We start from the raw sequence: 72,089 nt of genomic DNA, 5'->3' as shown, positions 1-72,089 counted from the left end.
CCTGCTGAAATAGGGCCCTGTGATGGACCGGTGGTCTGTCCAGGGTGTCTCCCTGCCTGCCACCCAATGACTGCTGGGCTAGGCGCCAGCATCCCCGCAACCCTGATTGGGATAAGCGGCTTGGATAATTGATAATGAATGTTCAGAAAGGAGCAGGAAGAGGTATACACTTATTCATTCCTGCCCCTTCTCCACTACTCATCAATTAATTCATAATCTTTATCTTATACACAGTTTATATACAATTATCCCAATTCTATGTACATAGTAATAGAGGTGATGAAGGCATATGAGTTTAAATACTTGGGGTCAACTGTACAAAGTAACGGGGAGGGCAGAAGAGAGGTGAAGAAGAGAGTGCAGGCAGGGTGAAGAGGGTGGAGAAGAGTGTCAGGAGTGATTTGCGACTAAAAGGTACCAGCAAGAGATAAAGGGAAGGTTTACAAGATGGTTGTGAGACCAGCTGTGTTATATGGTTTAGAGACAGTAGCACTGACGAAATGACAGGAGGCGGAGCTGGAGGTGGCAGAGTTGAAGATACTGAGATTTTCATTGGGAATGACGAAGAAGGACAGGATTAGGAATAATCATATTAGAGTGACAGCTCAGGTTGGACGGTTTGGAGACAAAGCAAGAGAGGCAAGATTGAGATGGGTTGGACATGTGTGGAGGAGAGATGCTGGGTATATTGGGAGAAAGATGCTGACTATGGAACCGCCAGGGAAGAGGAAAAGGAGAAGGCCAAAGAGGAGGTTTATGGATGTGGTGAGAGAGGACATGCAGGTGGCTGGTGTGACAGAGGAAGATGCAGAGGACAGGAAGAAATGGAAACGGATGATCCGCTGTGGCGACCCCTAATGGAACAGCAGAAAGTAGTAGTAGATCCCAATTCTATGTATGATTATTATTCCAGTTCCTATTTTCACACCGGGCTGCTAATGCCTGAACTGCTGCATTTACAAAATATTAGGTTTTTTTTCTCCCTCTTCAGTATCAATTTAAAGAATACATTGATGGCGAGGATTGTGTACTGACCTTTTTATTTTGTTGTAAGCAGCGAATATCAAACTGTATTCAGTTCAGATGATTGTTTTACTTTTTAAGAAATCTTGAGACTTGGACTGAATCCTGGTCATAATTAGCAAGAATCCTCAGTAATTATCTTCTGGTCAGCTTAATGACTCCCTCCTGTGTGAGCGGGAGTAAAGATGATTTTATTGGCCCAGAAATGTGGCCATTTGATTGGTTGGAAAGAGTGACTGTGTCGCCAGCCTGGTTAACTGCTGCTCTGAAATCATTTTAATAAGAACAGATGCCCTTGGCGGGTTTTCCGTTCCCTTACTCTCACTCTCGCTATCCTTCTCTGTGCAAACACAGAGGGAAAAAGAGAGAGAGAGGGGAGGGGAATGATTGAAATGTTCCTGTTAATGAGATATTAAAGTATCCTCCCTTTCTAATCATTCTTGCTAATTACATGCTACAGTCGTAAGTGAGGATGGCTACCAAACGGCCGTTTGCACAGAGGCATACTGAGAGAGAAAGAGAAAGAGAGAGAGGGAATGAAAGGTCTGTTTCTCATGAGTTGTAGCCAAACATTCTGTCACTATAATAAACATATAATCTATTAATTTTGTATACATTAAAGATTAGACTGGTACCTTCAGATTCACATTAGCCTCTTTAACTGATGGCCAGTCAATAGTTTGTTTGCAAGTCACTTGTTATGGTCCCACTGGGATGATTTTGCACATGCAGCCTCCATGGCTTCATGTATTTTGGCATCCTGTACCCTCTTTTTCAATCTGATTTTTCAATAGTGATCCACAACTGGCACCATTTATCTTAAGGCCTAGGTGAGAAGTGAGCTTTTTGACTTACAATTCAATGCCAGGAACATCTTCATTGCTTTACAGCATAAACTTGCCATGCGAGCTCAGGCCTGATCACATTCTTCAATTTCCTAACTAAAAAAGGTGAAAATACCCCCACTCTAAAAATAGATAATAATTAAACATACATGAAAAGCAATTGCACAGGGCAAATTATCGTTTAAAGGCAGAATCTGTAATGGTGTCAAAAAGCGACCTCTTGGCAAATGAGTCGAGGAACGTGTCCTCGCCTGGACAACATATGGGCTTGCGACCTCGCTCACCATCGTAGAGATATTGGCTATGCTTTCTTGAAATGGAAATATGTTAAAACCAAACAGGATTCAAACGCAATGCCGCTGTGTAAGTAATGGCTTGATTTTTTCCCCCCTGATTTGGTCAAACATGCGGCTCTCTGGCTCTGGAAATTGTCGGTTTCAAAGATGGACTGAGGGAGTTGGTGAGGGAGGCGGCACTGTGGTTGAATGAGTTTCTCCCAGTTTTTACATTCAACAAGAAAATATATTTTTGTAATCATCATAAAATACATTTCGATGCCACCTTTTCACACAATTGCAGATTGTACCTTTAATACTTGATGGTTGGAACATTAAAGTGTAACCTCTCCCCCAGGTCTGAGCCTAACTCCACTCACTGCATAATTTGGAAAAATACTAACAGTGGCCAAGGGGTGGGGGTGGGGAGGCGCATGGACAACAGTAGCTGGGGAGATCCGCGAGAAGGGCCTAGTATGAGTCCCCATCTCACCGCCACACACCACCGTACCCAGTTTCCTCCACCGTCCGGCTTTCCAGCACAGCATCAGACACCACCCTGCAAAGACGCCCTGACCACCACGATGTGGATGTGCCGCAGATGGAAAGGGGCCCCGCGAGACGGGCCGCAGTTTTCCGGCGGTGGAGAGACGGTCAATGGGGCAACTACTCCCCTACCTGCGGCGTGAGCCCAACCAACCCATTTGTCCAGTGGTCAAATGGGTTGGTTGGACACCAGCACACAGAGAGAGAGACAACAGGAGAGAGGGAGAGACGGACACCAGCACACAGAGAGAGAGACAACAAGAGAGAGGGAGAGACGGACACCAGCACACAGAGAGAGAGACAACAGGAGAGAGGGAGAGACGGACACCAGCACACAGAGAGAGAGACAACAGGAGAGAGGGAGAGACGGACACCAGCACAGAGAGAGAGAGACAACAGGAGAGAGGGAGAGACGGACACCAGCACACAGAGAGAGAGAAACAACAGGAGAGAGGGAGAGATGGACACCAGCACACAGAGAGAGAGAAACAACAGGAGAGGGAGAGACGGGCACCAGCACACAGAGAGAGAGAAACAACAGGAGAGAGGGAGAGACGGACACCAGCACAGAGAGAGAGAAACAACAGGAAAGGGAGAGACGGACACCAGCACAGAGAGAGAGAGAAACAACAGGAGAGAGGAAGAGACGGACACCAGCACACAGAGAGAGAGAAACAACAGGAGAGAGGGAGAGACGGACACCAGAACATAGAGAGAGAGAAACAACAGGAGAGAGGGAGAGACGGACACCAGCACATAGAGAGAGAGAAACAACAGGAGAGAGGAAGAGACGGACACCAGCACACAGAGAGAGAGAAACAACAGGAGAGAGGAAGAGACGGACACCAGCACACAGAGAGAGAGAAACAACAGGAGAGAGGAAGAGACGGAGACACCAGCACATAGAGAGAGAGAAACAACAGGAGAGAGGGAGAGACGGACACCAGCACATAGAGAGAGAGAAACAACAGGAGAGAGGAAGAGACAGACAGCGGTGCTTCTACAGCTGTCAAAAGCACAAGACCGAGCCATTGCGACAAAATTTAAACTGATGAAATAATATAACTATAACTAACAGTAAATTGAAAGAAATTCTAAAGGTTGGTAGAACATGTAATAAAGAGCAAGGTTAGCGAGTAAACTCCTCCGAATGATGAGTCTCGGTCAGCATATATTTGAAACTGAGCACAGCTTCACAGACTCACACTCAATGGCGGGGGCTGGGGGAGGTGGGTCACCCAATTTTGATGAGAGGGCGTTAACATGCTTTTCTTTTCAAATTTAATGACATAGGTAAGTCCCAACTGGTCGACTCTACATCAGCATTGGGCTTGCAGGTTCAGGCCTGATTTAAAACAGTAGATGGTGTGCTTAGCCATTTTCAACCCATAGAATGCCGATTTTTATAAATTTGGTAAGAAATGTATTTCTTACTAAATTATCAACAGCATTGATGTATTTCATCACTGTACAGTCATACCATTCAGTTTACAGCTCAAAAACACATTTAAGTGTTTAGTACCTCCTTAAATCCTGGGGATGGTACAAAGTGTGATTTGAAGCATTTCCTGCATTTTTAGACTCCTTCAACAGTTAAAGTAACTAAGCGACAGTGAGTGAAGACAAGTGTTAATGGTGGATAAACCAAAATGAGGACATGAACAATGAACAGAGAATCTTAGAGAGTGAACAGCTTTAAATACCAGAGAAAGGTGAATCCACATTTGGCTGGTGTGGGAGATATCACATAATACAATTTTCACATCATGAGCACCTGATAAAATTGGCAGAAAGACCTCTATGTTTCCCTGTTGGTCCCTTTTTTCATCTCACCTTCTTTCCCCTTTTTCTCATGGCATGCGTGCAACTGCCGCCGTGGGCTGTGCATCGCAAATTGTGGTCACTCACTCACTCACTCATGGATGACCTGGGAGGGATGTTTAGTAGGACACGCTCACAACTGATGTATGGGCAAATGGAGGGCAACACATAACCTTACAGAGGTGAGGACACGGCAAAGCTAGCTAGCTACTATATAGTCAGCTTAGTTTTATTCATGACACTTTTAGGATATGACTGAACATAAACGCTATGTGCTGGTCCCCCATCTTTCTCACTGAACACTGCTCTGCTCCACCTTCATGCACAGTACAGGTGCACCGTTGGTGTGGATGGTTTCGTGCTTATTTCCATTCTTTTTTTTTATTCTCCTTTATTGAACATGCCTCTTACTGTGCCTCGAGTTTTTGTTTGAGTCAATGGAGCAGCAGCCGAGAATTTTCTGACCCACCTTTTTCTCTCTCTCTCTTTTTTGACTTTCGCTTTCAGATTCCCTCTGTGTAAAGATCAATAGCTCATACACTTTACATAGCACACCCGTGTTGCTTGCTTTGCCAAGGAAGAAAGTGGAAATTACCTACAGTCAATGGACATGCAGCGTTTCTGTGCTTGTGTGAGCTTATGTATGTGTTTGTGTTACATGTGTGACTTTTATGCTGCTGAGGTTATTGATGTCATTGTATGACACCTCTCCCTCCCCTTTGTCAGAGGAGCCGAAAGACAAAAGAAAATCAAAACAAAAAGCAAAGGAAAATAAGTAATAATGTCTTGGACAAAAGAGAGAGCAAAGGAGAGGGAAGAAGAAAGGAAAGAAAGATGTTTTATAGATACGTATATGAAAGAGAAATGTATAAAGGGAGAAAGACTCAAGAATACTCAGCTAACGTATCATTCAGGGGCGCCGTAATGGGGGAGGGGGCAGGGGGCCATTGGCACCCCACTTTTACCCTCTTTCCAAATTTCCCCACTAATGCCCCTATACTGCAACACTTACGGTAAAAGGACATTTCAATCATTCCTATCCACTCTTAAGAAATTAGGTCAGATAAAGCACGCAGACATAAATCAGGAAGAATATTCACATTTTAATCCAATCAAAGGGTACATTGCAACATAAATCAAATGCACTGGTAGCCTACACAGCAACCAATAAAATGATGTGTGTTTGCGTTGTTTGTCTGGTAGAGCCATTAACTTGGCTAACGTCAGCTCTGCTAGCTATCAATATTGCGAACACATGCTTCTGCAAAAATGTCAAAAGAAGCAGTGAATAAGAAAGTAAAATACAGCCAAACAAAACTAAACTTTAACAGTAATGTTACACCCCCGCCGTCCACAACTCCATTGGAGCCTGGCCCCCCAAATCAAGAACCAGTGTAGCCAGAACCCCGAAGCAGCACCACCAGGACGGGGACTGGTGATACTGTTGAAACCGCTAGCATAGAAGCGAAACAGGCTAGTGCTAGCACAGATTGCATGGAGGATTGTTGTCGGGACATAGAGATGGGTAAAGCTGCACAGCTAATTATTGACAAAAAGGAGAATGCTAGTTGTTTGGACAAAGGGGAAGAAGATACTTCAATGCAGAGAAAAAAAAGAGAGAGTGGTTAATTCTATGAAAAACCCATAAGCGAGCCTTCTCTGAAATACGCAGATTTGCTGCTGTTAAGCAGCTTGTAACTTTCTTGAAGTGTGGGGATGACGGCTTTGTAAAGTCGGGAATTAACAATTGGAAAAAGTGCCTAAGCCTCGTGGACTGCCACGAAAAGTCGCACTATCACAAAGAGTGTGTGCATAAAAAGCGCTAAATCATTTTGGTGAGGAATGTGACGATGAAGCAGTAAGCTGTTTTTCTGATTTTTCGTTAAATATGGCTTTGGGATAGATTTGCGCTGCTGAACACATGACAACATTACCATTGCTATTCCTTGCTTGCTCTACAGTGTTACTGTCTTGTAAACTCGTAGTTTAGGCTTGTATCTAACCCCACATGCACTAGATGGCTTATGTTTGAGATACCGCTACCCCGTGGGCAGACAGCAGAAAGAGTGGGATTGCAAAACTGAATACAATGTATCAGTTAAGCTCTCAAGCTCAACACAGAACGCTACATTGAGATTGCCAAACTGCAACAAAGTAAAAAGATGGGGTGGACACGTGTCTTCAATAACGTGGTTCATTGCATTAAAACTGAAAATACAGGCATACGGAGCTGCGCTCCGGTGCGCTCTTATAGCACTATACAGTACACCCCTGCACACGCATATATATCATTGTTGCCCCCCCCCCCCACACACACACACACAAACACACACTTCTGAAATGATTCCGGCGCGCCTGGTATCATTCACAATATTTATATAGCAAAATTAATTTAATCTGAGATCTAAAGTCTATCTATTTTCCATCCATCCATTATCCAAACCGCTTATACTGCTCTCAGGGTCGCGGGGATGCTGGAGCCTACCCCAGCAGTCATTGGGCGGCAGGCAGGGAGACACCCTGGACAGGCTGCCAGGTCATCACAGGGCATCTATCTATTTCAATGTTTTATATCTTTCTTTCTTTCATCGCCTTATTTTAATTGTTTCATCATAATCCTTGTTTTATCGGCTCTAATTCTCTTCATTTTAATTATGCTGTTGTGACTGTATCTTGACCATGTTTTACCTTTTTCTGTGGAGCGGATCTGGCATCACGTCCTACATTTGTATTGTATTTTATTGTTTTATCGACTATGTACGTTATTTTATCCTGTTGTGTAAGGCACGTTGTAATGTTGTTCAGAAAGGTGCAATATGAATTAAGTTTATTATTATCATTATTATTATTATTATCAACAGTCCTGATGCCTTGCTATATCTTCTGTTATAAGTTGAAGGCCCAAATTCAGATTTGTAGCAGTGTCACTGATCATTAAAACATGTTACTGAGAAACCTGATAACGTTTCAGTCTTCCTGAGTATGACACGACATACACCCAGACCTCTTATGACATTTTGGATCCCATATTGACCGTCAACAATGCTGGTCACTGAAACTAAACACATTCTTCAAGGCACCTTAAACAACATAGGAACTGACCATCTGTGTTGATCTAAAGGTTTATCTTATTGATACCCCCGACAGCCCTGTTGGGCTCCAAGTCCTAGTTGTCCTGCTGAATAGTGCTTCAGTCCCTTGAAACCCTTACTTTTATACATCTCACTAAGTCATATTGGGGGAAGACATTATTAAAATATATGAAATGTATAATGCGTAACACTTCAACTCCATTGTTTGGTCAACTTTGTCATATTTGTCAGGTGCTGTTTGCGGGGAGATCCCACAGCTGTATTCTCCAATGTATCCCCCATATGGACTGTCAACATTTCAAACCTGAAGCCAGACAGTAGAAACAAATGACATATTTGTGCTAGAAAAATGACTGCCTGTCCAACAACGAAGACTGGGAAAGCACACAGGCATCAAATAACTGACAGACTGTCTTCACACATATCCACACTGTGCACATATTACCTCACCCTGTCCCTTTACATTTGCCTGTTCAATAAAGCATATCAAACTTGCATAAGCTGATAAATGTCATGACTGTAATGTTTGGTGATGATCAACAGCTGTACTGTTCATTGCCGGTGGCAAGTTGATCATATTTACTGACATCTCGGAGTGGATGGCGACACACCACCTGAAGCTCAATCTGGACAAGACACAGCTGATGTTCCTCCCGGGGAAAGGTTGCCCGCACCGAGACCTGGCCATCACCATTGATAACACCGTGGTGATGCCAACTCGGACTGTGAGGAATCTGGGTGTGATCCTGGACAACCAACTGTCGTTTTCTGAAAACGTTGCATCGGTTTCTCACTCCTGCAGATTTCTCCTCTATAACATCAGGAGGATTCGCCCATTCCTCACCGACGAGATGGCACAGGTGCTCATCCAGGCTGTGGTCATCTCCTGGCTGGACTACGGAAATTCCCTTCTTGCTGGCGACCCGGCATCGGCCATCAGACCTCTGGAGCTTGTTCAGAAAGCTGCAGCTCGTCTGGTGTTCAACTGCCCTAAGTTCTCCCACACAACTCCCCTTCTCATGTCCCTACACTGGCTCCCAGTAGCTGCTCGCATACGGTTTAAGACTCTGGTGCTAGCCTACAGGGCAGTGAAAGGAACAGCTCCTTCCTATCTCCCGGCCATGGTCAAGCCCTACACCCCCGCCCGACCACTTCGCTCTGCTGCCTCGGGACACCTGGTTGCCCTGTCGCTCAGAGGTCCCTGCTGCTGATCGACCAGGTCACAGATCTTTTCTGTCCTGGCCCCACAGTGGTGGAATGAACTCCCCACTGATGTCAGGACAGTGGAGTCGCTGCCCATCTTTCGGCGCAGGTTGAAAACTCACCTCTTTAAGAACTACTACCCTGTTACTTGTTCTTAGCACTTATTGTATTCACTTATTAAAAAAAAAATCTTTCACTTTTACTTTAGCACTGGTTTTGGCTCTTAGATGCTTGTTTAGATGCACTTATGACCTCTGATGCCTGATTTCCTTTGTTAAATGCACTTATTGTAAGTCACTTTGGATCAAAGTGTCGGCTAAATGACTGTAATGTAATGTAATGTAATATCCTGTAAGCGAGTGTTAGAGTTTGTGCCTGTGTGCAAAAGAGTGAATGTTTTTGTGTGTGTTTATTGAGACTACAGCTGAGAAATGGAAGAGCTCTATACTCCTTACTGTTTGTGTTTTGTGTGCTTAGGGGTGACATTCATATCATTACTGTTACATAAGGATATGGACAAAGAAACACCAACCAAATAGCCCATATCATATGTCTAATGCTGTGTTCTTTCTACTTGATGAAGATGCACAGTGATTTATGTATGTGCGTGTGTGTGTTTCTGCTAAAGGTTTGGGACATTTGGTGTTGTTAAAGAGATGCCTAAAAGACCCACTGACATGACAATATGTACTCCTATTTTAAATGTCTTCTTTCCAATCTTATCAAGGTTAGCATTCATACAATTACATCGATGCGTGCTGGAAACTGATTTCCCATTAGCCATCCTACTCTTGACATGTCACTTATTTAGCAATTCTTCTTTCCACTTTCATTCAGCTGTGCACACAGCTTTTGTCTCAACCTTTTTAGCGTGTGTTTGAGTCAGACAAGAGGATGTGAATAATTATTCCAGTGTATTTTTGTGGAGGGATCAGCCCTTCCCCATCATGCTCTTCGGCACTGCAGAGATTGATCACTATCAGTCGCCTGTCTGACAGCCCTGGAATTAAATCTTATTTAGCGATGCTGACGATTTGAGAATACTGGTTTGAAAAACATGAAAAGTAAGTGGAACAGACAGAATGGAGAAAGGGAGAAAGAGAGCGAGTGAGACAAAGAGAGAGAGAGCGAGAGAGAGAGAGAGACAGAGACAGAGAGGGAGGGCAGAGACAGAGAGGGAGGGCAGAGACAGAGAGGAAGTGAGAACAGATTGAAAGGGAAAAGGCAGAGGAAAGAGCAGGATAAGGTGAAAGAAACAACAATCTACCGAAGGGGAAAAATGCAGGAAGAAAGAAAGGGTGACACAGAGGTGATTAGATGACATCAATAAAAGGTTGTGGAGGATAGAAAGGACCATTGAGGATGCACAAGCCAGTGCATTCTTAGTGCTGGTCCCAAGCCTGGATAAATGGAGAGGGTCGCGTCAGGAACGGCATCCATAAAATATTTGCCAAAACAAATATGCAGACCATAAATAAGATTTACATACCTGATCGGAGCGGGGAAAGGCATGTCCAGAGACAGCGAGAGAGGAGGAAGGGTAGGAGTGTGGAGGTGAGAGTCAGAACTTTGAATGTTGGCACTACGACTGGTAAAGGGAGAGAGCTGGCTGATATGATGGAAAGAAGGTAGGTATACTGTTGTGCAAGAGACCAGGTGGAAAGGGAGTAAGGCCAGGATCATCGGAGGTGGGTTCAAACTCTTCTAACATGGTGCAAATGTGAGGAGAAATGGGGCAGGGATAATTCTGAAGGAAGAGTATGTCAAGAGTGTGCTGGAGGTGAAGAGAGTGTCGGAAAGAGTGATGAGTAGGAAGCTGGAAATCAAAGGCGTATTGATTAATGTTATCAGCGCATATGCCTAGCAAGTTGGGTGCGAGCCGGAAGAGAAAGAAGAATTCTTGAGTGAGTTTGATGAAGTGGTGGAGAGTGTACCCAAGGAAGAGAGAGTGGTGATTGGAGTGGACTTCAATGGGCATGTTGGTGAAGGGAACAGAGGTGATGAGGAGGTGGTGGGTAGGTATGGTGTCAAGGAGAGAAATGTGGAAGGACAGATGGTGGTGGATTTTGTGAAAAGGATGGAAATGGCTGTGGTGAATACATATTTCAAGAAGAGGGAGGAACACAAGGTAACGTACAAGAGTGGAGGAAAGTGCACACAGCTGGACTATAGCTTATGTAGAAGGCACAATCTGAAAGGGATTGGATACTGCAAGGTGGTGACAGGGGAGAACGTAGCTAGGCATCATCGGATGGTGGTCTATAGGATGACTTTGGAGACCAAGAAGAGGAAGCGAGTGAAGGCAGAGCCAAAGATCAAATGGCGGACGTTGAAGAAGGAAGACTGTTGTGTGGAGTTCAGGGAGGAGTTAAGATAGGCACTGGGTGGTAGTGAAGAGTTGCTGGATGGCTGGGCAAACAATGCAGAATAGTGAGGGAGATGGCTAGGAAGCTACTTGGTGTGTCATCAGGACAGAAGAAGGAAGAAAAGGAGACTTGGTGGTGGAATGAGGAAATACAGAAAAATATACAGAGGAAGGGGTTGGCAAAGAAAAAGTGGGATAGTCAGAGAGATGAAGAAAGTAGACAGGAGTACAAGGAGATGCAGCGCAAAGTGAAGAGAGAGGTGGCAAAGGCAAAGGAAAAGGCATATCATGAGTCGTGAGTTGTATGAGAGGTTAGACACTAGGGAAGGAGAAAAAGACTTGCACTGATTGGCTAGACAGAGGGACCAAGCTGGGGAGGATGTGCAACAGGTTAGGGTGATCAAGGATAGAGATGGAAACGTGCTGACAAACAAGAAGCATGTGCTGAGAAGTTGGAAGGAGTAGTTTGAGGGGCTGATGAATGAAGAAGCATGAGCGAGATAGAAGGTTGGATGATGTGGGGATAGTGAATCAGGAAGTGTGGTGGATTAGCAAGGAGGAAGTGAGGGCAACTATGAAGAGGAAGAGTGGAAAGGCAGTTGGTCCTGATGACATACCGGTGGAGGCATGGAGATGTTTAGGAGAGATGGCAGTGGGGTGGGTGATGTGCAGAACTGTAGCAACTACAGAGGTATAAAGTTGATCAGTCACAGCATGAAGATACGGGAAAGAGTAATAGAAGCTAGGTTAAGAGGAGAGGTGACAATTAGTGAGCAGCAGTATGGTTTGATGCCATGAAAGAGCACCACAGATGTGATGTTTGCTTTGAGAATGTTGATTGAGAAGTATAGAAAAAAATATTTAAAGTGATATTACCATACAAGGTAATATAGTTAACGGTCCTTGTGCAGTTGCAGTGAGTGAGTGAGTGAAGAGAGAGAGAGAGAGAGAGAGAGAGAGAGAGAGAGAGAGAGAGAGAGAGAGAGAGAGAGAGAGAGAGAGAGAGAGAGAGAGATACTCTTTTTTTATTTTTTGATATACTTTATTAATCCTCATGGGGAAATTCTGCTCTGCATTTAACCCATCGTAGCTGTGTAGCTAGGAGCAGTGGGCAGCTGCCGTGCAATGCCCGAGGACCAACTCCAGTTTGTCTTGCAATGCCTTGGTCAGGGGCACAGACAGGAGTATTAACCCTAACATGCATGTCTTTCTGATAGTGGGGGAAACCGGAGCACCTGGAGAAAACCCACCAAAGACATGGGCAAAACATACAATCTCCACAAAGAGGACGACCTGGGATGACCCCCAATGATGGGACAACCTCGGGGTTTGAACCCAGGACCTTCTTGCTGTGAGGCGACAGCACTAACCGCTGGGTCACCATGCCACAACCAAGACTTTTGACCTTAAATCAAGTCTTTAATTGTCCAACTTTTCATTCACATTAAAATAACAGTAGTATTAACATAGATACTCATATACACATTGAAAAACAATCCCCATACACAGCAAAAACAAGATACAGACCTTCCCTTTTCAGAAATTAAGAATAAGTAATTGGTTGTCCACAGTGCACAGAACATCTCCATGTCCCCAAACAGAAACAAATTCTTCCAAGTTGGATATCATTTTGAAATACGTAAACTCAATTTTCAGCCAAGCAGCCGATAGACCCCTGAACATGAGGAAACTCGAGACATCTATGGACCCTGTGCCTTTACTTTTGTTTGTTCTACTAAGCCAAATGTTCATTTTTGCCTTACCTATCAGAAAATTAACCAAGGTGACACGTCTGCACTGTGCTGCCATGTACCTATGACCAAAGACAAACAGTCGGTCTTTGAACACCTCTCCTAAACTTCTGAACCACCGCTGTAGTACAGAGAAAAGAGGGCTCAATCTGGGACATCTGAGCTGTAAGTGCTGTAGAGTTTCATCATCATTACAGAAAGAGCAGTGACGCCCTGCTCTAGGATCTATATGTGCCACACGTCTGTTCATAGCCACAGCCCCATGTATCACCCTCCACTGTAGATCCACAGTGCATTTCTCTATGGGGGTTTGTACAGGGACCTCCAGCTGCGTTTGGGAGATGAACCTGGTGTCAACACACTCAACCACCTTGACTCCTGTACACCGGTTAGTGATGTTCTGTTGATAACCTTTACAGCGACTGTGTACAAGGCCTTCTTAGATGTTCTTGACAAGTCCTGTAGTTCTGGAGTTTTTAAAGACATAATGATGGCCCCATCACTTCCTCCTGCTCCTCCACTGCAGCATGGATGGACAGAGATGGAAAAACAGGCCGCATAACCGGCTGACCACACTCTGCTCCTTGTGCCTCTCTGAAGAAAACATAAAGTGCACTGATCAATTTCTCCAACAGCCTTTCCATTAGATGAAAAGATTTAAACCCAGTCTGTTGGCTCAAAATGTCTGTTTTGCACTGTCGTCCTGATCTGAGACATGCTATCTTAGTAAGTCCACCTCTTGTAAGAGCTCTCCGTACGCTTACAGAGCTGAGCATCCTGCAGTGTATCAGTGGGTTGTAGAACAGTGGTTCCCCCCCCACCCCACACTGCCATAGATCTGGCAGTAGTCTCTCTTGGTGCTTAAGACTGTTCCCTGAGCTCGGAGGACAGCCTGATCGAAAGTTGTCATTGTAAACTCCATGCCAGCTAAGTCCAGAAGGAGCATGTGCTTGTCATGGTTCAAGTGCATAATCCTGCAAAGCAACACAGATGTTGTTTCACTCCAAAGCTGTTGTTTATGATATAACAGTTATTGCACAGTTTGAAGGCGGAAGCTGTGATATGACTGTGGCGGTCAATCAGGCCCTGGCCTCCCTCTAACACTGGTAGGAACAATACAGAAGATTTGGTCCTGTGAAAGCCTCCCCAGAAGTTGTTCACCAGCCTCTTCTGTACTCTTATGAGTGTGTTCAGAGGTTCTACAACTGTAAACCAGTGTCAAAACGTTGAGGCATCAAGCTATTAACAATCAACACTCTCCCTCTGTAGGACAACTGAGGCTGAATCCAAGTCCATGTAGACAACCGGGCACTGATCTTTTCAACTAAACCCTCCCAGTTTTTGCTCAGAAAGCTGTCACTGCCCAGAACGACACCTAAGCATTTGATCTCTGTGTTCCACTGCAGCCCAGCTAGTAATGTTGGCTTCTCTTCATTGTTCCACTCCCCCTGTAATAAACCCTCATATTTTGACCAATTGACTTTTGCGGAAGACACTTGTTTGTGTAAGGCCAATTTCTGCTTGACAACTTTTAAATAATTTTGACTTGTTATGAAAACTGCAAGATTGTCAGCATATGATGAACAGCTAACTGAATTAGTGATATTTTCTGAAAAGGTTAGCCCGGAGAGACACTGCCTAAGGTGAATTAAAAGAGGCTCGATGGCCAGGGGGTACAGCTTTCCAGATAAGGGAATCCCTCTGAACAGAGACAGGTCGGCTGAGTCCACCTCCTACCTTTAACAGAACACTGGATCCAGAATACAGCAATTTGATGCATGAAATAAATCTATACCCAAAACCAAAACCTTCAAGTGTTTTGAACAAATAATAACCATCAACCCTATCACCAGCCTTCTCTTGATCTATAGAAAGAAGGCCAATGTCCAGCTCCAATAATGTCCCATATCAAAAACAGATCCTTGATTGTACAATCAGGAACACAGCACATCTGGCTATAACGTACAACAGTAGCCATACACTGTTTGAGTCTATTTGAAAGTCATTTTACAATTATTTTATAGTCTGTACATAACAATTAAACCAGTCTCCAGATTTTCATTAAGTAAATACTTCCCTTTTTGGGTAATAGTGCTAGGACAGGCCTTCTACAACTCAAAAGGTACAGTTACAGAATCCATCTGGGACTTTACCTTTCCATCCATCCATTATCCAAACCTCTTATCCTGCTCTCAGGGTTGCAGGCGAGGAGACACCCTGGACAGGCCGCCAAGCCATCACAGGGCCCAAATACTTCATGTAAGTCTTGTCCAATTAGAGTCCAGAACGTTTTGTAAAACTCTGAAGGAAGTCAATCAACTCCAGAGGCTTTGCCACAGCTGAGCTGCTGAACCACTGCCGACATCACTTTAAAGGAGATGGGGGAGTCTAGCAAAGCTAACTGTGTTTAACCCAGCTGAGGCAGTCTCTCCAGTATCTCCTCCACACATTCAGAGTCACAGTTCTCCGTACTGAACAGGACACTGTAGAAGTCTATGGCCAACCTCCTCACCTCTGATGGATCAGTTGTTATAGCCCCATTTAGAAGTTTGAGATGCATCATCACATTATTTTTTTTCTTCTAATTTTTCTTTCAAACTTAAAGAAAAAAGAAGTTGGAGCATTTAGATGTTTGATGGTAGGGATTCGAGTTCTGATTAAAGCACCCTTTGCTTTCTCATGTAAAAACCTACCTAAAGCCTTCCTCCTACTCTCCCAGGTCCTGCTATTGCCATCATTTCCAATAATCACTTCATCTTCTAATATCTTAAGTCCTTTCTCTAATTCTCCAAAACAGATGTTCTCTATATCGAATGTGTTTTTTGTATTGCTGACATAAAATCCTAATTTGTGTTTTTCCTACCTCCCACCACCGAGCTAAGGTCTCAAAATCTTTCTTCCTCAGCTGTCATTAACTCCAGACATCAGACAACTGACAGAAAAATTGTATCATGTGTTAACCGTACATCGAAGTGCCAGTAGGGACAGTGTCGAAATTGAACTTGTAAGGAAAAATCTGCCACTACTAAATGGTGATCTGAAAATCCAACAGGTGATATTGTGGACTTAATTAACTTCTTGTTATATTTTTGATTTAGATAAATCCTATCCAACCTGGCTAACCTCACAGTACCCTCGGCAGCTTTTACCCATGTGTACTGCCTAAATGCTGGATTAAGTTTCCTCCAAACATCCGTGAGGTCATTTTCTGTGAACACTGGACAAAAATGAAGCTGACGGTGGATGAGGCTCTTCTGAGTTTCTGTCAACTGTAGGATGTGTAGTGCAATTCCAGTCTCCTCCCACTACTATTATTGAGCTACTATTAAACTGTTTGTTTGTCTTTCATTTTGTTAAACAATCTCAAGCGATCACTGCCAGTAAGAATACACATTTATAAAAACAAAAGGTATTTATTGGATTGTTGCCTGAGCTACTTGGATTATGCCCTGCTCCACTTCACATGTCAAAACATTTGTTAAAAGGAAGCACTGCGAGAACAGCTACACCAGCACTAAAGTTGGCACCATGGCTAATAAATAAATAAATAAACAAGCCTATCCAACTCATTCCCCACTCTACCTCATTGTCTACTGAGCTGTGTCTCCTGTAAGAAGAGTAAATCTATGTTTTTAGCTCTACTCAGCTCAGCTACCATACCTCGTTTATCTCTATCCCATCCTCCATTTATATTTAAACTGCCTACCCGCAAACTTTGCATAAAAAAGGAAAGAAAATAAAGGAAAAGAAGACAGTCAAATCTTTCCAATCGGAAAACACCTTTTGTGCATCACCCATTTTTTCTAATTTTGTGCATATAATTAAAGGAACCTTTCCTTGCTTTTCTTTCCTAAGTTTAGTCAGAATCTATTTTTAGACAAAACCTCTTCTGTTTATTAAGCTTTTAATATCCATCTGTCCTGTTCTTCAGTATCACTTAGATTACCGTTATTTTCATTATTGCTGTCCCGCTCAATTGTTGCATTTCCCTTCATACCAGATTGCGGATCAACAGTTGCGGTATCTCCCGCTGACTGCTGCGTTGTTTGCGGGCTACCGCTCTCAGAGGCGCCCCCAGGCTGTGGCTCACCTAACTGCTGCCCGCTGTGGGCTCCCTGTGCGGGCAGGATTAACATGTGTGGCCAACATCGCCACGCTCAAAATATTTCATACTGCCAGAACTTGCATGGAGATTGTAGAAACCGTTTTCAATTTTGACTTTAAATGACACTTCTAGAAGTTGGGAAAATCATTTAAATATATGAACGCCTGTCTCCGCAGGGAGTTAACATGCCGTAGTCTAGCGTCGTCAACCATACGAACTGTTATGAACCCACGAGCAAACTTTCCGAAACGGATCAGTTCTCTTTCAACAAGCTCGTTCGGGCTAATACAGTAATACGTGTCGATGGCACATATAATGTCAAGATGGCTACAAACAGATCATCCAACACCAGGTGTCTCACATCCAACAGGTGGACCAAATGCTCCTCTCTGACAAAAGCAACCACGGATTTATTCATCCGAGACAGACAGGGGAGTCGAACCCTCACCAGGGAGGGCCGCCATACTGCACATCACCAAACTCCGACCAGCTACTCAAGTGACTTTCCAACAACCAGCAACGAATCAAAGAGGGTTGAATCAGTTCATCTGGATACAACGTTCATTGACAGATAACTTTCATCACTCAACTAAGTGGCATTTTCAATTCAAACTGACTGCAAGCAATCCCCGCCCCTTATATACAATACAGTACATTGCAGTTGCATAACGACTGAAACCAATGGCCAGTTTAATATGCAACTATGGGCGTGACCATTCACTGGAGTTTCAACGGCCATGTGTACTATTCAGAGCATGAGGGAATGTTGCAATCACAGCATTGTAAGATGGCGACAGATGCATCACCTGTGTGGGAAGATGGCGGCGCAAATTCACGTTTGCGGCAGCCTCACCCAGTACCGTCCATGCACTGTCTTTGTCCACGTCTGCATCGAAGTTTGTCTTCGTTTGATGGCTGGGAGAGCTGGCGCTGGATCGGCTGGGAGAGCTTGGTCTATTGCGTCTTGTGGGCTCAGGGACCACAAACCTGCCTGGAGCTGTGCACGACGAGGTAACATCGAGGGCGCTCTGACAGGACGCGGAAGCGGGGAAGGCTAAGCTAACTGCTAGCCGATGCAGACCGGCAGTTCCGATAACACCGAGGGCGGTCTGGCGGAGAATGCCTAGCCTTGACTGTGTTTGTAGTGTCGTCGTGTGGAGTGCGGGGAGGTGTGTCGAAGGTGTCTGGCTGGGAGAGCTAGCGTTGGATCGGCTGAGGGACCTTGGTCTGCTGCGTCCTGTGGGACCAAGGACCACGTCATTGACCGGAGCTGTGCCCGATGAGGAAACACCGAGGGCGGTCTGACAGGACCGGGAGCGGGGCAGGCTAAGCTAATTGTTAGCCCATGCAGACTGGCAGTTCCGACACTCATCCTGGCTGGCGTTTGTTCTCCTGGACAGTGATTTTATTCGTTTAGCTTAGATAAATGTGTTAGTTTGAGTTATGCGTTTTTGTAGTTTTTGGATATGTGTTTTTGTCTTTGTGTTGCACTGCTGTGGGCTGGGGGAAATTATCGTTTGTTTCATTTAATGTGCTCAAGTGCATGAAATGCAATGACAAAGTGTTTCTGATTCTGAAAATGACTGAAACCAACACCCAGTTTCATGTTAATAAGGGTGCGACATTAAGATGGTGACAGATGTATACCCACCGAAACCATTCGTCACCATCTTACAAATTTATTTTTTTTATTATTGAAACTCTAGTTAATGGCCACACCCATATTTGCATATGAAACTGGTCGTTGGTTTCGGTCGTTATGCAACTGTATTGTACTGTATTGTTTATAAGGGTGGGGATACCGGTACCTGCAGTCAGTTTAGACTGAAGAGGTCACTTCTGAAGAGGTCACTTAGTTGAGTGATGATATGGATATGTCGATAAATGTTGTATCCAGGTGAACTGATTCAACCTTCTTTGATTTTCTTACCTGGGTTATTGAGCATGCATCAAGACAACCGATGACAAATTAATAGTAAACTCCTATTATTTAACCATGTAGAAAGAAAAGTGAAAATCAGCAGAAAAAGTGAATTATCTAAAAAAAAAGAAGAAAAATAATCAAGCTCATTCAAACCCTCATTCATGCCCACACACCCAACCTCTCAGCATGCAGTGCAGAGAGAGAGATACATATACTTTTACAATTGTTTATGGTTATGGGATGTGGATTTTTTTTTTGTGTCAGGATGAGTAAATGTTATTTGCAAATCACTTTTGAAAAGCAAAGTGTGGTGGAGTTGGGAGTGGACTAGCAGCCCTGAGTTACACTGATTAAATGGCATCCTGATGAAGACACACACAAAGTTATAAAATGGTTTCATGTCATGAAGTAAAAACTCTACAAATTCATAACAACAATTAAACTGGAGACTGATAAGCAAAAGGGAAAGCTATACACAATTTTAACAACAGTAAAATAAGTAAGTAAACAAACATTATAACTGGAACTGACAACTAACAAATACCCCTAAACACACCTGAATTAAGGAAAGATATAATAGAAAATATGAGCCAAAAATCAAATAAATGGTCTCACAGCCTTACTGTTATTGTTCAGCATGTTGTACATGGATGATAATCCCCACTGTGTTTTCAAATAGACCAGCAAGCAAAACAAGGTAAACGAAAACATGTTGTCCCATAAGAATGATGCAGTAACCCCCTTTGTTGAGATAATGGCAATGGAAAAACAATTATGTAAATACACAGAAAATACAAGTAGACAGTGCTTAATGCAACAAGAGGCGGATATATTCAGATAGGGGGAAATGCTTGTCGCGGGGATGCTGGAGCCTATCCCAGCAGTCTTTGGGCAGCAGGCATGGAGACACCCTGGACAGGCCGCCAGAGGCTCCAGCATCCCCGTGACCCTGAGTAAGGATAAGCGGTTTGGATAATGGATGGATGGAAATGCTTGTGTGTGCACCAAATGTCAAGACTAGTTTCAGTGCTGAGGAAATTGCACTTGTTTAAAGTTTGGGGTATTTTTGGCCCTCAAGGGCATCATGATGGGATGATAATCGTTATGTTGTAAATGCCAGAACACAGTTACAGCAGGCATCAGTACCCAAGTTTTAATAAAATCAGACTACATTTACATTTGCATTTAGTCATTTGGCAGACACTTTATCCAAAGTGATTTACCAGAGAGTCAGTAATTAGAAACCGGAACAAGTGTAGGAACTGGCATAGTAGAGCAATGCACATTAGTTGTATCATAGCCATAATCAACACCACAGATTAGGAGGCAACAGCACAATGGCAAATTAAGTGCCAACACTGCAATGAGGCAAACAAGTGCAAGTAATAATAATAATAATAATAATAATACATTAAACTTACATAGCACTTTTCTGATACTCAAAGTCACTTCACAATACATGGGGTGAAAAAAGACGACAGATAAACATAACACAGACATACAGGGGTGGATGGGAAGGGGAGCTACGAGAGGGAGAGATGGCAGCCACACACGATGGAAGCAGTACTCTCCCACTTGGAAAGATACAAAAGGGAAAGAAAAAAATATATCATAAATCACATAAATCACAGATGAAGTCTGAAGAGGTGAGTCCCGACCAATGACCTGAATGTGGGCAGCCCGCAGCAGTGTCCAATGTGCTTGGGGAGGGAGTTGAGGGTGGGAGCAGGTTGAGAGTTCGGTCCCGAGCCTGCCCCAGACCAGGGGTGGACGAGAGGACAGGGGGGCATGAGAAGGCAGTGGAGAAAAGGTGTGTCTTGAGATGGGATTGAAAGAGCGGGAGGGATTTGGGTCTTTAATGATTTGGGGGAGTGAGTTCCAGAGCCTGGGAGCTGCCCTGGAGAAGGCTCGGTCACCAAAGCCGCGGGGTTGGACCTGGGGGTGGAGGGAAGGCAGGCTGAGGTGGATCTGAGGGACCAAGAGGGTTGGTAGGGGGAGAGGAGGTCGGTGATGGGGGAGCCAGTTTGTGAAGGGCTTTATAAGTAAGAACCCAGATTTTGTAATTGATCTGGTGGGAGATGGGTAGCCAGTGGATGTCTTTTAGGACTGGGGTGATGTGGTGCCAGGATTTGGTGAAAGCTAAAAGTCGAGCGGATGCGTTCTGGACCAACTGGAGTCTCTTGACAACATTAACCAGTTGACTAAAGAGTCGGACCCTTTAGTCAACTGGTTAACGTTGTTGCCCGCGGTGCAGAAGATACGGGTTCGCGTCCTGGCTGTGGCGGTTCTTGGCAGCCCCCCTGAGTTCACTGCATTGGTTTTACACTTGAAACCCTGTGTGAGAAAGCTAAAATGCAGAAAACCTGCTCTGCCTCAACCAACATCAGGACACCTGTCTCCCGTCTGTACAACTGTCTTCTCCCTCCGTCCGCCCCGGAGTCAATATACATTAAAAAATAACACAACGCAGAGACTGTTCAAGGGGTGTTCGGGCCAACAGACAGAAGAATAGGGTTTCAATATGTGAAAACATGTTTTATTATGTTTGTTTCTATAAATATGACAGAGACCAAATGTAAAGTTAACTTCTTTACTGCAATCATGCAGAATACAACGCAGCTCACGCCAAGCACATAACAACAATGAACTCTCTAAAAATTCTATGTAACCCTTCTTTATAAGGATAGAATTTTACCTCAAGGTCAGGTATAGTATGAGTTGACTGTGTGTGAATAATCTGGACGAGGCACAAGGTAAGTAGAGTTGCATGGAATTATACTGTAGATAGTTGTAGATAGTGAATAACTATGTGCCAATATTCATATGATGGTTCACAAAAAAAAATGCACAATACAAGTATGAATTATACACTGATATGTTGCAGCGCTGCAATACCCCCTGTTGTGCACAACACCCAAATAAACAAAATAATAAGCAAAAGGAGATATCTCGTTGGGGCCCTTAACTGGAAGTTTTCCTTGAATAAATCCAGGAAGTGACTGGCTACTGGTACAGTCTTACTTGAATACATCTGTTAAGTGTTTCCTAGCTCACAGTTCATCGAGTTTGCCAACAAGAGGCACTATACAGTCAATGATGGACAATTTAGGAAGGATGAATCTGCTTGACCACATCCGATCCCAAAGTAGAATGGTAGGAAGACGCGACCTTAATGGCTAGGTTGTGGGTCGTGTCCCAAACACCAGTTCGCTAATATAAGAAATAAGAAATAAAAATGTTCAGACACTTGCTTGCAATCACGGTAATGACTGGTGATCTGCCAGCTTGCATAGAATGTAAAGAAAGTATAGAAAGTAGAAAAGGGTTTTACAGTGGATAAGTAGAATGCACCAGAAATGGTGTATAATATGGTGCAACAGTGGTGCAAGCACCATGTCCCTGGTAAAAATACCTGCAACCCAGCGGTAATTCAGGGTAAGGCATGCCTTAAAGAGGAACATGTTTAGGTTTCTCTTGTTCTGATGGAAACTAGGAGGTCATTCCACCATTGAGGGGTGAGATAAAAGTTCTGGATCTAGAGGTTGTGTTTCTAGTAGAGGGTGTAGATAATAGGCTACTAGAGGTACAGCGACAAGATCAATGAGGAGTGTACATGCTGATAGAGCACTGTGGGTAGCTAGGCACAGTTCCATGATCTGCATTGCACACGTAGCACCTAGCTATGTGTGCAGACTAACGGTGTCTGAGATCTTGCAGGTGACTGACTGTTAGACAGAGACATATTCATTGTAACTCCCATGACCAACCAGTTTGTGGGGACATATTGATGAAAATTCCCCAATTTGCTGACTCTCTTGTAAATTGCTTTGGATTAAAATCATCTGCAAAATAAGTTAATAGTAATGCAATTTAAAGTAAATTCCACTTTCATCACCAATATTCCCTCCATTCCTTTCCACTGACTGAAGCACTTGACTGTGCTTCTGTACTGGTACATCAACCACTAGGGTCAGCTCCCAAAAAGAGCAGTATTTCAGTGCAATGACAACTTGCTGATTCCCCACCCAACCACCGCATGACATGTCACTTAAATAATAACGTGTCATTTCAAAGGTGAAAGGTGCCACTTGAGCCTCGGTGAGCAATGAAGAGAAGCTGTGTGCCCCTAGCTTCGCTTACTTTCTGTTAGATAAGTCCACTTGACATCTCCTCAGCCACGAGGTATGTTACACTCAAGCCCTGATGACAGGCCAGCCAGGAGGAGGAACTGACAAATGAAAGCAAAAAGTGCAGCGAGGTAAGAGAGGACGATGAAGGCATGGTAAACCACTTTTCTGACCTGAAATCAAAAGCAGAGATTGTCCTATCTTGTTGTTAGAGGTAAGATATGAAAAATCCTCTTCATACTGACAGGATAATACGCCTGGCTGCTACCTGAAATCTCAAACATGCACAGGCACACATGTGCACACACACATTCACACACAAACACACCCACTATCTCAAAACCAAAAGCCATTAAGCACAATGGAACATATACTGTGTGCAGTGATAGTTGCAGGTTGTGACATGATAGTAGACATGGAGAGGTCATAAATCCACTATCAGTCTCTCACTCGAATGAGCAAAGACTTTAGAACCTTTTGGCCCCTGTGTAGATGTGTGTGTGTGTGTGTGTGTGTGTGTGTGTGTGTGTGTGTGTGTGAGAGAGAGAGAGAGAGAGAGAGAGAGAGAGAGAGAGAGAGAGAGAGAGAGAGAGAGAGAGAGAGAGAGAAGGAGATACTTTGTCTCATTCTTTCCCCCACCTTTTTTCTCCCAATTGTATCCAACCAATTACCCCATTCTTCCGAGCCGTCCCAGTCACTGCTCCACCCCCTCTGCCGATCCGGGGAGGGCCGCATACTACCACATGTCTCCTCTGATACATGTGGAGTCGCCTGCCGCTTCTTTTCACCTGACAGTGAGGACTTTCGCCAGGGCGATACCTCATGTGAGAGGGTCACGCTATACCCCCTAGTTCCCCCTTCCCCCAAACAGGCATCCTGACCGCCCAGAGGAGGCCCTAGTGCAGCGACCAGGACACATACTACCCACATCCGGCTTCCCACCCGCAGACACGGCCAATTTCGTCTGTGGGGACAGTTGACCAAGCCGGAGGTAACACGGGCATTCGAAACGGAGATCCCCGGGTTGGTAGGCAACGGAATAGACCGCTATGCTACCCAGAAGTCCTCATTCTTGAAGGAAATTAAACATTTGACCGAGTCTTGATCATGGTATTTTACTATGAAGCCACGCTGTTGTAACACGTGCAAAATGTGGCTTGGCATTGTCTTCCTAAAATAAGCAGGGATGTCCATGAAAAAGATGTCGCTTGGATGGTAGCATATGCTGCTCCAAAACCTGTATGTACCTTTCAGCATTAATGGTGCCTTCACAGATGTGCAAGTTATTCATGCCATGGGCACTAACACACCCCCATACCATCACAGATGCTGGCTTTTGAACGTTGCGCTGATAACAATCTGGATGGTCCTTTTCCTCTTTAGCCCGGAGGACACGACGTCCATGATTTCCAAAAACAATTTGAAATGTGGACTTGTCAGACCACAGCACACTTTTCCACTTTGCATCAGTCCATCTCAGATGAGTTAGGGCCCAGAGAAGCCGGCGGCGTTTCTGAGTGTTGTTGATATATGGCTTTCGCTTTGCATGGTAGAGTTTTAACTTGCACCTGTAGATGTAGCGACGAACTGTGTTAACTGACAATGGTTTCACGAAGTGTTCCTGAGTCCACTTGGTAATATCCTTTATAGAATGATGTCGGTCTTTAATTTAGTGCTGCCTGAGGGATCGAAGGTCATGAGCATTCAATGTTGGTTTTCGGCGTTGCCGCTTATGTGCAGAGATTTCTCCGGATTCTCTGAATCTTTTGAGGATATTATGGACTGTAGATGATGTAATCCCTAAATTCCTCCCAATTATACGTTGACAAATGTTGTTCTTAAACTGTTGGACTATTTGCTCACGCAGTTGTTCACAAAGTGGTGAACCTCATCCCATCCTTGCTTGTGAACGACCGAGCCTTTCGGGGATGCTCCTTTTATACCCAATCACGACACTCACCTGTTTCCAATTAACCTGTTCACCTGTGGAATATTCCAAACAGGGGTATGGACACAGGTCCTAAACAGTTAAAGCTGTCTCAGTACCCACAGGATCAGTTTGGCACGCAAAAAAAGATCTTACAACAAAACTGGTTTCAGAGTTCTAAATGGCTGGAATACTCCTCTAGGAGAAATGCTGCTTTCTGCTTCGCTTGCCAGGTATTTGGTAAAAATCTTGAAAAGGAGGTATTTGTGATTGGTGGAGTTAAGAATTGGAGAAAAGCACTGAGCATGTTTCAAAAGCATGAAACCACCCAATCACACAATGACAGTGTAGTTTGCTGGAATAGCTTCAAAGCAAGTCTATCACAAGGCAGTGCCTTACAGCAGATAGAGACAGTGAGTTCCACTGAAATTGGTGAAAGAAGGGAGTACCTGCAACATGTTGTGGCGGTGACTTGCGTATTGGGGAAGCAAGGAATACCATTTTGAGGTCATGCCGAAACAGCTGAAAGCCAAAATAAAGGCAATTTCCTTGAGTGCATGAGTCTTTTGAGACAGTTTGATCCTTTCTTACAGAGGTACACCCCCATCAAACAGCACCTACCTCTCGTCTGCCAGTCTGAATGAGATGATAAGAGTGTTTTTCCCAAGAGGTAACTGCAACTACTGTCAGAGAGATGAGGGAATCAATGATGTATGCCATTATAGCTGATGAAGCCAGAGATGGCAAGACGGAACAGTTGGCACTGTGTGTGAGGTATGTGTCTATGGAGGGTAGAGTGAAGGAGAGGTTCCTAGCCCTTACAGAGATGACAAGTTTTGATACTATACCAATAACCGCTGCAATTGAGAATCAACTGGTAGGGAAAGGAATTGATCAGTTGAATTGTGTGGCACAAATTTACGATGGGGCAGCAGTCATAAGTGGGGAAGTAGGGGGTGTGTAAGCCCATTTTCTAAAGCAGCACTGTGAAGCAATATATGTGCATTGTTATGCACATGAGTTGAATATTGTCTTGTGTCACACATGCAGAGTGGTTTCTGAAGACAAAGTTTTTTGGCATGCTGGAAAATGTCCCTTTTTTTCTTTTCTTTTTTTAGCATCTCACTTGTTAACCACCACATGTTTGTAGACACTCAAAGGAAGTTAGGGCTGCAGCCAGTGAATTTGTGCAGTTGTCAAACACATGTTGGGCATGCCAGCTTTGTTCAGTAAATGCAGTGCTTGACAATTTCCCTGCCATCATTGAGTGCCTCTCTACCATCAACACACCTATGGCAGTGGGATTAAAGGCAAAACTCAGTAAATTCTCCTCAGTGTATTTGCTGTTCGTATTCCAGGCTCTCCTGTCTTCTGTAACAACATGTTTACACAGATACCTACAGAAGGAGACCATTGATCTTTCCCAAGCAGTGACATACAAATATGCAGTGATTGACTCCCTTAAGGAGAAACACAGTGATGCCACTGCTACAGATCTTCATGCCAGAGCAAAGGCCTTATTTGAGGCTAACCAGATAGCAGTCCCAGAGTCATCTTCTGGACAGAGGTACAAGACAAAGCAAATGGATGGATTTGTTGTTGAGTCAACTTGTGGGGCAGATAGTGAAGTCAGTGATTCTTCAGCATCAGAAGAACTGAAAAGGAAATTGTTATGTCCTTGTCTGGACAGAATGATGTCTGAACTTGAGAAGCATTTTTCTGATGTGAATGAAGAATTGCTTAATGGAATTCAGGCGTGCAGACAATGTCATTCTAGTCTGAGCCACATTTGTCAGAACTGTAAATGCATTACCATATTGACCTTAAGTCAGAGGAAGTGATGGTTGCAAAAAACTATCTGAGGTGCAAGAGAGAGGCTGGTGATGTTCAAGACATGCTCACCATGTACAACCTACTGGATTCAGATATGTTCCCTTTGCTGAAAGCTATTACTCAGGTTGCCTCGACCATACCAGTTAGCAGCTGTAGTTGTGAAAGATCTTTTAGTGCCTTGTGTCGGCTCCATACCTGGCTCAGGAGGACCATGGGGCAAAGTAGACTCAAGCACCTGGCTGTGATGTCAGTCGAGAAGGAGGTGCTTGAGAAAGTCAGTCACCAAAAAGTGATTGATAAGATTTGCCACCCTTAAGGTGAGGCGACACAGCTTAATTCTTAAATGACATTGTATTTTAGGGTAAGATGGGTTGGGTTTTGGGGTGAATTGAGCCAATGTAAAAATAATCTTTATTTATTCAATTATTGTTTACCTCTCATTATCTTTTATTTTTATTTTGATGCTGGTAGTTCATGAAGGAAGTGACTTTTTAAACTTTTTTTTTCATTTAGTCAGTATTTGTGTACCTTTGTAAACCAAGTGATGGTTTTGTGGCTCAACATTAAGTAAGTTTTCTCAGATTTGTTGTTGCCCTTCTAGTCACATCATTGAATAATTGATGTATAAGAGGAAATGCTTTTATTAACAGGTCTAAAATGGTCACCAGAGAGTATCTGAACAAATTGACAACTCTTAATTACAGTAACACACACGCAGTTGTCTGCATGTTGGCAAGTCAGTTTGAGCTCTATCAGGTTGCTTGCACTTCACTTGTATAGACAGCATTTTCTAAGCCTCAGCATAGACTCTACATAACATTCTAAACATGGCTTGAACTGTATCACTGCCACTCGGAAGATTGAAGCGACAGAGTATACATCTATTCTCCACTTTTGGGATTGGGGCACGTGGGGGATTGAACACTTTTGCAAGGCACTGCATACATGTCATTCTCATAAGGGGCTGTGCCCCACGTAAAGGTCTAATCCTAGAATCGCCCCTGGTGTCCAGATGAACTGATTCAACTTTCTGTGATCCTGGGTAAAGTTTACTGCAGTATGTGGTCACAGCATTCAGTGCCACCCCAAGGAATACATGCCATGTTATACAGAGTAGGTCTCTCTGTGGGTATCCATTTGCTTGAGGATAGCAATTTTGATGTCGGTGCAATCCAATATCATTCTGCAGGTTTGGAAGTGCAGAAATGGAGCAAGCAAGCTGGTTTTATTTTTCTCCCGGCTGGATATATTGCTCATTATGTCCTTAAAAAGGAGCCTGTGAAGAAACTCTATGAATGTTATTGACACATTCCTGACAGTGATTATACTGCAGTGGAAGAGTGCAGCCAGGTGCGGGTGTATAAAACTATGAGATAGTTTCATGAGGGTCATAAAAATTTGTTTAGGATGATGATGATGATTTATTTCAAACATGTAAATAAGCAGAATACAACATACAGGTCAATCATTTCCAATAATCTGAAGTGATCAATAAATCCACACATCAAACTCAGCATACAAATCTCTGTATGCATCAGATTATTTGGTTTGAAAAAGAGTAGGAGGAAATATACAATTTTTTCCTACCCCTTTTCACCTATTCACAAGTTAATCAGCTACTATACATTTCAAACTCAATTCCCACTGTACTGTACAGTTCAGATTCGATGCAAGTTTTGCTGCACAAAAAAAACTCAACTACTGTGAACAATAACAGAAAAAAAGAAAAAGGAAAACAAAGAAAACAAAACATCAAAAACATGAAAGATAACAGAAAAAGAAAAACACATCCTAATGTCATGTACAAAGAATAAACAGATCTCAATGCTACATATAACCCAAATATCCACTCGGTGCCACAGAAAGAAAAATGAAAAAAAAAGAATAATAATAAGAAATGTTTAGAGATAAATAAAACTTAAGATAGTTAACACAACTCTTTATCGTCCCTATATCTCTTGATAATCAGCCTTTTGTACTTGAACTGCAAGTGCTAAATAAATGTAATGATTAGTGTTATTATCTATTTCGTGTTTCCTGTTTTACATGCTGTAGCGCCGGGTCCAAACTATGGACCTGAGGCACTATAGGGCAGATGTCACTTGATTGACAGTACTCATCATAATATGTGGGCTGTTCCAAGTAGGGCGATCTTCTGGACTGCATAGATGTTGATGTTTCCTGGGAAACAGTTGGTGAACATTTCGATTCCCTTCTTCATGAGTCCTAGAGCTCCAATGACAACTGGTGTTGTTTCGGTCTTCATATCCCACATCCTGTTGATTTTAATCTTCAGGTCTTTGTACTTAGTCAGCTTCTCTGTGATTTTCACTGAGGTGTTGTTTTTTTTCCGGATGGTATTGTCATGTTGATGAGCATACACCTCTTTTCCTCCCTGTCCTTGATAACGATGTCGGGCTTGTTGGCTTTTATCTCTCTGTCAGTGTGGATGGGCATGTCCCAGAGGATGTTGACATCACTGTTCTCAGTGACCATTTTTGGCTGATGTTCGTACCACTTCTCAGTCGTCTTGACCTTGTAACTCCTGCAGATCTTCTAGTGCAGGTATGCTGCTGCCTTGTTGCGCTTGTATAGTATGTACTCGGTTTTTGCCAGTTCCGGGCAGCCTGAGACAATGTGGTCAATGGTTTCTTTATACATTCCACAGATTCTGCATTTTGGGTCTGTTCCATCTTTGATGATGCGATGGTGATATGCTGTGGTTGTCAGGCTCTGGTCTTGTGCAGCGATTATCAGACCCTCCGTCTCTGCTTTCAGTCCGGTGATCCTCAGCCACTGGTGTGTCTTTTGTTGGTCCACATCTGCGTCTTTCATTCTTTTTGGGTACGTTCCGTGCATTGCTTTGTCGTCCCAGGTATTCTTTTTTTTTTTTTTTTTTTTTTGCAGTTGCTGCTGGCCATGGTGATTTGCCTTCTGCTGTACCCGTGTTGCGTAGATGCTAGCTGCCTCATTTCCTGTTGGTGGGGTTTCTGAGACATCAAACTCTTTCTTAATTGTGCAGCTTCTTTATTGATGGAGTATATCTGATGTTTTACCATCCGGAGGAGTGGGTCATCTGTTTTTGTCAGGTACGTATCCAGCCCGACAGTGGTAGTCTTGAAGGTCAGTTCGAGTTGGACTAGGCCTCCTCCTCCTGAAGCTCTTGGTAAGTACAGCCTGTCAACATCTGCTTTTGGGTGGTGCATCTTCTCCATGGTCAGCATCTTTCTTGTCTTGGTGTCTAGTCTCTTGATGTCGTTCAGTTTCCAATTGATGATGTTGAAGCTCTACGTCACTACAGATATCGCTAGAGTGTTGATAGCTTCAATGCTGTTAGCTGCATTGAGTCCACGCTTCAGTACCATACACACTCTCCTGTGGTACTCTTTCCGGATTTTCTCTTTCATAGTTGGGTGTTGTATGCCGTCTCCTTCATTCACTCCTCGGTACTTGTACGTGCCTTCTTGATCTAGCTCTTTGATTATGGTGTCAGTGTCAAGATCTAAGTCTGCAGTCTTGGTAAGTCTTCCTTTCTTGAAAGTGGCTTTGGCGCACTTGTCGATTCCGAATTCCATCTTGATGTCATCGCTGAAGGTCTTGACGATGGTGAGTAGACCCTTCTGCTGATTGTCATCCTTGGTAAACATCTTGAGGTCGTCAATGTAGAACAGGTGGGTCAGTTTGCCATTCTGTGATTTGTACCCATAGCCACTGTTGTTCAGTAGATTGCTGAGTGGCGCTAGAAAAAGGCAGAAGAGGAGGGTGATAAAGAGTCCCTTTGGAAGATTCCATTTCTGATGTTGATCAGTCTCGATGGTAACGACCCCTCTGCATGATGGAGATTCAACGTGGTCTTCCAGGTCTTCATGCTCTCTGTGATGAATTTGACGGTTGTTGGGCAGACTCTGTAGATCTTGAGGCTCTTCTCTATCCAGGAGTGGGGCATGCTGTTAAATGCCTTCCTGTAGTCAAGCCATGCTGTTGACAAGTTATTTTTCTTCGATGTGACCTATTGTATCATGGCTTTATTGATGAGTAGCTGGTCCTTTCATCCATAGCAACCTTTCTTACATCCCTTCTGTTCTGCAGGTAACGACGCTATAGGTCCTCTCTGTGATGATGGAGGTGATGATCTTGTACATTGTTGGTCGGCAGGTGATGGGTCTGTAATTCTTTGGGTTCTGTGTCTCCTCTGTTTTCAGGAGCAGGTGCGTGGTTCCCCATGTGAGCTATTTGGGGCATTTCTTTGAATTCTTGACGTCATTGTAGGCCCATCCTAGCAAGCAATTTTTTGTTATAAAAATGTTCTGCCAATGTTAGGAAAAAATTTCAGAATGTTCTCTTAGTTTTTTCAGTGGGACATTTTCGTTGCGTCCACAGAACCTCCTAGGATAACGTTCTGGGAACGTGTGAAAGAAACACATGCTGTAATTTCAGGCCTTAATAACATCCTGATAACATTTTCAAAATGTTGCTTTGCAAATGTTCTTCCTTTGTTATCATGTAACATTGCAGAAATATTTTATAGAAGAACATTCTATAATCTGTTACCCCAACAACATCCCCAAAACATCCTCAGAATTTTGCACCTGAAACGTTCTTTCTTTGTTAACATTTACCGTTACAGGAACATTATTTGAAATGGTAAACATCCTTAAAATGTTCTTTGAACATTAAATGAAAACATCTTCTTTAAAACATAAGCAGAACCTGTAGGGAATGTTAGCCAATGTTGTGGGAACATTCCCTGCTAGCTGGGATGTGAGGTCTTTGTGAATGCTGGGCAGGTTCTTGATCCAGAAGTTGGCAATTCTGTCTATCCCTGGTGCCTTCCAGTTGTTGGTTTTGTTGATGGCAGCAATGATCACAGTGGTGTTGATGTCTGACCATTCTTGGTTCTCTATGTGTTTGTATTGATCCTGTTGTTACTGGATCCATGTAGCTCTCTCATAGTGTCTTTTACTGTTCTCCCAGATCTTACTCCAGAACTCCTTGACTTTTTCAATTGTAGGTGGTTTGTTAACATCTATCTTCTTATTGCCCAGCTCACAATATATTTTTTTTGGCATCTTCTTTGAAGATCTTGATGTGCCAGAAGAACTTGTTCCTCTTGTCGAATTTCTTGAGTCTATGTCCCTTTGCTTGAATCTGCTGTTTCAGCATCTCTTTGACTATTGGTATATCATTCTTCTTTCTGATGTTGCGCTTTTGTTCCAGTTGTTTCCTTTTTCTGTCTTTGATGTTGTAGTTTTTCTCGACTTCAGTAGTTGTCTCTGCAGTTTCCTAATCTCCTTCTCAATTTTCGCCTTCCAAACTCGTTGTTTTCTCTTCTGTTTCTGTTGTTGTCTTGGTATTTTTCCTACTGTGTCTGCTATGGCTGAAGGAGCCGCATATATGAGCTGGTTGATTTCTGTTAGGTTCAACAGTCTTGTCATCTTACCCTTGATGTTTTGGATGGCTTCATTGGCGTGTCTGATGGCTTCTTTGGAGGGGTGGTCTTTCTTGATGTTTGGGATTATTAGTTGTTCTTTAATAGGAATTTCTTTCAGGGTTTCCCATCTCTGCCGGATGCTTACCGTCACCTCTGCTTCCTTCTCATTTTATTACTCCTGGACTGGCTCTGCTTGGTGTTGTACTTCTGGGGGGCGGGGGTCCATGATGGTGGTTTCTGCTTGTTCTTCTTCCTCTTCACAAGTTGCTGCTGTCTTGACTGGTTTGTTGATGCTTAGCTCCTCAATGTTCATGTTGGGGATGCACTCTCTGATCTTTCTTCGTATGTTATCAAGTTCCAGGTATGTTAGTCTTTGGTTTTTAATGATGTTGCGCCTGCCATTGGATAGTTTGTTGGCATCAAGATTCAATCTGTCCATGGGGTGTTTTCTCGCCAGATGTTGTAGGCAGCTTTGGACGTTGACATTACTGTTGAGTTTCGTGAAGCAGTGTAGAATGCTTCCATGACATCTTTATACTCTTCCCTAGACCATTTCTGTTTTTTTCTTTTTGTTGGGTTTTTAGTTGTTGTACATAGAAGGCCACTGTGAGGAGTGTACTTAGTGTGGTGTTCCTCTAGTACTTGGTGGGTAGAGTTTGTTCCAGTAGCAGACTTTTCGATTCCAGTCTGGTTCCTCACTGGGGATTGTGGTCCTTGTTGACCTGTGTGACGACCGATGTGGTATGGTGATTTAGTTAGTTGTAATTGCATCATTGTGTTTAACTGTCAAGAGTCCCTTTGGCCACTTGTATTGCTGGCTTGCCATACTTGCGTTGCCCGGTCCGTGCCACGTGGAGGAGGGGTTGAACTTCTATGGACCTCTTTATTATTATTATTATTATTATACAAATTTCCTTTAACTTCATCCATAATACAACATGATAACCGAGCCAATTCCTTGGGCCTAGGTTTAGAATGAGGTAGAAGTCTATTTGATGGATAGTGCCTTTCTTAGGATATGAGATGTTCCAAGCAGTACAATCTTCTGTAGTTACTGTATTTTGATGTTACCCGGGATCAGTTGGGTGTATCTATCCATCCCTTTTTTTTAACAAGTCCCAGGACTCCTGTCACTACTGGTATTGTTGTGGTTTTCATTCCCCACATTTGTTCAATCTCGATTGTAAGGCCTTTATATTTTGACAGTTGTTCAGTTACTTTTACTGAGGTGTTCCTTTCAGTTGGGATGGACATGTCGATGAGTCGGCAGCTTGTTTTCTTTTATTTGTTCTTGATGATGATGTCTGGTCTGGTGGCCTTTATCTCATGATATGTCTGTATTGGAATGTCCTCTCATGATTTGTCTGTATTGGCATGTCCTTATTATTATAATTATAATTATTATTATATCATTATTATTATTCTGGCATTCTGGAAAAAAAATCAAGTCTGGAGACCTGATTTTGTCTGACAAGGGCTTCCCGATCCAGAATATTATGTCTGAAGGAGTCAGAATAAACATTTCCCCATTCCTCATCATGGCCAACTGGCACACAACAAAGCACATGCTACAAAGCTGATTGCACAGAATAGGATTCATGCTGAGGGAAAATGCCCATTTGAAGAATTTAGAATCCTGAAATTCATCCCATCTAATATGCAGAACTTTGCAGAGAAACTAGTTCAGGTATGATGTGCACTAGTGAATCTCCAAATCCTCTCAAAGGATGTGGCAGCAGAATAGCGCAAAAAAAGGCTCTCTTCCTCCAGCCAGCCAGCAACACCAGGCTCCTGCTGACCAGCCAGCCAGCAACACCAGGCTCTCTTCTTCCTACTACTTCACTGTGAAGGCCAGTACTCTTGTCGTCCTCCTCCTTTCTCTTACTCATTTTTCATAAAATCATATTAATTAATAAAGCGTATTAAAAAGTAGCAATGTAACATACCTGTACTGACTATGTTGTCTAACCTTGCTCCCCTGTCTGTTCCCCATCTTGTTTCCATTTTACCGCCAACCCCCTACTAAACCCACTTGATTCAGGAGCTAAGAAGAAACACTTATACAACCTACCTTGTTTGAGCCTATGTTATATTGAATTTAGTCGTTTGATAGTTTTAGGATCATTAGCTTTCATTTACAAAGCTACTGAGGGGAAGCGCGACAAGAACGCTCATCCTTTGCTTCCCAAAAGAACTGATTATGATTAACAGAACTGTTATAAAAACTATGTACATTAATAACTATTTACAGAACAACACTGCAATGCCAGCTTTGGAAGCATGTGGACCTTGAAAAAGTCCGCAAGAGCCAACAGGTTTGACTGCCAAGTGTGATCTCAGCCTATGGGGATAATGACACTCATTTTGCAGTCCAGACCACAAAGTAGCAGGTCTGTACTTTAGTGAGGTGAAGCTGCCCCTGTATTTGGTGCCAGCAAGGATGGTTCTCACGTAGACTGTAACTACAACCTCACTTACTGACACAGAAGCCCTTGATTTTTAATGCTTCAGTAATTGTCATTTCCCTGGCACCATAGCGATCCTTCACCTCCAGCATCACAGAAGACCACCAGACCAACTGGAGATGCTCCCAACAATCCTGATGGAGAAAATCACAAGTTTGACTGCTGGACTGGCATCTGTGTTGCAGTGGTGAATTCCCTGATGCCCTCACTCTCAATCACAATCCCTCACTGTACAGACAAAACACCATCCAGTGATTGCTGCTGTCCCAGCATCCTGGCAAGTAAAACAGTGACATGCTTTGATTTAAGGACAGCTCCAAAGCTGCTGGTAGTCAATCTCCCTCTCTAAAACAAATATCAGTTTGGGTTAGTACACTGGACAGTTGCTGCCACCTGAATGGCTCTCTGTTGTTCATCTGACAAGGTCATGCTGGCCAGGATAGACTCAGGTCCCTGAGGCCCCACAGACTCCACAATTTTAGGGACAGAAAGCATTGTCAAGGTGTATGGTTCCTCTTCTGGCTCAGGTGAGAGAAGCCAGACATTCATGTGAACCTGCCCTTGAGGTTATCCCTCAGCCATCTGTGATCATCAATGTTTGGCTCTCTTGTCAGTGGGTTATAGGATTTAATCAGAGGGGGAACAGCTCTTTCACTGAATGTGTCCTCTTAGCTGCCTTTCGCTTCGTCCACTGACAGGTGTTGTCTCTGAAATTGTGGATAGCAAAGATGCCTAATGCAACTGCATGGCTGCATTTGTATTCTCCATGTGGGCATTCACAGTGTGTGGAGAGAATACCCTTTTCACCAGCAGACCTGTGTAGTGGTGGGTTTCATGTTAATAGTAGCCAGCTAGTTTAGAGTTAATTTTAATAAACTTATTTTATGGGAATGTGTGTGTGTGTGTGTGTGTCTTAGATACTTTGGTGTTTTTACAAGTATTTTGGTGTTTTTACATTTGAATATCATTAGTGTTTGCTTTCGGGGTAGAAGGCAGGGGTTGTATTCTACTTCTCTCTGATCAGCTCAGAGTAATACAAAGTTTATTCATGATAAAAGTTGAATTTGTAAAATCTACTTATGGCATTACACCAACATGGCATTGGAAAGATCAGATGAGGACAATATATGCTGCTCTCTTTAAATTAATATATAGCAAAGCTGGGCAAAGTAGTTAAATATATGAAAAATCTCAGGGCGAACCAGGGCGATGCTAACTTCCGGGTTGGCCTACAAAAATAGGTCATCCCAGCAGAACTATATTTCTACAAAACCTGGAAGGTGACATGAACATTTTTTTTCTTTACTGAAGCACATGAAACTTTAATAAGTTGCATGTGCACTTTAGTAAAACGCACACCCCCACTGCAGTTAAGTGTACTTGGAGTGGCCAAAAAGGACGAGTCACAATTCAGCAGTCCTTTCTCACATTATATATGCAAACGATATTATAATACACATTACATATTCAATAAGTTTTGTTGAATATGTAATGTAAGTCCTAATTTGATAAAACCATTCCATAATAGGTTTGCTGAGAAGTGCAATACATTTGTGCTCAAAATGTTCCTAATTATGACCACATAAAATTGTAGGTAGTTTCAGTGTATGTGACTGTACAGGGAAAGTCACCTTAAAGGACATTAGAGCACTTTGACAATTTGGAGTTGTAGTTATTTTATTGTACAGTTTTTGAGAAAATTAAATGGAAATTCAGATGAAATAACATAAGAATTTCAACTGTAATAATAAAAAAAAATCCTTAAGAGATTTGCTGAACTTTGATGATGGTCTGCTGTCTTTGTGGCTAAATTAAATCCTGCCTTCCTCTGTCCTCCAGCCGTAATAGATAAAAGATATAGATATATGGATATAGAACAGTAGTGACAGTTGATGTTCTGTCAACCAATGGCTTTTATTAATGAACAAAAATGTGCACATATGCACGAGCACACACGCACGCACGCACGCACGCACGCACGCACGCACACGCACACACACACACACACACACACACACACACACACACACACACACACACACTTTTGTGCTTATTACACAAGAAATGGCATTCATGGAAGAAAACTAATGTGAAACTCCATGGATCAACAGTTGATACATGTGTCAAACTTGTTCCTTCCAAACCAATGTAACCTGTAAGACATGTGCTAGCTGCAGAAACATTGTATTAAACAAAAAATGGCACACTGCTCCTATATCCCACCAGCTACGTAGTGTTAAACAAACTAAATATAGTTGCATGAGAAACTGTGGTTAACAGAGAGAGAGACAAAAGGCAGAGGAAGAAAAAAAAGATGTTGAAGAGAAGAAGGGGCAGTCTGAGTGAGAGGGTATAGGAGCAATGAGGAAATGAGGCAGAGCTGAGAAAGCAGTGACTCACTGATGATCTCGGCATTTGGGGATGAAGAGTAGCGGAACAGAGAAAAAGTACGTGGGGATAAGATGAGGATGTGAGAGGAACATCGAAACCATGGCAATGTGAGACAGATAGGAAAAGTGGCAGAAGAGAGGAGTTACACAGTTGGAAGGCCATAAGGAGGACGAGGCAGACAGTGCAGTCTGGCAATGGTACGGAGGCCAGGACTTGGTAGTAAACATTTAGTGAGGCAATGATGAGAGTCCGAGGGACTTTTGAACACTCGACTGTCTCTTCTCTCTCTCTCTCTTTGAGTGCATCTCTTTGCTGCCCCTCTGCCTTTTAGGGAGTCATCTGCCAAATTGGATCGATAAGTAATTAACACTTTGGGTCTTTGCTGCCAAGTTCTCTTCCCTCCCTTCCATCTTGTGTGCTTTCTCTGTACTACCCCACACACATTAGTAAACATATAAACCCACTCACACACAGACTAAAAAAAAACAGAAAGAGAGAGACAGACAGATAGACAGAGACAGAGATGGAGAGAGAGAGAAGTGCACCCATGCACAAACTTACACACACTTCACTTCTTGGGCCTCTTCTGTGCTTCGGTGTGTGTGTGTGAGAGAGAGAGAGAGAGAGAGAGAGAGAGAGAGAGAGAGAGAGAGAGAGAGAGAGAGAGAGAGAGGGCAGTAGGGGTATCGATCCCTGTTGTCCTGGAAGACTCTGTTCCATCTGAATACTCACTGACTCTGTCTCTCTCCCTCTCTCTCTTCGCTTCTTTCCCTCGATTTCACCCTTCTTCTTTCTCTCGGTCACCCTCCACCTCCCACCCCAGCCCCCCCAACCCTTCTAGACGGTGTTGTCATTTGCCACCTGTTGATGTCAAGGGGCCTCGCTCAAATATAATTAGTAGGCTGATGCCAGCTAATACCCAATTCTGTTTTTTTTTCATTACAGTTGATTTTCTTTTCACTCTTAATTCCTGTGTGTGTGTGTGTGTGTGTTGTATGTAGGTATGCGTGCAAATAAGTGGGTATAGTTGCTAGTGTATTGTGCATGTTTGTGTATCTACTAGTGATGTGCGGCTCAGGGTTTTTTTAATACCTGCACCCACCCGACCTGTTATGCACCACCTAACCTGCTAAAATATGCGTTAACCATCCGAACCCAAGCCGACCCGCAAATCTCCAAATTTAGCCTCGGCAGCGTGAGCAGTGTTGCACCGTTTTGTTTTTGGGCTGTTTGCCCAGCATAATACACTGATTGCAAGGCACAGCCTATTGTATCTTAAGCCTAATAACGTCTGGGTCTAGGCTGCTACATAAATACAAAAAATGTTCCAAACGGTGTTCTTTATTGTTGAACAGCAGCAAAAAAAGTAGGAAATGACCTCGTCTCATCTCTCTTTCTCTCTCTCTCTTTCACACACACACACACACACACACACACACACACACACACACACCTATGACAAAAAAAAAAGAAAAGAAAAAGTTTTGGAGCGTAAAGAAAAGTTATGGATACCACTTAGGGAAAAAAGAAAAAAAAAAACTTGTAGGCAATGCCTCAACAACCTAAGATGCATGCATTGACCAAAATCACAATCGCAAATTGATGATACAGGCACTTGCGTGGGTTATGTGTCATGCATGGGATTCAACTATTTCTGTGCTGGCATCTATGGAGGATGCCTGATATGCTACTGGAAAAAATGCTCGAATCTTCTTTATATATATATATATATATATATAGTGCATCTGGAAAGTATTCACACCCCTTCACTTTCCCCGTATTTTGTTATGTTACAGCCTTATTCCAAAATGGATTAAATTCATTTTTTTCTCACCAATCTATATACATAATGACAAAGTGAAAAAGGTTTTGTTGAAATTTTTTCAAATTTATTAAAAATAAAAAACTGAGGGTCCGCGGTGGTGTAGCGGTCTAAGCATCGGCTTTGTGTCGATGCAGTTGCCCACGGGGGACTGGGGTTCGTGCCTCGGTCTCGTCAGATCCGACTATGGCCGGACTCGATGAAGCAGCAATAATTGGCAATGCTGTCTATGGTAGGGGGGCGGAGTCGGCTTGTGTTCATCACATGAATGCGTCTCTGTGTGTGTCGGAAAAAGCAGTGGTTTGGCCTGGATTCACCTCGTCACGGAAGTAGCGAGGCATCTCCTTCGAGACTGCCGGCTGGAAAGATGCAGTTGGCGAACGCGTGCAGTACAAGGCTAGGTGTTTGAATTAAAATAGGGATCGTTGACCACTAAATTGGGAGAAAAAGGGAAAAATCAGAAATAAATAATAAATAAAAAAAACTGAAATATTGCATGTACGTAAGTGTTCACACCCTTTACTCAGTACTTGGTTGATGCATCTTTGGCAGCGATTATAGCCTCAAGTCTTCTTGGGTATGAAGCTACAAGCTTGGCACACCTATATTTGGGGTATTTCTCCTATTCTTCTCTGCAGATCCTCTGTAAGGTTAGATGGGGAGTGTCACTGCACATATAGTATTTTCAGGTCTTTCCAGAGATGTTCAACGGGGTTCAAGTCTGGGCTCTGGCTGGACCACTCAAGGACATGCACAGACTTGTCCCGAAGCCACTCCTTCGTTGTTTTGGCTGTGTGCTTAGGGTCATTGTCATGTTGAAAGGTAAACCTTCGCCCCAGTCTGAGGTCCTTAGCGCTCTGGAGCAGGTTTTCATCAAGGATCTCTCTGTACTTTGCTTCATTCATCTTTCCCTTGATCCTGACTAGTCTCCCTGTAGGGATGGTATTAGCAAGGTGATGAGAGGTGCCTGGTTTCTCCAGACGTGACGTTTGGCATTCAGGCCAAAGAGTTCAATCTTGGTTTCATCAGACCAGAGAATCTTATTTCTCATGGTCTGAGAGTCCTTTAGGTGCTTTCTGGTAAACTCCAAGCGGGCTGTCATGTGCCTTTTACTGAGCAGAGGCTTCCATCTGGCCACTCTACCATAAAGGCCTGATTGTTGGAGTGCTGCAGAGATGGTTGTCCTTCTGGAAGGTTCTCCCATCTCCACAGAGGAACGCTGGAGCTCTGTCAGAGTGACCATGGGGTTCTTGGTCACCTTCCTGACGAAGGCCCTTCTACCCCGATTGCTCAGTTTGGCCGGGCGGCCAGCTCTAGGAAGAGTCCTGGTGGATCCAAACTTCTTCCATTTACGAATGATGGAGACCAGTGCTCTTCGGGACCTTCAAAGCTGTAGAACATTTTTTGTACCCTTCCCCAAATCTGTGCCTCAATACAATCCTGTCTCGAAGGTCCACAGACAATTCCTTTGACTTCGTGGCTTGGTTTCTGCTCTGACATGCACTGTCAACAGTGGGACCTTATATAGACAGGTGTGTGCCTTTCCAAATCATGTCCAATCAATTGAATTTACTACAGGTGGACTCCAATCAAGCTGTAGAAACATCTCAAGGATGATCAGTGGAAACAGGATGAACCTGAGCTCAATTTTGAGTGTCATAGCAAAGGGTGTGAATACTTATGTACATGCAATATTTCAGTTTTTTGTTTTTAATAAATTTGCAAAAATTTCTACAAAACCTTTTTCACTTTGTCATTATGGGGTATTGTATGTAGATTGATGAGAAACAAAAATGAATTTAATCCATTTTGGAATAAGGCTGTAACATAACAAAATGTGGGGAAAGTGAAGGGGTGTGAATAGTTTCCGGATGCACTGTATATATTCAGTTTTATTTTTCTATAACACAATCATACTTAGCTCGTTTCGCTATAATCTATGTAATAATTTGTATATATTTCGTATTATTTCATTATAACTTTGTGTTTTCACTTAGTGCCAAATGTGCTGCTTTTCAACTCTGTCTTTTCGGCACCTATTGCATATCCGTCCCGTCATGGAAGAGGTATCCCTGCTGATACTTCTTATGAAGTTTCTCCCATTTTTTTGTTCTGATAAGTTCTTTTTTTTTTTCCTGTGGAGTTTTTCATCATCAATTGTGGGTCCAAGGACAGCGGGTGTTGGACATTGTCATTTATTATATGTACATCGACTGGATGGATAGGCTGTGATTGTAAAGCTCTAGGCTCTAGTTTCTGGACGGTGCAAGGCTGGTGGTAGTACTAACACAGACGTAGTGACAATTTCATTGGGCACGGGGGGGGGGTTCTCTTGTCTGGGTATGTTTTCTATGTTTTTCGGTCTTTCCATGTCATCGCTTGTGCCAAAAAGGACGTGGGGGAGCAGTAGCGGGTGTGTCAGTCAAAATCAGGTGGTGCTGTGCTAGTTTGGTGCCAAATAAAAGCAAATATTATGCCTGCATCTCCGTCTGATCTGACCACGTTAGTGCAGATGCAGGCGTTATGTGGTAGTTTCAGGGCTTTAGGCAAAGGTGAACAATTATAATTGATCCACAACATCAAGATGACACCGAAGACAGCAGCCTTGGTTCTGTGCTCTCTTGTACCGTTTCGTTTTTTTTTTTTAGTTTCCAGTGCCCACTCACTGATCACAAACTTAACATATTTTTTTTATCAACTTTAATTGAACATTTTAATGAAAGTCTAGCTGAGGTCTTGATCATTACAGCCCTGTGCGGACTACGGCGAATACTCTGAAAGGGTACGCGACCAAGCGCTCGTGAAACTGTGACAGCAGGGATTTAGAACCTGGCAAATGCTGCACTCTGGCCAACAAGAGGGACGAACTGCTACTCCAAAATGGAAAAAAACAAAAAGTCTTGAGTTTTGCAGACGTGCCGCCCTGTGTCTCACTGAAACCTGGCTTAGGGAGCATATAATGGTATGTACACTTCATCTGCCACAGTTCCAACTCCTCCGGGCAGACCTCTAAACAGCTATTGGGGGGGGGGGGGGGGCAGGGTGGTGACATATGCTTCCACATAAACGATGGTTGGTTTACGGCTGTCACAGTGCTGAAGAAATCATGTGGCCCTCATTTAGAGACCCTTTCCATTGACTGTAAACCATTCGATTCACCGCAGGAATTTTCATCATTATTCTGGTCGGTATCTACTAAATCTCACCCCAGGCTTGTGCCAATGACCCATATTCAGTCTGGAGTAGTGTTGTCACGATACCAAAATTATGACTTCGATACGATACCAGCCATAACTAGCTCGATACTCGATACTGAACCGATACCACGGTAAAATTCTAAAATATCTGGAAAAGAGTGTTCATCTCTACCCAGGAGACTCAAGAAGCCTAGCCTCCAAGAACAACAGCCGGTCACTAACGGCCCCAACGTCTCTCATGACCATTGAACAATGAAGTCGAAACTAAAACCCCCAACGACCGTCGCTGCTAAACAAATCCAAATCAACAGCTCCGATGGCGACGGGCGTGGCTGGACATCGGAGCACATGAGAGCCACACATATCAATAGCTCCGATAATGATGGGCGCGGCCATAACATCGGTACACAAAAGAGCCACGCATATCTATGGCTCTGTTAGCGACGGGCGTTGGTAAACATCGGATCACAAAGAGCTACGCATATCAATAGCGCTGACAACAACTCCTAGAGGATAAATACTGAGTCTCATCACCAGCCAGCCAGTCAGACTAGCTTGGTCTAGTCAGAAAGGCACGAACTGAGGAAGCCTCTTGGATGAGAGGCGAAATGTCTTCACGGATATATACCAAGTCCAGTTGCACTTGATTCAACTCCTTTGGATAACCATGACCTGGATGAATGAGAACATTCACAGGCAATACAGCTGCATAACAACCGAAACCAACAACCAGTCTCATATGCAAATATGGGTGCGACCATTAACTACAGTTTCAATGGCCAAGTGTACTATTCACAGAGGATTTGGGAATGTTTGCAATCACAGCACTGTAAGATGGTGACAGATGTACTCTTACCCCCCCCCCCCCCAAGTTCGGGGATGGTCATTCGCTCTTACCATATATGGCTTCTTTGACTCCCCGTTCAAACCCGCATTCCTCCCTATCAAGGATGTGCACATCCTCATCCTTGAAAGAGTGGCCATTGGCCTGTAGATGGGTGTAGACTGCAGAGTCCTGGCCTGACGCGTTAGCTCTCCTGTATTATGCCATTCTCTTGGCCAGCGTTTGTTTAGTATCCCCTATTACAAGTCACAGCAATCCTGCACTTAACAGCATACGCTATATTGCTCTGTTTGCGCCGGGGGACCTGATCCTTGGGGTGGACCAACTTCTGGCGCAGCGTGTTTTGGAATTTGAAAGCAACTGAGTTGCGGTGTTTGGAAACTTTTCTGACACTCCTCCCACATACCAAATCACCACTGGTTTACGCTAAGGCAGCTGTTGTCCTTCTCCTCTCTTCGATCGGCTGGTGCTCCGTTTGGGTGTCTTCCTGGCTTTGACAAACGCCCAGTTAGGATAATCACACTTAACCAAGGCCTGTTTAATGTGGGATTTCTCCCCTTCCCCGACCGCTGTGTCGGTGGGAACGTTGTCAGCTCGGTGGTACAGTGTTCTGATTACTCCTAGTTTGTGCACCAGTGGATGATGAGAGTCAAACCGTAAGTACTGATCAGTATGTGTTGGTTTACGGTAAACATCAATAATCAAATGTCCCCCATCACCAACTGCAATTTCACAGTCTAAGAAGGCTAACCTGTCACATTTCACATCCTCCCTGGTGAACTTGATGTGGTTGGCCACAGAGTTATTGTGGTCGGTGAAATGTGATATAGCCTGAGATTTAATTTTAATCCAGGTGTTGTCCACAAATCTGAACCAATGGCTAGGTGGGGTCCCTGGATAGGACATCAGAGCCCTCCTTTCCACTTCCTACATATACAAGTTGGCCACTACAGGTGAGACTGGGTAATCCATAGCACACCCATGCCACTGCCTATTGTACTGTTCCCTGTATGTGAAGTATATGAACTGAAGACAGTTTCAGGAGCAGACTCACTTTGTCAGTGTTAAGGGTGGTCTTATTGCTAAGGGTGGGGTTGGTTTGTAATTTCATACGGGCCACCTCCACTGCTTCATCAACAAGAACGCAAATGAAGAGACTTAACATCATAAGAGACCACTGTTTCATCCCCCCCATCCCTCACCTTATCCACAAAATCCATAGTGTTCTGAATGTGATATTAATTACTGCCTACCAACGGGTTAAGAATATATGCAATAAACAGAGATGTTATAGGTCACTGAGTTACTCATACAAAGATTAGGCTGCAATGGCACATCCTGTTTATGTATCTTGGGTAAACCATACAGATTAGGTGTAGCTTCCCCTGGATATAATATGTGGTACAGAATACTGTCAATATCATTGTCCTGTTCTAACAGCTTCAGACAATCTATCAACTTTTTCTTATAATCATTGCCTGGATCTCGTTTCAGGGGCTCATAAGCATTCGTGTTGCCAAGTAACATCATAATTTTCTCACGATAGACTGTCTGGTTTAATACAACAGTGGATGTGCCTTTGTCCGCCAGAAGGATGATGATGTTATTGTCCTTACTAAAAGTCATGAGAGCTTTCCTCTCGTCTTTTTTGATGTTGGATGGTGATGCCTTCGCTTTGCTTAGGCAGGTTGAAACTTTCATCCATAGTTCTGAAAGGAATGAAATCCTGTTTTCTGGAAAAAAAACAAGTTTTTTTAGATTCTTATCTGACACATAGTATCCCCCCCCTCAAAAAGATGTTGTATCCAACATTCTAACATTTGACCTTTAGCGCAAATAAGGGGTTAAACTACCTACCATCAATAAACATACAGTGCAACATTACACACCATCACTGTTGCTATACCTTGCCTTATGCTCTCCTCTATGAGTGTAGTTTTACAGGCTGGAACTCTTTTCATACATTCTTTCATATGGGTTAATACCCTGAGTATTTCACTGTTCTCTTTTGGTATTCACAGGGTTCAATGTCTGGGGTTTGCATGGCTGAAATTGCTGCTTAAGTGGCATTGGATAATGTTCATCATCATTGTCCACTTCCTCTGTCTGCTTTCCTTCCTCAGCTGTCCCCACAGTCTCTTTCTTTGCTCATGGCCACATTGGCTTTTAGAGTTGCAGAGACTCAGATGGTAGGAGAAGATTGTGGTCGGGTATCCTTGATCTCCCTTTCTTACTGACTTGACAGACAACTGTATGGACCGCATGCTCCCATTGGTTTCTCAGCTTGCCTGGACCCCCACAAGGTATCATGTTCCTGATTAAAACATGATCACCAGGCTGTAAATACTGAGCTTTTCCCTTACTGTCCTAATGCCTTTTGCTTCTTGTGGCTGCTTTGTGAGCATTTTATCTTGTGATCTCTTATACCTCTCCTATGCCCCGTTTCCACTTTTCCATGTCATTATGGTGAATACTGTCTCCTTGTTCTGAGGTCAAGTTAAACAACATGTCAACTGGCAACCATAGGGAGTGCCCATATAAAAAGTAAAACGGAGAGAAACCCATCACTTCACTGCCAGTACAACTGTATGCAGAGATCAGTTTGCTCAGTGAGTCTTCCCAGTTAAGTTTTGTGTCTCTGTGAGTGTCTTTAACATCTAGAGTAGTGTCCTATTAAACCACTCTACTAATCCATTCCCTTGGAGATGATAGGGCATAGTTCTCAACCCGGCAACTCCAAAGTACTTTTTCAATTGCGCAAACAGTTGATTTTTTAATTCACCCTGATCATGGCGCATTTTTTGTTCAGAAGCCAAATCCTAGAGCATAGTTAAGATTTTATCTGCTGCTGTTTTGCCTGATTTGGAAGTCATATAGTGTATGCCTGGGCAAAGGATGTAAAATGGTCAATGATGACAAGAATGTATGCATAACCACCCTTGCTCTTGTCAAGGTGGATGGAATTAATGGAGGCAAACTCAAATGGTTGAGTGGTAACGATGTTAGTCAGTGGTGCTCTTGTCCCATGGCATGGCTTCTTGTGTTTAAGACAACTGCATCTTCTCATGACAACCCTATATCTCTCGTTGCATATAGGGCCAGTAAAACCGGTCTCATATTAGGGAGGTCATCCTAACTACACATTGATGGCCCATTTCATCATGGAGTTCCCTCAACACTGTACATCTGTGTTTTTCTGATAGGTCCATCTGTTTTCTGCTTGCTGTTTTTATATACAACACTCCATTCTCACTCATCTCTAATGCCTCCGTTCTCTCACAAGACAAGTGACCTGCCCTGTTTGATCTGCCCTGATGTCAGCAGAATGATGGACAAATCTGTAGATATTGCTGCACACTTGAACAATATGGACCATGACACACGGAATTCATCCCGATTTCCCACTGCCCGTGTAACTGCTCCATTCACATCATACGATATTTCCAGTGAACACTCTTTCATGAACATCTCCATATCTATAGGCATCCTGGACAGACTATCTGTGTCAATGTTTCCCTTACCAGGGTGATATTTGATTGTGAAATGGAAATATGCCAATTTTGCTACCCATCAGCCCCATGTTGCATTCAATTTGATACATAGGTAAGTGGATTATTGTCACTATAGACTGTGAAGAATGGCACACAGTAGAGGTAATCATGAAAATGTTCTGTGATCACCCATTTGAGGGCTAGAAAGCCTTACTTGCCTGAATACAGATGGTATTTTGTATTGGCTGCAGTTAAAGTATGAGAGCCATTAGCAATCACACGGAGCTTTCCAATCTGCTTTTGGTACAATACAGCACCTGGCTCAAAGCATCACTATGGAAAATAAACAGATGTGATAATGTTGGGAAGCCTAGAACTGGAGGCTGAATTAGACAGTCTTTGAACTGCTCTAATACTGACTGATGCATGTCAGTCCACTCAATAAGTATACTGGATGAAGCTCCTCTGCTGTTTTGTTTTGTTTATCACATTCTCCTTTTGTTTTGCAGGGTTTCAGTTTCTGCAGGTCCTCTAAGCAGGTCATACAGAGAGGACTTGATCCGTGAGAAATCCTTGATATACTGGCTGTACTAACTCAACAGTCCCAACACTGCTCACCAACAGTATCTGGCTGTTTGTTTTTCAAAGCTGTCACTGCAGCAGTATCGGCAGGATCTATCCCGTTTCCCTCTGCAGACACAATTCTACTGAGGTATCATACTTCCACTTTAAACAGGTCACACATCCTTAGCTTTATTTTTATTCCATGCTCCCTGAGTTGTTGCAGTACCCTCCTGATGCTGTTAGCATGATCCTCAAATGTTCTGCTAAACACTAGGACATCATCAAGATAAAGCATGCATATTTCATCCCTTAATTCCTCTTAACACTCTTCAGTGCACCGCTGAAATGATACAGGTGCGTTCATGAATCCAAATGCGATTCAGACCACACCTATAGGGGCCACAGGGTCCTATATGAGTGGCTCCTATGAGTTTCTCCTGATGAATGTTGTTTGATGTCACAAATTCCTTCTTGACTAATAGAGAAAACCTAGTTGCAAATGGTGCATTTGGCCTTGTACACACACAATCTTGCACACACCCCAGTCATTGGTAATAATTTTCCCATCCCCTTCTGTATTTTTGTAATCTTTTTCTTTTCTTTTTTTTTTGCTGCCTAACTATGCTCGCAGGTTTCTATTTTTCAAATTTTCACATCGCTGCCAGGCGTATCATAGCAACACATTATCTGTATGGTAGTGGAACATAACATGAGAGACAGGCTGAGGGATAACAGCGCAGGAGGGTTCCCTTCTATCTCATACAAATCACCATGTCTTAATAATCTAACCGGTAATATTTCTCTCCCATACAGTCGCACTGAATGGATTCTCAAAAGAACAAAGTGCATCCTGTATCAGTTCAATATGGATCACGTCTTTTAGTTTCCAATTACGGGTTGATTCCATATTTTTTCCCGGGGATGCTGAGATGAAATTTAGGTTTGCTTGAGAACCCCTAAAAAGAGTCTAAATGCTTACATGTCAGTATAAAAAAAAAAAAAAACTACCTAAATTTACTGTACTAAATAACAACCAACACAGCTAACCATTGCATTGTTTCCCTGTCAAGATGTTTCCCCATAGCCAGAGTTAGATAAAACACTGGGACACATGATTAACCTTAACCTAACCTCAACCTAACCCTGAACGTAACCTAATACTTACCTTAACCTAATCATAACCAATAGCTAAAATGTTTCCATACTAGCAAACACTTTTGCCTGATTGGGGGGACAGATATTGATAGGGAAACAGAATTCAATACAATACCAGAGCTCTCTCCATCAAGTGAATGCCCATCTGAGGTTCACCCTTGTTTTATCTCTGTGTCTGTGAATGTTCTCATTCATCCAGGTCATGGTTATCCAAAGGAGTTGAATCAAGTGCAACTGGACTTGGTATATATCCGTGAAAAAAATAAATAAGGAACACTTCACGAATTTGCGTGTCATCCTTGCGCAGGGGCCATGCTAATCTTCTCTGTATTGTTCCAATTTTAGTATACGTATTGCTTCGGCAATACATATACTATACATATACTATATAATATGCAATACATATACATATACTAATTTTAGTATATGTATTGCCGTAGCAATACATATACTAAAATTGGAAACATACAGAGAAGATTAGCATGGCCCCTGCGCAAGGATGACACGCAAATTCGTGAAGCGTTTCTTATTTTTTTTCACGGATGTATACCAAGTCTTGTTTTATCTCTGTTTCTATCACTCTCCCTCTTTGCATTATTTGTCTCCTCCATCAATGGGGTTATTTTTCTCTTGCCGGGTAGTTTCCACTGTCACTTCAGTTATTCTACTGTCTGGTCTTTCTGATACTGGGGATAGCTACTAGTCACCGTCAGGGAAAACAAGATGCTATCCTCTTCCTATTTTGGTTGCACAATGGTTGACACACTTCCTTTGTGCTGTAAATTCAGCCTTCATTTTCCTGTGAGATTGTACCCAGTGGCAGGCAGAATTGCACAGTAAAGGTAAGGCTTATAGGGAATCAGTCTAAAAGCCATTACACTGTACAATCGACATATACTTCATAAAGACAAGCTAGATCAAAAAAAGATGCCTACTGCTGCTTTAGGAACAGTTTTGGTACACTGTTTTTGACAATTTTCACTTCAACCTTTCTGACCTTTCCATCGTCACTAGGAAAGGTTCTTGTGATCAGTCCTGTAGGCAGGTCATGTCTCTTGACTAGGTTGCATTTTAGATGGACAACATTGTCCAGCAGATTTGGTCTTTCCATTCTCGATTTCCATTGACCCTGGAGACCGCTGAGGTACTCTCCTCCATCTTTCCCAGAATGTGTTGGCTAAACTTTGAACTTGTCACCACTGATGCCTGAAGAGGTCGCCATCATCAACGTTGCCAGGGGGAAGTGGGGGTATGCCAACTTTCTGCATTAAGAGCATAGCAGGTGTGGGAATAAGAGGCTAATCTGGATCTGTAGGCACCAAAGTAAGTGGGTGTGGAGTTGAGTATAGCAGTGACCTCAACCATAAAGTTAATCAGGACTGCATGTGTGAGCTTTGTAGGCCAGAGCCTGAGGAACATTAGATCAAGGATCCGACTTTGACGCCAATCAGCCTCTCCCAGCTGCCTTCCATGTGCGAGCAGTGTGCGGGATTGAACAGCCACATGCAACTCTGATCACAGAGGTAGTTGGCAACTTGCTTGTTGTTGTAATCTCCGGAATCAAGCTGAAGTTCTCTGCAAGCTCTTATAAAATTAGTTCCAAAGTCAGATCTCAGTTGTTTAACAGGTCCCCTAATTGTGAAGAAGCATCTAAAAGCATTAATGAAACTGGATGAATACATTAAGTCAATAAACTCAATGTTTACGGCATGTGTGCTTATACACGTGAAGATGATTGCCCAAAGCTTGCTGTTTGCCAGGCCTCCATGCATCCTTCTTAAAGGTGACATACCATGTCCCAAATACATCTAATCCTACAGAGGTGCAAGAAGGATCTGTGCTCAAGTGATCAGCAAGCAGAGTTGCCCTCTTCTGCACTTCCTGTTTGCTGTATAGCCTCCAAGATATCACAGAATTTTAGATCAAGCTGCTGACAGACTGCTTTCCTCCAACAACCCAACAACTTGCAGCCCTTAAAGCACCTTCCATCAAGTGCCGTCCTTGATGGCAGACTTGCTCATAGTAGTGTTTGATGAGCAAGTTGGTGACATGGTGTATGCCAGGAATGATGACTGGCTGACACTCCTCTGGCGCGAATTGTGCCTTCTTCAGCTGTCCCCCAACATGAAACTGCAGAGTTTTCTGAGGGGGCATGGTTTTTAGACAGGTTCTCCCTTTTGGATATACTGGATTTCCTCCAAATAGATGTATTTGGACAGCAAGAATCATTCTGACCTTTGCATGATGTAGCTGCTCTGTACTGAGAACTGCTTGCAAATGTGCCAACCATGGCAAGGGCCTTCTTTTGCTGCTTGTGTGAAGGAATGAGCAATTTGCGAGAGCTGGGTAACAGCTATGGAGAGTGACTTCTAACTCGAAAAACACTCAAAGCATGCTCTGCCGAGCTGATGTGACAAATGTGTGGCACACATTACTATCTCTGCACATGACTCCATATCTGACACAAGGTCAACTACAGGTGCATCTCAAAAAATTAGAATATTGTGGAAAAGTTCTTTTTTTTTCCGTAATTGAATTCAAAAAGTTAAACTTTCATATATTATAGATTCATTACACATAAAGTGAAATATATCAAGCCTTTTTTGTTTTAATCTTGATGATTACAGCTTGCAGCTCATGAAAATAAAAAATACAGTATCTCAAAATAATAGAACATTACATAAGACCAATAAAAAAAAAACAAAAAAAAGGATTTATAATACAGAAATGTCAACCTTCTGAAAAGTGTGTTCATTCATGCACTCAATACTTGGTCGGGGCTCCTTTTGCACGAATTACTGCATCAATGCGGCATGGCATGGTGGCAATCATTCTGTGGCACTGCTGAGGTGTCATGGAAGCCCAGGTTGCTTTGATAACGGCTATCAGCATGTGACACTGCTGAGGCGTTATGGAAGCCCATGTTGCTTTGATAGAGGCCTTCAGCTCTTCTGCATTGTTGGGTCTAGTGTCTCTCACCTTCCTCTTGACAATACCCCATAGATTCTGTATGGGGTTCAGGTCAGGCAAGTTGGCTGGCCAATCAATAGCATGATCCTCCCACACTACGTCCTCCTGGCAAAACTCCTCACTGTCAGGGGAAAAGAAGCAGCTGGCAACTCCACATGTATTGGAGGAGGCATGTGGTAGTCTGCAGCCCTCCTCGGATTTGGGGGGGGGGGGGGGGAGCAGTGACCGGGATGGCTCAGAAGAGTAGGGTAATTGGTCAGATACAATTGGGGAGAAAAGGGGGGGGATAACAATAATAATAGCATACGGTCAATACTTTGGAGACCCCTAAAATTTCACAAATCATGTTTTCAGGGAGCTGATGTCTTAAGTGGAGCCAAGCTCCCCCCGGATCCCCTGTAGTTCACACCCTGGGTGAGACAGAATCTGCAGTAGTAGCTGGAGTTGAAGAATTAATTTTGTTTATGATCTCATCAGCTTTATTGCAGAAAAAGTCTAGAAAAACTCATGGGCTGTGAATGGTGAACAGCTAATATATGTTGTTTTTAAGTAAGTTTAGCTACAGTCTTCTTCTTCTTTCAGATTATTCCCCGTTTCTCAGGGGTCACCATAGCAGATTTTACAGATTCCATCAGTACCCTGCGAGGGTACAGCCACCAATGGTTGCCATCGTTAACCCAGGACTTGACCGATCCAGCATCGAGCCTCGACCGATCTGGTATGATCTTCTCAATCTGCATAATGACTTGGCAACATGTTACATTGGATGCCCTTCCTGACACAACCACTGACCATGTGGACAGAGACACAGGTAAAACGCTGGATACCACCCCAGTATTCATGGACTTGTGCCAATGCCTGTCACCACAAGTAAGTTTAGCATCAGTATCAAAAATAAATCTAGGATTATGTTTCTTGATATTTATCAAGTGAGATAGATGAAAGAGAGATGTTTTGCTTCAGATAAAGCATGCTTCTATTTCAATAAACACTCCTGCCAAGATAGGCAAAAATCTTCCAATTTTGATTTTCTCCATTTACGTTCCAATCTCCTGCAGGCCCGCTTAACAGCATGTGTATCTTCATTAAACCAGGGTGTAGACCTATTTAGTCACCTAGCTCTGGTAGTGCGAGGCACAACTGAATCTAGGAGACTACAGCGGACAATGTTTAAGTCACTAGTGAGATTTTCAACACAATCTGTCTCAACAGTGAAAAGAGCTAAGACTTCAGGCAGCTGCTGGCCGAATGCAGCTACAATGGATGGACCAATGTTGCGAGTGGCAATTATGTTTGTGTCAACATTAACAGGACAGGCCAATGCTACTTCAAATTTAATGAGAAAATTATCTGACACAGTGCATGTGGCTGGCAAGACAATCAAATCAGAAACAGCTATCCATTTAGATATAACCAAAGCAAGGTAGATACCACTGCAATGAGTTGACTTGAACAAACTGAGCGGACCCTAAAGTATCAACAAGTGCCAGAAAGGCTTTACTTAGAGGATTACCAGCCTTATTCAGATGAATATTGAAATCACCAAGAATTAGAATCTCATCAGAATAAGTAGCAAGACCTGTGATAAATTCTCCAAATTCTTCAAGCAAGACCTGTGATAAATTCTCCAAATTCTTCAAGAAATTATTAGTAAGGGCCAGGAGAGTACAATAATGTGGACTGAGCAGAGTCTGTTTGTGGCTGAGGTAGATGGACCAAAGAGCCTCAAAAGAGTTGAATTTAGTTTCAAGTTTAGAAGTTTAATTGAGGGGACCTTTCAGTGTTCTCAAAAAAAACTCAAGTCCGTTAAAGCTCAATACTTTTTTTTTCTTCTTCTCTTAAATAAGTCAATGGCTAACTTACATCTTCAAAGTGGATCAGCCAGCTGTGATGTAGTCTTCATAAGCTGGAATTCACCTACCACTGCCACCCCTGAAAATAAATTCAAATCATTTGAGATTCTTCTTCTAAGTCCATTTCAGCCATGGTCCTTTCTGTGTGGAGTTTGCATGTTCTCCCTGTGTCTGCGTGGGTTTCTGCTTGGAGCTCCAGTTTCCTCCCACAGTCCATAATAATTTTCTCCTTCCCAATAATGCCAGCAATATGAACTCTTTTTTTGCTCATCTAGCAAATCCATTTCCATTGCAAACCCTCTCTTCACCACTGTTGTTGGCAGTGAATGTGAGAGAATGTAAACATGGTTACTTCTGCACCTGATTCACTGTACATATTACAGCGTAGCATGCACAAAACTGTCATTTAGTTTCGTGGTGTGCTATAACAGTCTAATGGTTGTGTCTACACCATAGTATGAATAGAATCTTTTATGACCTACGTCATATGTATGTGCGCACATTTTGGCAGCAAAATAGGCAACTTCTCCATCTCCAATCAATGCAGAGTGCAAGTGGATTTTTGATCGACTGATATTTACATTTTTAAAATGTCATCTGGTTGTGTTGTTGGTTGCCAGAACAGATCTAGCAAAACTAAAGGTATTAATTTCTACCGCATTCCATTGGGGAAAAGACCATTCAATCCAAACAGGCAAAGATTGTGGCTACAAGCAATAAAACGAGTGGACTGGACAGAAAACATTATTAAAATGCCACATATTTTATATATGGCCCATTTTATATTGGGTAAGTTAATTCTGCTTTTGTTAACTTTTCCCCCTTTTTCTCTCCAGTTACCATTTTTTGCTGCCAAAATGCGCACACATACTAAATCACGTGATCACTGTTTACCAACTGTAAAAGGTTCTATTGAGTGCTACACTACACCATTGGTATACAGCGGTGCCCCATGGACTCCCCAATGTGGAACCATAAATGAGGCATAAGGCCAAAAATAAACATTACATACATTCGTGAATGCAAATGCTTCAAGCTACAAAAGTCAATTCCACACATTGTTGTACAATAAAATATTTCACCTGTTTTTTTTTTTCCTTCTTTTTCTTCCTAGTTGTACCTCACCAATCACACTGCTCTCTGAGCCGTCCGGTCGTTGCTCCACCCCCTCTGCCGATCCGGGGAGGGCTGCAGACTACCACATGCGTCCTCTGATACATGTGGGGTTGCCAGCCACTTCTTTTCACCTGACGGTGAGGAGTTTTGCCAGGGTGGACGTAGTGCGTGGGAGAATCACACTATTCCCCCAAGTTCCCCCTCCCCCCTGAACAGGTGCCCCGGCCGACCAGAGGAGGCGCCAGTGCAGCGACCAGGACACATACCCACATCTGGCTTCCCATCCGCAGACATGGCCAATTGTTTCTGTAGGGATGCATAACCAAGCCGGAGATAACATGGGGATTTGATCCGGCGATTCCTGTATTGGTAGGGAACAGAATAGACCGCTACGCTATCGGGACGCCTTCACCTGAAATTCTTAACTTGACGAAAGTGCCAGCTGCAGTCCCAGGCACTGCAGTGGGGAGTGCTATAGGAGACAAGAACCAGATGAAGCTGTCTTCTTTGATTCTCTCTTTCGCTCTGGCAGACAAGAGAAACATATTCCCCATCTTCCCGCCAAGTGGTGCAATGAGTACAACAGTGCACATTCCTCAGCAGTCACCATGGTCGTTAGTATTGTTTATAAAAATTGAGCAGTATACAGTTTGTTTTAAGATGCTCTATATCATCCTCTAGCACCCCCTTGAGGACCTGTGTTTACTACCTCTACAGGGACATAAGGATGCACATTGTAAAACCAGGCTTGGTGATTGAATTGTTTATGCAAGGTGTTGTCATTTGGATTTGTATACTAACGTATAGTATGTTTCAGCTCTGAGGATAGAGGTTAGTAGAGACAGATGTCTTGATAAAGTTTTTAATGGGTAAAATGGGGTGAAAAATTGAGGGGCAGAAATCATCATGAAAAGAAAGGATAGGAAGTGAGAGGACTGAAAAATAGAATAGGAAGGGGGGGGCATCACCAACAGTATGGATGATAGAGAGAGAAATAGAAGAAAGAGATCCCAACAGCCCAGGGCCAAGTCAACAGCTTGATGTGTGAGGGCTCTCTGCAAAGCCCCATCTTCAATTCTATTGACTAATCAGATGTATGGCTGAATTATTGATGGACAGTCTTCATCAATAATTGCACTGCTCCTGTTTTGGTCCAAAAACAAATAGCGATCCAGGGAGGTAGTGGCTCAGCAAGAGTAAACACGCTTAGACACGAGACCCGTAGGCTATGCCACCATATATTTTTTTACTGACAAGGTAAAATTGAAAAGACCCTGTTAGCTTAAAAGTTAAACTCATAAAACTGATTTGTGTGTATATATATATATATATATGTATATATATATACACACACATTGCATGCACTCATTACCAAAGCACACAGGTCCCAGACAGAACTCTCTGGCATCCTGATTGGGGGGAAAAAAAAGGCTAACCACGGTTTCTATTTATTTATTTTTTTATTTTCAGTTTGAAAGAAATGTTCCTACTTTGTTCAAGTCAGAGAGTTAGATGTATCAAAATGAGCTCTTTGTTTGAAAAGGGCAGCCTAATGTCTACCGACAGGCCCACTTACATGTTTTTAGTGCCCATATTAATGTCCTACAATATGTTCCTTTTTAGGTAACATCTGTATGTCACATAGAAAACAGCCCTAAAAATTCTAATATTTTTCACTGTTTCAAAATTCAGCTGACTCTAAATGGTTATCATTATGTGTCTGCTATGCAAATCAGACATTATTATTAATCATACGTCAGACTTTTTATTCTTCTTCCATACAAATTTCAGTAAATTGTAAATAGTTCCGCTGCTTTGAGAAAAAAAAAAACCACAAATTATACATCAAAATGTGCAGTTCAACTGGGAATGGTGTGCTACGACTTTGCTTAGTGATTCGAGTTACCATGGTAACAAAAATCGCAAAAAAAAGCAAAACATTTCCCTTAGAAAACAATGGAAAGTTGTGAAGGAAAAAAAAAATAGATGTAGGATTCTGAAAACGCCACACATCGGATATCCCATTTGTATTGAGAAATAACTGGATTGCAAGAGTTGCTTTGGATGCTGTCACAGTTGGGTGAGCTACAGTCTAGGGTAGGTGATAGCACACAGTTCATACCCCTCCATGAATAATATAGTGTGTATCCATATTTGGGAGCTGGGTGAAAAAAAAAATGTGGAAAATGAGTTGTCAACCCAATGTGGTGCTTAAACATTAGCCAGGATGAACAATTGCATAGTCTACCTACTACAATTATGTAATGGTCTGAGGAGTCTGTTTCAGCCTTAGACATAATAAATGGGATGTTCTTATTGATAAGGATTGCTGCCCCTCTGGACTTGGAATGAAAATTAGAATAACACGATTGATCTATCAATCCTCCCTTAATTCAAAAGTGATCAAACGTTTGCAGATGTGTTTCCTGAAGGTAAGGCTACCCCTACATTAACTTTTCCCGGATGAGATAGTGCCTTTTATGTGTAACAGGGTGATTTAAAGATTTAACATTCCAGCTTACGAAGGTTACACCACAACTGGCTGATTCACTCGGAAGATGTAAGCTAGCCATGGTCTTATTTAAGAGAGAAAAAAATTAAAAGTGTATTGACATTTAACAGGCTAGAGTTTTCTAGAACGCTGAAAGGAACTCTTAATAAAAATAATAAGATAAGGGGAAAAAAGAAGGGAATCAAGTAAGTCTGGTACAATAAATTCTCATCCCCCATCACCTGTCAGAACGAGGTGACTCCCAAACCCCTCACAACAGTATCTGTAGTGGAAGATATTAATGACTGCATGTACAGGTGTTGAACATTCCAGAAGCACTTTACTGATTCTTCAGTTGTAAATAAAACAAGGTTTTAACACAAACTATTCAACCTACTTCACTTTTTCTTCTCTAACCATGTCATCAGAAATCATTCGCAACAGGTGCCAATCAAACAGGAAGGAAGTATTCTGGCAGAGATGCACTTCAAAATAAAAGTGTGTATCATGAAACAACAATACAGTAGGGATCTCTCATGTAAACATGCTTGGCAAACATAAGCATAATTCAATCAACTTATTTAATTATTAATATTAACTTATTCACCATTTTAATTCATAATATCCTCCCACCGATGAATAACAGTTTATTGTTAAACAGCTATAACTACTCATCTCTATTCAACTATCTCCAAAGGATATATCAGTTGAACAGGTCTTCTAAAAGCACTTCCTATAGAAGTAGGAACAGTACATCAGAATCAGAATACTTTATTCATCCCCGACGGGAAATTGGGTCATGAACAAATAAGTCCATCACACCCAGGAAACAGCTCTCCAACCTTCCCTAATTTCCAGGTTTGGCGTGGCGTATTGTCCTCTCCAGTAAGAACATCTCCCACCTTTACCATAGTGGGTGTAGGAGTCTCACATTTGTGAGCGGATTTAAGTCCATTAGATAGCTCTTACGCCAGTGATTCCACGGGCCATTCAAAAGTCTGTCTGTACTTCCACCTGCGAATCATCTTCTCCCTGTTAAGGTTGGTTGGTTGAGTCTCCTGTATCACAGTCTTTGTTGGGAGTGAAGTCAGTTTGTTCCCTACCAGAAAGTCAGCGGGTGTGATTGGCTAAGGTTTGTCAGCATCAGTGTACACATACGAGGGGGGCCTGGAACTTAGCACTGCCTCTACCTCAGTACTCAACTCCTCAAAGTTCAGTGAGGCTTTACCTAAGACCTTTTTTAAGCACATCTTAACTGATCTAACAAGCCATTCTAACAAGCCATTCATTTTAAGCACATCTTAACTGATCTAACAAGCCATAAATAAAGTATTCTAATTCTGATTCCCAGAAACTGCCCCACCACATTGCTCGCTCTGCAATACATTTCCACTTTATTCATCTTTCAGTAAAAAACTCTAGGAGCTTAGACTCGCCGGCAGTCTTGAAGGAGACACTTCGCCACTTTCGTGACAAGGCGAATCCAGACCAAACTACTGCTTTTTCCGACACACACAGAGATGCATTCATGTGACAAACACAAGCCGACTCCACCCCCCTTCCGAAGACAGCATTGCCTATTATTGTTGCTTCATCGAATCCGGCCATAGTCGGATCTGACGAGACTGGGGCGTGAACCCCGGTCCCCAGTGGGCAACTGCATCGACACAAAGCGGATGCTTAGACCGCTACACCACCATGGACCCGTAACACATCTCTTTAATGCCAAAAGAAAGTTCTCAGTTGTCTGACCCAATACTAATTCTAAATGCACTGTTCTAGTAATGGCACATGTGAAAAGAGCAATATACGGCTTTTTGGACTGACCATCCGCTTTTACATACAATGGCCCTGCAAAGTCAACTGCTGTAACTTCAAATAGCGGCGCTTCAGTGATTCTGTCTCTCGGTAAGGGTGCAATAACTTGCTGAGCAGGCTTCACCTTCAATCTTTTACAGACTAGACAATGTGCTAAAATCTGTTTAACCAGCTGCCTGCCCCTGAGAATCCAACATGTCTCTCTTATCTGAAATAGTGTATCCCTTACTCCAGACTGCAGGAATTTTTCATGGTGATACTGAACTAATAATTCTGAGTACCTGCCCTTTAGGGGCAGCACCCAAGGGTGTCACTCTCTGAAACTCAAATTGGCTTGTTGAAGCCTCCCTCCTACACAAATGGGCTAATCTCATCTAAGAATGGTTTAGGGTCTTTGATTTTTGAATCTTGGTTTACATCACATCTGGATTTTAGCAGATTCATTTATTTGCTAAAGCTATGTTCCTGAGTTACGTTTAGCCAGTACATTACAGCTGCAACTAGCTCCTCAGTGTTAAGCTCTCCCAGAGTTTTTGGACCGAAGCGTGCATTAGCTACTGTAGGTTTCCAAAGAATGAAGCCTTACCTTGACACTCTAATGACTCCCCTCATCCGTATCCACACCTGAAACAAAAAAAATATCGACAGGAACACTCTGTAACGTTAAACTGTTTACTTCAACACAATAAATATTTGGTACAGAATTATTGTCCATTAGCGAAAAAAGGTTAATAAAAAAGGAGACCGAAAGGTCAACAAACTGTGTGGCTCCACTCTCTCCTTGCCTAACTCCACCCCCATTCTTCTCCCAACTCTCCTCGCAAGAATATTAAAAGACAATTAAAGGTGCATGCAGTTACTAGAAAGTAACAATTATAGCCACCTATTCCCACACATTACAAATATAATATATATGAGATCTTAAACATTTTAAATTATTCACACACCTTTTAAGTGCAAGGCATCAAACAATTAACTTATTGAATTACTGTAAATATGAACTGTAAATCATTGCATGCTAATTAGTCAAATATTTATATTTTATCATTAAACTGCATTTAGGCTCCTACATTACCGGCCCCTAATTATCAATGTCCTTGAAACAATTGCTCAAAAATTTTAACATTAATTAAAGGAGCCTACATGCTAAATTACTTAGTTAAAGTTCAACTATCTAAATAAATCTTCTTGTCTTTCTTCCCCATGTCGCAAATGAGGACTTGGCTTCAGAACAATTCATCAATTATCCTCAGATTCTTGAAGAAGACAGCTTCATTACTGGGTGACAAAGTTCATTGGCCTTGGTATGAACTTTCACTTGACGAACAAGGCCTTTCTTTTTCTTTCTTTTTTTGGGGGGGGGGGGTTCCCCCCCCCTTTTCTCCCCAATTGTACCCGGCCAATTATCCCACTCTTCCAAGCCATCATGGTCATTGCTCCAACCCCTCTGCCGATCCAGGGAGGGCTGCAGACTACCACATGCCTCCTCCGATTCCTGTGGAGTCACCAGCCGCTTCAGTGAGGAGTTTCACTAGGGGGACGTAGCACGAGAGGATTATGCTATTCCCCCAGTTCCCTCTCCCCTCCGAACAGGCGCCCCTACCGACCAGAGGAGGCGCTACTGCAGCGACCAGGACACATACCCACATCCGGCTTCCCACCCACAGACACTTGCATCTGTAGGGACACACGACCAAGCTGGAGGTAACACGGGGATTCGATCTGGCGATCTCCGTCTTGGTAGGCAATGGAATAGACTGGCAGGCTACCCGGACGCCCAGGTCTTTCTTGTCAGGAAAAGGCTCGACAATTCTTCCAAGTGGCCATGAATTTCTGGGTCATCCACATTGTCATCCACAATCAGTACCAGATCATTGACACAAAAGTTTCTTCCAGCATGGACCATAGTTGACGTTCTTGGAGCTGTGTGAGGTATTCTTTGCACCAGCGTTTCCAGAAGACGTCCGCAACGTACTGGACTTGCCTTCATGCGGTTAGCGTATTGGTCATCATTGTTGAATACTCATGGTGGTAGCTCAAGCTTGACCTTGAGTAACACCAGGTGGTTGGCTGTTAAGGCCTCTAAACCACTGAGGTCAGAAGATGCCTTTGTAATGGGCCTACTGTTTATGACAGACTCAGCTTCACACAGCAAGGTATGGAGACATTCTTCATCCAAAAGTTGTTCCTTCACTGTGATGTTCAGAATTTTTCTCACTGAGCGAATCAGCTGCTCCCAGTTTCCTTCGTGGTGATAACCTGCTGGAGGATTGAAGCGCCATTGGACTCCCATCCGTTGCAAGTTTGTTCTTTTTTTTGCGATCTTGCTGGTGTTCCATTCTTTGATTGATTTCGTCAATTCACTGTCAGCCGACCAGAAGTTGGTTCCATTATCTGAGTACATCTCTTTCACTTGTCCTCTTCTGACAAGGAATCTCTTAATTGTGTTGAGGCACACATCAGTGTCAAGTGAAGATGTGACTTCTAGATGTACAGCTCATATAGTGAGACACGTAATGATGACACCGTATCTCTTTACTTGCCCTCTTCCTCTTTTCACCAGGAATGGCCAAAGTAGTCGATGCCAACTCCTGTGAATGAAGGATCATCAGGCATGACCCTGCATTTTAGGAGATCTGCCATGAGTTGCTTGCCAGCAGTTCCGTGTAGTTTTCTACAAGTGATGCACTTGGACAAGAACTTTCTAATGGCTCCATTCACTCCAGTGATACAGAATCTTTGACACAGTTGAGCCAACATGTGATTCCTTTCGGTGTGAGCTATAACGTCATTGATGTGTCTCAGTACAAGCTTTGTGATGTGTGAAATTTTGGCAAGATGGCTTGCTGCTTGGAATCATCTGACATAGCCGCTCAGCTCAACCTTCCTCCAACTCTAATGACTCCATCTTGAAGTACTGGATTCAATTTATAGAGTAAGCTACTTTTCTTTACCCTTTGATGTTCCTTTAGCATTGCCAAGTCTCCTTTGAATCTTTGTTTTTGACAGTACTTCACAATTTCTGTTTCTGCTTTGGTCAAACCTTCACCTGTTAGGTGTGTTCCTTTGAAAACGCTCTTGAACCGAGTCATTCTGCTTTCTCCATTTAATGTGGCTGGTTCCTTTCTCTTTGCTTTCAGTTGCTTAAGCACATCTTTCAATTTCAGAAATCAAGCAACAGCACAATTTAGTTTTGTCCAAGATGAGTAGTGGATCATCAACTGGTCTGATGCATCGTTAGGCTCTTCCACCTGAACAACATGCACTTGAACTACTCCTTTGACCTTCGGTTCATCAATGTCCAGCATTTCAGGATCTGGATTCTTGAGCCAATGGTCTTGTGTGCAGACCAACAAACCTGGTCCTGAAAGCCAGATTTCATATTTCAAAAATGCTTCGACAGTCTGTCCTCTCGAGACATGATTAGCAGGATTCAGAGTGGTATTGACATATCTCCACTGTGAAGACTGAGAGTGCTCAAGGATTTTTGAAATTCTATTAGCAACTTAAGTCTTGACTCTTGTGCTTTCACTGTTCAAGTACTTTAGCACAGCCGTGCTATCCATCCAAAAGATTGATTGTGAAGTTTCAGTTCAAGCTCTTTCTTCATAAGTATGTCCATCTTGATTGCAACTGTGGCCGTGTTCAGTTCTATTCTTGGTATGGCTGGAGAATTCAAGGTCACAATCCTTGCCTTTGCCATCATCACCAACTGCATTGCGCAGCAGTAGGTAGCTTGTTGTTCCATAGGCATCTTTGCTCGTGTCAGTGAAGTGATGTAGCTGTGCAAAGATTGGTGCACCAAACTGCTTTGTCTTGAGGCATCTGTCAACTCCAAATTTCTCAAGCTGTTGCAGATCTGAGATCCACCTTTTCCAGCTGTTAATGACTTTGTCTGGCAGGTCTTGGACCCAACTATATTTTTGCCAGCATAAATATTGCATGATTATTTTGGCAGGCAGTACTACTGTAGCGAGAAAGCCCAGTGGGCTAAAGACGGAACTGATGAGGGAAAGCCAACCTCTCCTGGTGTGTGGTCTATCTTTGAGGTTGATCTTGAACTTGAACTGATCTGATTCAGCACACCACTGGATTCCCAATGCTCTATCTATCGGCAAGTTGTCTTCATCCAAGTCCAGATCTTGAAACCCTTTTGCTCTTCCTCTTCGGGAATTAAGTTGAGCAACTTCCAGCTGTTGCTCAACCATTTTGTTAGTCAAAATCCACCTTTCACCAACATGCTCCTCAAGTCAGGGCAAAGGGTGATTGCTGTGTCTTCATCAGTAGTTGACTTAAGACAGTCATCTACATATATTTTTTGGACTGTTTTGGCAGCTTCTTGACCAAATTCATCCTCAAAATCTGTTGCACATTTCTGAAGTGCTAAGGTTGCAACACTTGGTAATGATGTTGCCCCAAAGATGTGGACAAACACCTTGTGTTCAACAAGCTCCTGCTCGTAGTTCCCATCAGGCCACCAGAGAAACCTGAAGAGATCTATGTCTTCATGTCTGACTCTTACCTGGTGGAACATGGCATCCACATCAGCCATAACCACCACGGTCTCTTGTCGGAACCTCATGAGGACCCCCACTAGCAAGCTAGTTAGGTCCGGTCCTAGCAGCAGCTGTTGGTTCAGTGATGTTCCTCGAAAGCTTGGTCCGCAGTCAAAGAAACAACACAGTTTTTGCTTGACTGGATGTCTGACTCTATGGTGAGGCTGATACCATGCTCGCCACTCAGTTGGCTCACGTTCAGTACGGTCGAGCGTCACCATGTAGCTTTCTTGAGGATGCCATCCATGAATGCAACATATTCTTTTTAAAACTTGACATCTCTAGAGAATCTTTTCCGTAGGTTCAGTGCACGTTGCTCAGTAACTGATCTGTTATTTGGCATACACAATGACTTGTCCCTCACTGGAAGGAAAACACTGTACTGACCATCCTCAAGTTTTGAGGATTGGGACACCATATTAATAAACTTGTGATCATCCTTGGACCTTTTGATCTCCTCATTTTGTCCAGCATCCGGAAAGTCCTGTTTGACCTGCAGTTGCCAGAGCTCTTGTAGCTTGGCTGCTGAGATTCGATTTGCTGTGACTTCTTTCAATTTGGTTGTCTCCTTTATATTGCTTCCACCTCTGAGTGGTCCATCTATCGTCCAGCCTAATATTGTTCTCACGGCGTATGGTCCATTGTCCATGCTGCTGACCACTTGTACTGGTTCCATTGCCTTGGGAACATTTGCTCCTAAAGCCCCTTTCACACTGGCCAAAAAACCCGCTAACACCCGCTAATACCTGGCTTTGGTGGTCAAGGTAAAAGGGTACAATCGGCATTCACTCCCGGGTCAAATAACTCTGCAGTAGTCACAGGTATTTATCGGCTCCACCTCAGATCAGCAGTGATGTAAACGTGACAGCTGGGTGGACATGCTAACTTGCGGGATGACGTAGTGCCATTGTCCACGCATCATAAAATCGCGCCGGCAACTGAGGAAAAACATTTATTGTTTGTGGGTACAGCATCTTTGTTCAAGCAGTGCTGGAACATCATTCAGTCTGTGTTGAGTTTGTATGGTTTGAAAGAGAGACACACACACACATATATATATATATATATATATATATATATATATATATATATATATATATATAAAGTAACATTAACAACCGTCTCTCTGGCTTCCATGCTGCTTTTACTGTTTACTTCCCTGTTTTCCGGCACGTTCGTGACATCACGAACGTCATGACGTCAAAGATGACACTACAGACGAAAAAAAAGAAGAAAAAAGAAAGAAAGGCAAACTTGTCTGCTGGCAGTCAGACCCGGTGTAACAGCCCAAGATATACCCCCTGACTAGACAATACCCAGGGTTAAAGTGGGCTAGCCTATTTTATAGGCTATTTAATTATTATGGGCTAGTCCAATTTATACCCCAGGGTATTATTTAGGCTAGGCTATTTCATACCCCCTTAGCCCATATTTTACCCCCCCCCACACTCAGACCCGGGGTTAAAGTGGGCTAGCCTGTTTTATACCCCGGGTATATTCTGGGCTAGTCCAGTTTATGCCCCGTATTCCGTTGTGTCACTGATCTCATCTAGCTCCTCCATTGGTCTCTTGGGTTGCTGGGGTTTGTCCTCTATGGTGTCACAGGGGCAGTCAGGAATGGGTTGGGCGCTCAAGGTCATGTGGCCTTTGTGTAGAGCTTGAGGTTGCTGGCGTGGTAGGTGTTACTTAGGATCTTGTCAGTTTTTTATTTTTTTTAGCTTTACACGGCCTTTGCTGAGTGACTCAACAACAGTATATGGACCAGTCCAGCGAGGCTCCAGGTTGGATCCCATCCTGTGGATACGTCGACTGTTTTTGCTGTAGACTATGGACCCTGTAATAATCTCTTTGTTGCTTTCATGGTGATGATCATAATTCTCCATCTGACTAGACTGTGCACTGGCAATGTTGTTGGAGACTGTGGAACAGAGGTCTTTACGAATGGTATGAAGTATCTGCAGAACATCAGGGCTGGCTGAGTCTGGAAGTGGTGCTTCATCAGTCTTGTCGGCAGACCTCAGGTTCATGGGCAGCTTGGCAGTGTGGCCATACATACCTTCGAAGGGTGTGCGCTTTGTTGAGACATGGATAGATGTATGATAAGCAAACAAAATACCTGGAATGTACTGATCCCAATCATCAGCTTGGTCGCTGACGAGCTTACTCAATGCAGCCTTGAGTGTCCTGTTGTCATGTTCCCTTTGGCCGTTTGACTGTGGGTGGTATGCAGAGGCTATACGGTGATCTGTCTGGAAACAGTCCATATGCAAGTCAATAACTTTGTTTACAAATTCATGACCCTGGTCACTGATAAGGGGGTTCATGCAGCCTAGTCAACATACAACAGAGTAAAGGAACTCTGCCACTGACTTTGCGCTCTTGTCCAGGATAGCTGCAGCTTCAGAGCACTTGGAGAAATGGTCAGTTATAGCGACGATGTACTTGTTACCACCTGTAGTTTCTTGAAGAGGGCCGATACGGTCAATCTGAACCAAATTCCAGATCTTGGTAGGTATGGGTATGGGGTTGAGTGACGAAGCTTCTTTGCTGACTTTGAGATTACTGACGAAACACTTGGGACATGCCTCCATGTATTCTTGTACATCATTCTTCATGCCTCGCCAGTATTATCACGGAGATATTTTACAGAAGGTTTTATCTTTGCCAAAGTGCTCTCCTTTAGTTGGATTGTCATGACAGGCCTTCAGAATGTTGGGCACATGGGTTTTGAAAAGGGCCTCCTTATCTCCATGGCAGAGTTCTACCATCAGCACAAAATGGCTATGCCATTGGATGAAACGGAGACTTTGCATTCACCAACTTGACAGGATCCAGGTCATAATATATATATATAAAATCCTATATTATTGTGCTCATTTGTTGAGCAATTTCCCTACTGCTGAGTGTTTCTTTAAACAAAGTTATATATTGTAGGAAAAAAAAACCTTTAATACATTTCAGTACAAGCCTATTTCGAGCATCACACACTCATCAGCTGCCAATGTGATATAATGTGATAATATACACTACCGTTCAAAAGTTTGGGATCACCCAAACAATTTTGTGTTTTCCATGAAAAGTCACACTTATTCACCACCATATGTTGTGAAATGAATAGAAAATAGAGTCAAGACATTGACAAGGTTAGAAATAATGATTTGTATTTGAAATAAGATTTTTTTTACATCAAACTTTGCTTTCGTCAAAGAATCCTCCATTTGCAGCAATTACAGCATTGCAGACCTTTGGCATTCTAGCTGTTAATTTGTTGAGGTAATCTGGAGAAATTGCACCCCACGCTTCCAGAAGCAGCTCCCACAAGTTGGATTGGTTGGATGGGCACTTCTTGCGTACCATACGGTCAAGCTGCTCCCACAACAGCTCAATGGGGTTCAGATCTGGTGACTGCGCTGGCCACTCCATTACCGATAGAATACCAGCTGCCTGCTTCTGCTCTAAATAGTTCTTGCACAATTTGGAGGTGTGTTTAGGGTCATTGTCCTGTTGTAGGATGAAATTGGCTCCAATCAAGCGCTGTCCACTGGGTATGGCATGGCGTTGCAAAATGGAGTGATAGCCTTCCTTATTCAGAATCCCTTTTACCCTGTACAAATCTCCCACCTTACCAGCACCAAAGCAACCCCAGACCATCACATTACCTCCACCATGCTTAACAGGTGGCGTCAGGCATTCTTCCAGCATCTTTTCATTTGTTCTGCGTCTCACAAACGTTCTTCTTTGTGATCCAAACACCTCAAACTTGGATTCATCCGTCCACAACACTTTTTTCCAGTCTTCCTCTGTCCAATGTCTGTGTTCTTTTGCCCATCTTAATCTTTTTCTTTTATTGGTCAGTCTCAGATATGGCTTTTTCTTTGCCACTCTGCCCTGAAGCCCAGAATCCCGCAACCGCCTCTTCACTGTAGATGTTGACACTGGTGTTTTGCGGGTACTATTTAATGAAGATGCCAGTTGGGGACCTGTGAGGCGTCTGTTTCTCAAACTAGAGACTCTAATGTACTTATCTTCTTGCTCAGTTGTGCAACGCGGCCTCCCACTTCTTTTTCTACTCTGGTTAGAGCCTGTTTGTGCTGTCCTCTGAAGGGAGTAGTACACACCGGTGTAGGAAATCTTCAATTTCTTAGCAATTTCTCGCATGGAATAGCCTTCATTTCTAAGAACAAGAATAGACTGTCGAGTTTCAGATGAAAGTTCTCTTTTTCTGGCCATTTTGAGCGTTTAATTGACCCCACAAATGTGATGCTCCAGAAACTCAATCTGCTCAAAGGAAGGTCAGTTTTGTAGCTTCTGTAACGAGCTAAACTGTTTTCGGATGTGTGAACATGATTGCACAAGGGTTTTCTAATCATCAATTAGCCTTCTGAGCCAATGAGCAAACACATTGTACCATTAGAACACTGGAGTGATAGTTGCTTGAAATGGGCCTCTATACACCTATGTAGATATTGCACCAAAAACCAGACATTTGCAGCTAGAATAGTCATTTACCACATTAGCAATGTATAGAGTGTATTTCTTTAAAGTTAAGACTAGTTTAAAGTTATCTTCATTGAAAAGTACAGTGCTTTTCCTTCAAAAATATGGACATTTCAATGTGATCCCAAACTTTTGAACGGTAGTGTATATATATATATATATATATATATATATATATATATATATATATGTATGTGTGTGTGTGTGTGTGTGTGTGTGTGTGTGTGTGTGTGTGTGTGTGTGTAATTCAGTGATTCAAATAAATTCTTTGAGAAAGTACAAGCCTGTTTCATGCTGTAAGCAATCATCATAAAGAATTTATTTGAATCACTGAATTATTTTGCTCCTTATTTGTTGAGTATTTTTCCTACCATTGAGTGTTTCATTCTTTTAACGAAGTTATATATATGCAGCGATAACGCCTGTATACTGTTATCAATTTACTGAAAACTTCATTATAAATAAGCATGTCAAACATACTAAGTCAGCAGTGTGACATCTCCTTAGTATTAAGGTCAAATTAAAATGAGAAAGAAAAAATTGGCCCAGTTACATTGCTGTATCACTAATAGGAATGAAAAATATCAGATACTGACCATCCACAGTTTCATGGCTAAGTAAATAGAAGTGTCATAAGAGGTCAAAAACGAAAAACAAAGAGTGGCCAATAATAAGCATTGCTGACATTTATCGTCTTTCGTTTGACATAATTAACTGCTGAATGGAGTTTGTAACGTTTTTGATTAAAAAATAGAATTGATTAAAAAATAAAATACCCAATTACACCATTTGTTATTCATTAAGGCACCATATTCTGACCAGTAAACATAATAACAAAAATATATTAAAAAAAAGCAGTCAGTAACCTAATCAGTGCTCTCCAAATGTATCATTCTTCCTCTGGCATAGACACTTTTCTCTCTATAATCTCACTATTATTTACAACATTATTTGGACATTGGCTAGCATGCAGCCACACCTTAAGGTCCCACCTCTGTTGCCACGTGGGACATTCCCTTATGGGCGTTTTGACTTTACAAAGCTCCGTAAAGCTCTTTTGAAACGAGCCTCAACATTGGAAAAAACTGTTCATAACTGTTTCGGTGGCGTTTTGTTAAAAATTGTTTTGACTTGGTTCTTGTTTTATGTTTGTTCCCTGGGAGAGATATTTTTGTTGTACAAATCTAATGCCAGTAGAGACATCGGGAGAGGTTTATTTGTGGTAACTGATGTAGGAGACTATGAATAAGCAATCCTTAAAGTTATTTCAGTTAACGCGAATGGGATTTTAAACCCAGCTAAGAGAAGTCAAATACTGTCAAAAATGAAAAGGAAAAATGCACAGATAGTGCTCCTGCAAGAGATGCAGCTCACTTCATCAGAACATGAAAAACTAAAAAGAATGGGGTTTTTGAGGGTGTATTATTCATCCTATAAATCAGGTCATAGAAGAGGCGTATACATTTTAATATCACAAAAAGTGCCATTTGAACAACTTTCAGAGGCCTCGGACAAGGAAGGGAGGTATATGTATATTAGTCTCAGGAAAAATAGATGACACTATCATAACACTGGGTAGCATTTATGTCCCCCCTGGAAGAGATTTTGCTTTTTGCAGAAAAATATTTGATTTGATGATAGGGGCCACAGGAATTGTCATATGCGGTGGAGACTAGGGATGGGCAAACGATAAAATTTCCTTGATCGAGCATCGTGAAAATAAACGATCAATTATCGATTAATTGTTAATTACTTTTAATGAAAAAAAATGCCTAGGGCAGAAATATCAAAGAGAGCGTGTTTTTTCTCAATTAAATCTTTATTCATCAAAGGAGTTAACTTATAGTTTACTTATAATACAACCACAATGCTTTTAAACAAGGTAGTTAAAGCTTAACTGTTTAATTGTAAAAAACCGGCATATCACATTCCGTCACGACGCATAAAAAAGGCAGCCACAAGCCTGGCCGAGTCAAATCTCTTCACAAATTAAAGAGCCAATGCTGCTGCGCTCTTAAACACTATTGAGCCTCTTTGAGAAACAATCCCCCACAATATAAATTATATGTAGGCTATGTATAAAATATGCAAATTAAAAAATAAAATAGAAACATTAGGCCTACTTAGCGCTGACAGTTTTTCACAAAATGTAACTTTGAACGACTCCAATAGGCCTCCAGCTGAGAGAGGTAAAATAAAATAAATAACAGTTACTCACATAAAGGATAACTGTCAACAGTCCACTCTTAACAAATTCAAGTAATTGCAGCCTACTGGCTTTTTTGTTCAGGAAGATGAGCATGTTGACATGCTTAGGGGTGAGACGCGACTGAACGCAGCCTAGTGACTGTCAGTCCAGCCGCTGAAAACACTCGCTCCAAAGGGACCGAAGTTGCGGGGATGAAGAGGTATTTTCGTGCTAACTTCGCCAGCCTGGGGAACCTCCCTCCATTCACTTTCCACCAGTCTGTGGGGTTGCAATTCAGGGGTGGGGGAGTCTCCCTCAGAAAGTTCTGAACTACTTCAATGCCAATGTCGCGTGGAGTGGAGTACTGCTCCCTGAAAAGTAGTGCCATGGCAGACGCCGGCGCGGCTGCGGCTCCGGTAGCCACACTTCGCTTTACGCGCTTCATGTTGAAGGCTATTTTTACAATATGGTAGCGGGTTGGTACTAGCTCAGTTTTCGGTCTCCAGATATAAAAATTGCACCCCCGCCTGGTTAAGAGGTCTCAATACTGCCAGGCAGTGAAATTCATTCTTTCAACATTGCTGCCACGGCGTGAGATTCATTAATTCAACCTCTATTTGATATGGACGTTGATCGATAAAAAATCCATGTGATCGACTAATTTCCTAACGATCAATTATCGATTAATCATGCCCATCCCTAGTGGAGACTGGAACATAGTATGTCTCAACCCAAAACTAGATTCATCAAAAAACTCATCCACTACATGGGGGGGCATTGATCAGGTGTTCCCTGCACCTGATCAATGCCCCCATCTCCGATTCCATATTCTAGTTATTACATCTACAAACCCCAATTCCAATGAAGTTGGGATGTTGTGTAAAACGTGAATAAAAACAGAATACAATGATTTGCAAATCCATTGAATACACTACAAAGACAAGATATTTAATGTTCAAACTGATAAACTTTATTGTTATTTGCAAATATTCACTCATTTTGAATTTGATGCCTGCAACACGTTCCAAAGAAGCTGGGACAGGGAAAACAAAAGACTGGGAAACTTGGGGAATGCTCAAAAAACACCTGTTTGGACATTCCACAGGTGAACAGGTTAATTGGAAACAGGTGAGTGTCATGATTGGGTATAAAAGGAGCATCCCCGAAAGGTTCAGTCATTCACAAGCAAGGATGGGGCGAGGTTCACCACTTTGTGAACAACTGCGTGAGCAAATAGTCCAACAGTTTAAGAACAATGTTTCTCAATGTACAATTGCAAGGAATTTAGGGATTTTCTCATCTACAGTCCATAATATCATCAAAAGATTCAGAGAAGTCCGCGGTGGTGTAGCGGTCTAAGCATCAGCTTTATGTCGATGCAGCTGCTCACTGGGGACCGGGGTTCGCGCCCCGGTCTCGTCAGATCCGACTATGGCCAGACTCATTGAAGCAGCAATCATTGGCCAGGCTGTCTTCGGGAGGGGGGCGGAGTCGGCTTGTGTTCATCACATGAATGCGTCTATGTGTTTCGGAAAAAGCAGTGGTTCGGCCAAGATTCGCCTTGTCACGAAAGTGGGGAGACGTCTCCTTCGAGACTGCTGGCCGGAGAGATGCAGTTGGCGAACGCATGTAGTACAAGGGTAGGTGTTTGAACTAAAATAGGAATCGACTGGCCACTAAATTGGGAGAAAACGGGAAAAATCAGAAATAAATAATAATCAGAAAAGAAAAAGATTCAGAGAATCCAGAGAAATCTCTGGACGTAAGCGGCAAGGCTGAAACCCAACATTGAATGCCCGTGACCTTCGATCCCTCAGGTGGCAATGCATTAAAAAACGACATCATTCTGAAAAGGATATTACCACGTGGGCTCAGGAACACTTCGAAAAACCATCGTCAGTTAACACAGTTCGTCGCTAGATCTACAAGTGCAAGTTAAAACTCTACCATGCAAAGCGAAAGCCATATATCAACAACACCCAGAAACGCTGCCGGCTTCTCTGGGCCCGAGCTCATCTGAGATGGACTGATGCAAAGTGGAAAAGTGTGCTGTGGTCTGATGAGTCCACATTTCAAATTGTTTTTGGAAATCATGGACGTCGTGTCCTCCAGGCTAAAGAGGAAAAGGACCATCCAGATTGTTATCAGAGCAAAGTTCAAAAGCCAGCATCTGTGATGGTATGGGGGTGTGTTAGTGCCCATGGCATGGGTAACATGCACATCTGTGAAGGCACCATTAATGCTGAAAGGTACATACAGGTTTTGGAGCAACATATGCTGCCACCCAAGCGACGTCTTTTTCAGGGACGTCCCTGTTTATTTCAGCAAGACAATGCGAAGCCACATTCTGCACATGTTACAACAGCGTGGCTTCGTAGTAAAAGAGTGCGGGTACTAGACTGC

General features: G+C 42.8%; 2 non-coding genes across 2 annotated transcripts; one reads left to right on the top strand and one right to left on the bottom strand.

Annotated features, from left to right (window-relative positions):
* Window positions 1-48,459: 48,459 nt before the first annotated feature.
* Window positions 48,460-48,565, bottom strand: LOC130116218 (U6 spliceosomal RNA). Its single transcript, XR_008810565.1, has one exon. It is a non-coding gene; the product is annotated as a U6 spliceosomal RNA (small nuclear RNA).
* A 60-nt stretch (window positions 48,566-48,625) lies between these two features.
* LOC130116217 (U6 spliceosomal RNA) lies at window positions 48,626-48,731 on the top strand. The gene has a single exon (XR_008810564.1). It is a non-coding gene; the product is annotated as a U6 spliceosomal RNA (small nuclear RNA).
* Window positions 48,732-72,089: the final 23,358 nt, after the last annotated feature.

The sequence above is a fragment of the Lampris incognitus genome, chromosome 7 (genome assembly GCF_029633865.1).
Source record: "Lampris incognitus isolate fLamInc1 chromosome 7, fLamInc1.hap2, whole genome shotgun sequence".
Classification (NCBI taxonomy): Eukaryota; Metazoa; Chordata; class Actinopteri; order Lampriformes; family Lampridae; genus Lampris; species Lampris incognitus.
This window is presented reverse-complemented; position numbering and strand designations above follow the sequence as displayed.